Raw genomic sequence first — 72089 nt, forward strand, 5'->3', positions numbered from 1 at the left:
AGTGCAACCTAAACAGAATGTCAGTGTTAGCCAAAATGTTAAGAATGAAGGCTCAAACTGATTTACCAGAGCACAGTTTCCTTTCCATTTGACTTGTTTTATGCAATGCATTTCCACTGCAGAAAAAAAAACAACTGGGAAAATATTTTAAAAGAAGAAGTACATATTTCTAACTGATATTTTCTCATGTAAAATTCTCTGAAATGAGACGTACTAGAGGGCACCACGGTGGACATTTGTCCAGTCTTTTTTTTAGAATACTTTTATTTTTAATTAGGCAACTATTTTCAACTTTTAAAACAACCTGTGCCTTATTGTTTTATGTACTTTCTTGTCTGTCACCATGTAGGTCTAATTAAATAGTGCTATGTTGAACTTTTGTCATGTCTTGAGAAGTTTAAAAACAAAGTGGCTAGCCGCCATTTTTTAATTACTCTGGTGTTTTTTTAATACTGGCACTTACCTTTTGGCAAGGACTAAGTAGACATCCAAGTTTCCCTTCTAAACACCTACAGTGACAGTTTGCACTGAAGCAACTGTGAGAAAAGCCTTATTTCGCTTATTGTTAGATGAGGACAGAAAAGCATGATACATCCAAGATCCATGAAGCTTTTTGTCAGTTGGTCACAACAAATGAAAAAAATAATAGTTTGAAATAAACTAAAATGAAAATTAATGGTCGGCTTTAAGAAGACAGTCCTAATACAGGACAAGAATGCTCTTTTGAAATAGGACAGCACACAGTTATTGTTTGTATGTTTACTGCTAAGGAAGTCATGGATAAAAATATCACAGCACTAAAACTGTCCTGAATGACCACCAGGAAAAAAAACCCTCAAATAATCACAGAGGACGCCAACAGGAAATAGCATTAAATGTCAATAGGTCATTCTAAAATCACATTTAAAACAATGTAAATAACTTTGCAAAGGATCCCACCCTTGCTAATTACAACACCATTTGTACACATAAGTTTCTTATCAGACAAAATCTATGTAACAAAAGGTAGACTTTCAGTTTGGCTCACTGATAAATCCCTACACAGGCATTTGGCTATTGACATTTTGATAGGCATGACAGATAAAGAAACATACTCTAACAAACCTTGGCTTTAAAGTACCAGCAGTAACTATTTGAAATTCCATCCTCAGTGTCATACAAATATCATACTAAAACCAAGTGAAAGCTGCCATGCCGTAATTGCTCACTCTGTTGATTGCTTGAGAAAATACTTTTTGTTGGCACAGTCCAGTGACAATATTCCAGAGAACCCATGACAAACACTTTGACTCATTCTTGAACTGAGTCACTCCACTCATCACAGAAGGGAGAAGACTGAATTAATATGTCAAAGAGATTTTTTTCGTTACAACGCCCATGCTTTCACTTTACAGTCTAACAGTCTGATTGCTTAAACGTGTGTCTGCTATATATAACGATGCAACGTCTGCATAGCATATGACATAGCTGAAAGCTGGAGGTAGGTTTAAGTAATAAAACGGCAGGGAAAAAAACGTATTAAAGTAACTCGTTTGACGTTTTCCAATAATAATTACTATTGCCATTATATTATCAACACTGAACAGGCCAAGCACGGCTTCAAGCGTAAAAATAATCATTTAGCACTCATGAAACTCACTATTAGGAAAACACCTTACAGAAGGGCCGAGAATGTTTTCATAGCTGATATGTTTACAGTGGCGGTAGTGGTTTGGAGAGCACCTCTTCGCACTGTAACTCGTCAGAGGGCGGCTCTTGGACTGTTTTTTTACGTATCATTATAAAGGCTTAACTCCCTCCCTCTGCGCGTTGTCCCGCTCTTGTGCTGCAAGCGCTCAGTGTCTGGATCTATGTTGTAGATAGCTGGGCTATATGCCACACATTATTAGCCTAGAGGCTGCACATTTTAAAAGTTAAATATCACTTTTTTTGCCGATCTTCTCCTTTTCGGGCTTTTCCTTTTCTCCTCCACTTGGATACTGCTGACTTAGGCATTGGATATGTGCACACAGGATGATGACAACCCCTTTCCTCCCCGTAGAAGTAAAATAAAATAGGCTTTCGGACACACTGGATTTGCTCCTGTCATTCCATATGAAGAAGTCAAAAGTAAGTAGATGCTTTTTGTTTGTCTGTTCGTTGGTTTGCCGGAATAAATAGTTTAATCTGCGGCTTACCCGACGCAGCGGGACTTGTTTCTCCTGCTCTCGAGTAACCGGAAAACCATATAGATCGGGCACGATTTTTATTTGTGACGAGTTTGCGTTGTATTTGAATAAACCGAGGGGACGTGTTTCCGACTAATTACAGGATATAAGTGACAGCGGGATCAAGTCGTCTGGGTCGCGCGTCCTTCCTTCCACGTTGTGGCGTGGCTTGATTTGGTTGCAAAGTGGCAAATCTGATTTCCTCCTTAAAGTTATGTTTGCTAAAAATGTTCCACCTGTGCACACTTTATGATCACTGTGGCACATTTGCGTCTACCTTATTTCGCTGGAAGAGCAGCGTCCTCACTGCACCCCGATTAGTAAGTTTAACCACGCCGCCCTGTCACTTCAGCCCTCACTTCTGAGAACGGTTTGCGCTGTGCTTAACTATCCAGCACTAATTGTTAAAATGATTGCACTGATGTGTGAAGCGCAGGGTGGTTAAGTCATTTTTCAACTTGCAGGTTAGAGTTTATGATTGCTGCACGCACACCTTCGTAAATTGACGGTGTTTCCATTTGAGGTGTAGTTTATAGAGTAACACTAGTTTACTCTATGAGAATGGTGATGCTTGCAGAATAATTACACTGCTTGATGTCGAGGCCATATTTTATCCACCTCGCCAGGTTGACACAAATCACTAGCAGGTAAATTAAGCCGAGGTTAATCAGGTGCAGTGTAGGACAGCGTGTCACTGTATTTCTTTATGTGTGCATATGTCAGTGGCTCTTTGCTTGTTTTCTGGTAATTGGTAATCTTTTATACTACTAGTACTGCAGGTTATTCATCAGCCTGCTTTATGTGCGCTGCGGGGCTCTGTCTGCGAGCCTTGACACTGTAGTCTGTGACCTGTGACTTGACTGATTGAAAACTGTAGGCTACAAGGAGAAGACTAAATGCACAGTTTAACATCACCATTACTTTTGGCAAATCTGTAAATTTCAATTTAATTTCGGCGTTTTACCAATCTGTCATTTTTATTCCCACGATGAAAGATTTGAGCCTCCATATGTATACCGGCAGGTCCTCACCTGAGCACAAGCAACTGCTTTTGACAAAATTTTATCTAAATTGAAGCCCGTTTCCCTTGATTGAAACTATGCCTATATCTTGATGTTAGGAAGTCTGCTGCATGGAATGGAAAGCATTTAGTTCGCGTATCTGCGTGCTGCGCCTGTTGGCTAAACTAAACATAGGAAGGTTTAACCTAAATCTCATCTCCAGGCTGTGTAACTGAACCCTGTGCATTTCAGGTTTTTAACTAATCTTAGCCTCACTCTGCTTGGCAGCTTAAGCCCATATTAATGACTAAATCAGATTAAAAAATAAATAAATCAAAGGACATGAAACACGTCAATATGGATATACCAGGGTGTGTACGTGTATGTCCATGCATAAGGGAAGTCTTTGAAGTTTCGCAGACTAAGGCTGGGCATGTCTGCCACAGTTAATCTCATTCGGAGCAGTTTCCTTTATTCTTTTTTTTAATGAAGTTATACAGTAAGTTGTGCTGTGTGGTTGCCTGCAATAAAGGACACCTTCCATCTTTTCTTCATGTACTGATATTGCAGCACTTTGAGGTGTGCCCCTCTGTTATCAGGAGTAGAAAATAAAATAAACATTTCACTTATTTTATTTGTTTATATGTATCAAATCTGTTGTAAAAGCTGAAACATTTCTGGTATTTCTTGGCGATGGAGAGCTCCTTGTTTATTCCTCTCATAATTTTCATGAAGGTTAGGGCATGTAACAGTAGATTAGTATATATTATAAAAGTGTTTCAAATGCACTCTAATAAAGGTGTCATTTGTCAGAGTTTTTTTTTTTTTTAAACTCAAGTATTCATAAAAACCAGCTATGGCACACAAGATGTGGGGAAACAAGCATGAGTGCGTGCTTCTTGCATCACACCACAGAACATTTGGCACCAGTAGGGAGCGCTAGTTTTCTGATGCCAGCCACGCAGGGCTTTGAGCTGTGTGAGGTTTAGAGAGACATCGTGTATCTGGTCTCCTGTGCCCTTCCTGACACACGAAGGAATTTAGCTTTTTTTCTGTTAATTCAGCAGAAAGATTGAAAGATTCAAGCCAAACATTCAGACAGCTAACATTTCGACAAGTCATCTTGTCAGCTCCCTGCTCCTCCAAAGATCCCTGTGATGTTTTACAGTCTGCTCTCTGTATACTGACTGTGTTGCTTGCCCAGATTAAACATTTCAATCCAAATAAAATGACACAAGGCAGGTGAAGAGGCACTGGAGTATTTCAGCACCAGGATAATTTAGACGCACACATGGTTTGGCTTTTGGAGCCAAGTCCAGCACAGGCTGTAAATCCAAAGGCCCACAGCTCACATAATCCAGGCTCAGTTTCCTTCTACTTTATTGTTGTGGCCTCTGGCCTGCTGAGGACCAGCACGCAATCGAATCCCTCAAGTAAACTAAATTTTTCTCTTTTTTTTTGAAGTGCAGGAAGTATAAACTTGAAGGTTCTGACTTGAAGACAAATCATAAAATCGAATGACAGGCCACTCTGAATAATTAGATTTATTGTGTCATGTTCCAGAAGGCATGCTGCAGGTAGGCGTTGCAACAAAGTGGGTGTTAATGTGTCAGAATTACACTCTCCAGTAATCACAGCTGAATGAATTAGTTAACAATGAGATTATATTAACAGCAGGAAAGGAAACACAAAGCATTAAATTAGAGCCCGCATGCTGGGCTGTGTGAAATCCGTTCAATGCATAACGAGGTGTTGCTGCTGTTGCATGACATATTTAGTGCTTTGAGATGCTTATGGCTTTTTAGAAACCGCACTAGACTGTATTAAAGTCAACACTGGTTTCCACTGGCTAAGGGATTTCTTTCACATTCATTAACATCAGCACCCCGAGGGAATGTATGCCACCTATGAAGATAAAGCATTAAACCAAAGACATTCCCAGGTAGGCTGCCAGTTATGTTAGCTAATGTCTTGTTAAACACATGAGCAGCTCACGCTACTGATGAGTGTCTGTTTGTTAGTGCTGCATATCAAGTCAACCCTATGACTCACATTTTAATCACAGCCCATGCCTCACTGCATATCTATCCACACGTTATTTGCTTTGTTGTGAATGAGACTCATCATTGCTGAATTTTTGTTTGGCATTTTAACTGAACGCATCTAAATGCTTCAATAGTTTTTCAGATAGTCGTCCTGTCAGGTGTATTTTTTAGCTGTTGCACCATTACATTTATTAGATTTATTGGCGACCATTTCACACCTGCTCTTCTGTAACACAATCTGTGTTAACACAATCAATTTGACAGCAAGGATTAACCAGTTTATGAGCATGTTGGTCTCTACAGTAACTTGTGATGATTGAGCCACCTAACTCGAGGTTGCATGGGATTGGAGAGGTTTATTTATCTTAAGGATCACATGTTATTGGTGAAAATGAAAATGAATCCGCTTTGGTTGTTATTTTGTTTTTATGCCCTGTGGGAAAAGCTTGAATAATTGACTATGAGTATAACTTAAATTGCTTCATACCAGAGTATTAGTGGTTAAGGACTGATATTGCAAACATGTTTAATCTCATCAGAGCCCAATGAAATGAAACCTCAATCAGGGGACATTCATAGAATTGAAGGACCAATTTCAAGGTCTTTTGTAAAGAAGAGGAAATAGCCAAAAGCAATGTTTTAGCAGACAAAGCTTGCACAGTTCAGCAACTGTGAAAATTAAAGCAGACAGAGCTGATGTTCAGTTGCAAAACGCTCACCCCATATGCACCATTCAGGTCCAAACAGGAGGAATTCAGTACTTCCTAGAATTTAAGCCCTTTTTGAGGAACCAAAAACTGCTGGAGCCAAAAAAGAAATGCTTGTTCTTTCAAAATGATTTCTTCCACCTATAAAGACCATTCAGAACATCAGCGATATTAAAGGGAATGTACGGCATCTAAACATACAGCTATTAGATGACTACCAAACCCATGATGTATTAGCGTGTGCGTGTGTGTTTTTCTCTTTGCAAAGTGGTATATTTTGCTCTACAGCTCTGTTTAATTATGGTCTTCAATGGTGACTTTGCCCTTGTGGAAAAAGATTTGTAAAGCAACACCATAAAAGCAACACTGCAAACCTGGATTGAATTACAGGATTTTCTTCTGTCACAGAGCCCAGGCCTCGTGTCTGAGCGTTTGATGTCTTATTTCTGCAGGAACAAGACATTCAGTGTCCTGTCCCAGATGCATCAGAGGCCTTGTTTTTATCCCCTGTCTAACCTAACGCTCCCATGAAGGGCACATGTCTTTGAGTGCAATATTTTGCCAGAAAGGTGGCCGTGTCTATACCTGTTTGAAAATCATTCTTGACTTCAGTGAGGTTTGGGATGCAGAACCACAGAGCTCTTCTCTTCCAGTCATCTTTTATGTGTCAGATGACCTTAAGTATGTTTGTCTTTATGCAAGAGTGTAGAAGAGCTTTCACAAGGTGCTCATAAAGCCAGCAAGGAGAAAGAAAACACGATTGAAGCAATTCCTGAGAGTTTAAAATCAATGTTTATAGAACTCTGATCCATTAACCACTTCATGCTGAGGTCTGTCAGTTAGGAATTCCTGCAGGCTTTTTTCTAACTGATGTGCAAGCCTGAAACGACTGGTTGGATCAGTTCAACGATTTATCAAACCTGGGATTGGTCTCTATACAAAAGGCACTGTGACTTGATGTCATGTGAATGCAAACATTATTGGGGAAATTACTGTCACAAGGAAGAGGTACATGACGAGAGCCAAGCAGATGGATCTATTCTGTAGATTGGCAAAAGATTTTGAGCAGAAACCATAGGGATCTATTTGTCAGAAGCAGTTAACATGGCCCTTTTTTCGGTTTCCCTCTTTAAAAGTCCAACAATCTGTCCCAAATGATCCCTTATTTGCTGTTCAGTATAATCTGTTGGACTGGTAAGTGTAGACTTGATGCACTGTGTGTGGCCTTGCAGGATTTATTAGTCTCAGTTTATTTCTCAATGAGAAGTTGAGTTTAAACAACTGCTTCGAGAGACATTTCTGCATCTCATTTTCTTATTCTAATGACTGCATGACTGATTTATAAACACGACCAATAAAGAGTAAGACAAAAGGTAAACAGTTGCAGCTTCCCAAAGAGGATTTTATGGTTTTTGCTGTGCTTTATATTTTCACATATGTCAAAGATTTGGTTTTGGAGTGTTTGGAGCAGAGAAATTGCAACTGAAATTTGAAAGTATTCCACAAATTTTTTAAACGGCAATCGATTTCTTTTGAAATATTAATAAATGATGAATGCTTGTGATCTCACCACCACAGACTCTGTAATTCAGTTGAAATGTATCCCTGTTCCCACAGGGCAAAGTGTTTCAGAGTGGTTTCTGCTTTAGCCAAGAGACATAAGTGCATAGTGTGAATCAGCTATGGACCCGCAGAGCTTCTTAATAAAGGAACCTCTCCTTTCTTCACCTTCTTTAATCTGCTTGTTACAGTCTCCAGTCAGGCAAAGTCAAAATCTGGTTGAGCTGGTGCTTTAAAGGTTTACATTTAGGGGATTAAGGTTTCTCAAAGAGTATCTATAACATCATTTTAAGTACCTCCATGAGCTTTGGATTTAACTCCTGTGCAATTTCTTTTGAAAGTAGTGAACTTCTCCTGCTGTCAGGTGACACCTCACAATTGTGAAGCTTATAATCTGTTGCCTTTAAACTAGAGTTTGTCTGTGGATTTAGTTGTTGCTGCATCAAAGAAGGATTTTTAGTTAATATGGTTTCTGGGTGTTTTATTTTGTTTTTTTGTTTTTTGTTGTTGTTTTGTCGGAAAAAGCTTTCGCAGAATAAGTGAAAACATATCATCTGTTTTGTGGATTAGTTCATCTTTTCTCTGAAGAAATATCTAATATAATTAACACACTATTCATACTGTGGTTGCACATGTGTGTCCATTCTCTTTTAAGGACCTTCTTTCTTCATTTGAGAATGGCATCTTGCCTTAAACTCTTATAATTACAAGAAATTCAGTGTCCCTTATGAATACAGGCCCTTCAGATATTTTTACGAGCACAAATTATCCCATCACTGAGCATCTGTGGTATACATCTGATTCAGAACAATTGCTAGGGGGTATTAAGATGATGATGCTTTTTTTCCTCCCTCATGTTTCTAATCCATTAGCTTGCAAGTTGACGTTTCCACATGATCAGTTAGGACAACTGACACAGAATTTCAAGTCGGTGTTAGTCATCTGGGCTGTTTAAGAAACATGAATGAAATGTGTGTGGGTTTTGTCATATCCATTTTACTTTAAGGCTGACATGTTCTGTGGTGAACTTAAATTGTGGTTCAGGGAATGTCACTTTCAATTGCTGTCAGCTTTAATGTGACTCACATTACATCCAGGACCCTTTTAAACCGCAAATTATTTGTTAAATTCCCACTTAACAAAGCTCAGTTTCTGTACTGTGAGGACCAAAATTAACAACCTTGAAAATATACAGCGACACCTAACATTTATACTTCTCCCATAAAATACTGTAAGTTGGAGAATGAATAAATCTTTTGAAGTCAAAAACCGACTGTTACTGATCCTGCCCTAAAGATCTGCAACTTCAACTCTGTTGAATGTAATCTAACACAAATACAGTATAAAAATGGTGATATCCATTACGTCATAGCTTAAATCTTTAATGAATTAATTTGTCCCGTCCTTCTCCCCTCACCCCATGGGAGATGGATTCTCCTCCCTTAGCCTAATTCTCCCTGTTTTTCCTGTTAAAAGGGAGTTTTTCCTCCCTAATGTCACCAAGTGCTTGCTCATAGAGGGCAATCTGATCGTTCGTACTTTCTCTGTATTATTGTAGGGTCTTTTCCTTACAATACAAAGCGCCTTGAGGCAACTGTTATAGTGATTTTGGTTATATAAAATGAATTAAACCAAACTTAATATACCCTCAACAGGTTGCGATTTACCAGTAGATTCAGTCTTGACCAGGTTCAGCAGCCCCCAAGGATAACAGTAGCAACAAGATATCGATATGGCAAATATTCTGTTTTGAAGTTCAATTTTTAACTTTAATCTTAACTTTAAAGCTGAATTTCTGGTCATTAAGCATGTAAATAAAAATATCTGGATTCACTTCTTGATTAGCAAAAGAAGATACAGTTGTGCAATCTCCAAGAAAGTTTACAATTTTTCAAGTTGTTGCAGAAATTTATTTCTGCAAGTTCTCTACCATCGGGAAATTCTATGTTCCTACAACACAGACCCTTGCCTCCAGCTCATTTGCATTTGTGGTATTTGCCACGGGCTTGCCAGTGCATTAATACTGAAAGATGCATGAGCAGCCCAATGCAGACTAGGGCCCAGCCGCAAGGAGATCATTTTTTGGCACGCTGTGTTCAGTGGTTAGCAACAAAACCAAAAGCTAGACTACACTGGAATTTTTTTTTTAAACGGAAGGAGCCAACATACTTTCACACTAAATATAAAGTAAGAATAAACTAAAATTGAAAACCTAAATCTTTTGCTAAAAATCAATTTCTTTCAATCGAAGAATTGTAAACTGTCTGTAATTCATACTGTCAGCTGAACATTTCTGTCTGTGCAGTTCAGTATGCAACAGAAAATGATTTTTGCTTTTTGAGGAGAGAACATTTGTTATCTTTTAGTCTGTCTCTACCTCTATCTCAGTCATGGTTGAATTCTCTGCCTCACAGTGTAATCGAATTATACTTCCTTGTTCCTGTTAGACCGCTTTTTAACAGCATCAAGTACAGGGCGCCCTTCAACGAAGCCGTTGATCTACTTGCGTGAAAGTATCTGAAAGTATATGAATCTGATAAACTGATCTACCATAAACTGGTTACCATAAGACTGACAACTATGGACCACCAATTCACAGATTCAAGAATGAATCGCAAGTTCAAAATATTATGATTGTTTTTTTATGAGGAAAATGTTGTACAAATTTAGCAAAGCTGTTGGGGAGAAGGTGTGAAATATATCACCTACATCTGTAAGATGATCTGAAAAAATGCAGTTGCACAACTCAAGATTCTTCCCTGTTGGCCAGGAAAAAAATCCCCTTCTTCAGTAAGTGCATATTAACCAGATCTGTCTAACCCTTTCTTTGTTGATAAGCAGCTATATAAAGGGATTTTAAGAGTATCATAAAACACATTTTTTTTCACTCTTTTCCTTTCCAACAAAAACAATGTAGAGTACACAGGACCATTTTATCCTTTTCCTCCCTTTTTGAAATGTTTTTCACAGTAGCAACATGTGATTTCCTGCTGGACGCAAACAGTGCACTATAATTGCAATTAAAAGTATTCATTGTTTAGTTCAACATCTCCTCTATTAAGGATTTAGCATTCAAGGGATTTCCTATTTAGTCAATTAACTAGCCTGTTTTGACATTTAAAATGACAGCTTTGACTGTAAAATAAATAAATAATAAATAAATTGTGTGCTCAGTAAATTACGATAATGGGAGCCTTAATTCTTCATGCACATACTCGTATGTTTGGACAAGTCTTAGCGACAGTAGTGTGATTTGGCCACTGCTCTGTCGTGTCATACAACAATAAGTCTGGAAAGACTTTTTGCCCTAAAAATGACATTAACAGCAGACGCTTAACTGTCTCCAAAAGACACCTGCGGATTGGCTTTTCCTCTGTGTTACCTTTTAATTTCCTAGCTAGATCATTATTTGTGTTTTCATCATTAAAGCCTTTAATGTGCTCCAGATCAATCACACGTTGATGCTGTTTGGTTAAAAGGACTGAAACATTTGGTGCGCTCTCATCTCTGAAACCTATTGTTTAACGCAGCAGGGGTTGTCTAATTTCTACCTAAATGTTGGCAAGGTCTGATCTCATTAGACATTTGAATAGGTTTGTTTGTTTCCTGTTTTTCTCAACAACATATGCTTAATGGCACACACAACAAAACAAATTGTTTTCATGTTTTATTAAATGAGCCATTTCTCTGAAAATCTGTCATTAGCTATCGCTACTTGTTTGTTGTGGCCATAGTAGTTTAATTGATCTCAGCTGCTGGTAATAAATTGCCCACTGGAGACCACCTTTCTGTGTGAGGTTATTGTATGTTTTTAATTAAAAAGTAAGCCATCAGACATAGTTAACAGATCGAGTAATTTTTATCTTCAAAGCCATTCAAAGTATTTAGCTGTTAGCTGTTTATTTGTAGGGCTACACCAGTCGGTTCAAGCCAATTGGGTTAATAGCCCTATATAACAAATTAGGTATGTTATAGATCCACATTAAATCAGTGTCAATAAAATTCACTGTTTCCTCTACAAGTTATGTCTCTTCATGTATCGGATACAGTTTCATTTTGTGACAAAATAGCTATACTTTATTTTGCGGGTTGTGCACTAGCCATAATCTTTGATGTATTTTTTCTTTTTCTTTCTCTTTTTTCTTTTTAAATTTCATCTTTAAATCGTTCTGCTTCTCATTTCAACAGTGTAGCTGATATTTAATTATAAGAAAAGAGTTTATCTGAATGGGTACAGAGAGAGAGAGAAATGTAGAGTACATTGGGCTGTCAAGTTGAACAGGAAGGAAAATATTCCTCATAACCCAGATGTCTGACAGTTATCATCTCAAGACAAATGTCGCTTGTAAATGTGTCAAACTTAGTTGAGGAAACAGTTTTTACTGTTTATACCTTAAGGTAAATTTGCAATGCTGTTAGTTCAATTTGTACAGCAGTTACAATTTCTCAATCAATCTCTAAAGTCGTATCTGTTTTTTGAGGTCAAAAAAACCAGAGCTCCAGAATAATGAACTGTTTTGTGCGCTAAGATGTTAAATATTAACATGGAAATTTGACTACACTACTTCCTGATGAGTTGAATCAGGAGGAGAACAAGCTGGTAGTAATTAACATATTCTTTGACAAAAAAACAAGGAAAAAACCACAAAACACGTTTAAAGGTTTAAAAAATTCCAGGGTATTCATTGGAAATCCTCGGTTAACTTGAACCTGGATCAACTCGAGAACTTCTGGACAGAAACAGCAGCCTGGTGTTTTCCCTCCCCATCCTTCATCATCTGGTCTGTTTTAATCCTCATTACAAAACATGGGAACTAATGACTAATGGCAAAATTCAAAACAGTGATGTAGGCAAAAGATTATGAGAAATGTCCATCTATCTGACACAACAGGCTGCATGTTGCCATGGCAGACTAATGTCATGCAAGGTACTGTGCTCTGCTTTTATGAGATTACGTGGATAAGAGGGACACGAGCCCGGCAGTCTGGAGAGCCTGTTCAGCTAATTAGGCATCGGGTTCAAAGTGGTGATGGAAAATCAGACGGGATAATCATTATCTGCATCATTATAATGAAAGCAGAAAACAGGCTTTCAGCAGGCCTCAAGAACTGTAATGCACCTGATGATGGAGAACAGGGCTTTAGTTTGGAAGCTTGTGAATTAATATTCAATGATTTTGGTTCTGATACTAATACTATTACTACTACTGATTCTGATACTCTTAAAACAAAAGTGGTTGTAAAGTGTCCGACAGAAAAATGCAATTTTGAGCATGGGAGACACTTTCATCTCACAGTCACTCAGAAAGCGTCAGGGAAATGTTCAGATGACTGAGTTCAAGTAAGTCAAAGTGCTGTCGGTACTGAAGCCTTGTTGTTTATTGATATGTTTGGCCTGAGCTGTGTTGGGAATCCCAGAGCCTTTCTGGAACTTTTAGAAACAAGATCTGTTTGTTTTTTCGATGTGTATTATTTTAACAAGATAGTTCCCATATATTTTTATTGTTGAAATTAGACAGCTCACGATAAGATAAAGTTGTGTAAAAATATGGACTACGTGACAATATGATACTATTTACATTTACATTTTACATGGATGTCAAATTACACTGATAGTCTTAGGAATGTTTCCACTATCGTGCACTGTAGGAATAAATATATGTCAGAGTGCATGAATTACAGTCACTCTCTTTGCAAATTGTACATTTAGAGGACTTAGATTTCCATAACTGTACCATCTTCAACTAAAATAGAAGTTATTGCAGCAGTATTGTGCACCAACTGATTTCTACACACAGCTTTACAAATTCCCATTATCTTTATATTATTTTCTTCAAAGTACCCATATAGTATAGTTGTTGCAATGTTGTCCCGCACACTTCCTACCTGGTGAAATAAATGATTTATATGTTTTAGAAAACAAGGTTTTAACACTGAAACCTTTTGAAAATTGAAGCTAAAACTCTTCAGTGTCGTTCTTGTTACACAGCATTTCTTCAACAGTGTTGTTTTTTAACATTGTGTCCTTGCGTAAGTCTGTACCTCCTTCCTGTGTTGCCAACACGCAAAAGTAAATCGACAGCTGTTTTGATCCAACAGCAGAAATTTAAACAGGTTTGCGTCCGTTGTTATTTTTTTATTTGAAATGTTTAATGGTAGGTCTGCTCTTAAACCTCTGCTGAATAAAAATCAAAATGATAGACAGTAGTACAATAAGTATGAATGGGAATTCTAAACTACAGTTTGGGTTCTTTTTTCTTCTGTCAGCACAGAAGTAACATATGAATGGTTTTCCTAATCCAGGAAGACAGATCAGCCTTGGAGCAAAGAAACAATTAATTATACTTTGGTAGTAATCCAGATCTAGGAGTCCTGCCATTTGATTTTTTTTTCTTTCTTTTTTTCTTTTTTCCTTTTAACCAATTGCATAATCTGATTTTAGTGACTCAGTCAACAAAAGAAAATGTTAAATAATGTTTTGTTTTAATACTTAAATTCTGATTTTCTGGCCACTCTCAAAAGGCCATCATCATATTCAGTTTCATCTATTTTAAGTAAACCTTTTCATAGAATGATATGATATAAAACTAGAAACCTCTTGGATAGTGATAGGATCTGCACTAATTATACAGAAATGTCAGGTCACTACCACCACCGAAATTGAATCAGTTGCCCTATTCCCCTCATCAGCCCAATCTAACCATAAATCTTGTGAAGATTTGTTTCAGAAAGACACTTAAACTGTCAGCACCAAGATGTTAATTGAGTTCCTTAACATATTATACCCAGTCTAACGTTGGTTGATTGGTTGTGCTCAGCTAATTTATTTCATGGGTTATGAATCTGTCTCATAAAGATCCTGGAATGGTGGCTATTTGTTGGCTTTTCGTTTTATTTGTTAGTATATTTGCATTTGCAAACATTCAGAAGTTATAAAGTTGATCGCAGCAAACCAGTCACAGGAGGTCCACATGTGCACAACAGTTTAGCTGTTTACTAGCTTGATAGTAAAATAATAACATGTCTTCTGAATGTCCTTGATGACCAAACATAATTAGCACATTTTTTCTTTATAATTTTTTCACTGAGTTAAATTTGATGGGATGCTTTCTAGTCTGTGTGAAGTTTTAGGTTTTTTTTTTTTATTACAGCATGAGCAACTACTGCACACTTCACATATTGAATCATCTTTTTAAAAAAAGGTTTTTATATAGTGAGCATGTCCATTAAGCTATGTAAGCTTAAGCTATGTAAGTAATGTAAACAGATGGATATGGTGGCTTGAAGAGGAATTGTAAGGATTCTAGCCTGCTGAATTCATTGTAAGACTGTAACTACATACACTCAGGTACTGTAGCAAGTTTCTAATCCATACTAAAGAAATTAGGGGCAGCCTGGACACTGGACATTAACCTAAAGGAGACAACAGATACACTTGTTTCTCGTTCATGAACATCACTGTGCACACATTCTGTACAGACAGTATGTTAAAGAGAAAAAACAAGAGTTAAAAGTATTGGATTGGTTTGAGATGTTGTGTGATAAACATCAAGTTTTGCTTTGCTGAAAAATCCCAACATTGTACTTTAGTTGTAGATAGGGAACTCTGTTTTTATTATCCCTCATTTGCTATACAGATATGGTTAGAGGTTAAAGATTGAGGCGTAACTCATGAATTTAAGTGTCCAATAAATTTGTTTCTCATCCCCGACTTCCATTTAAAGACAATAGTTAGATGATACAAGCTACAAGGAATTGAATTACATTCCATCTGCCCTTTGCTTGGCTCTTTTCCTTTAGCATTTCCTGATGCTGATGGATCATTGTTCCACTGGCTTCCTGTTGTGGCTTATTGTGACTTACATATAGTAACAGGAGGAACACTGGTGGCTTTGAAGATTTGAAAATTACTGATCTCAACCCCAGGCTGGCAGGGAAATGTAGATGGTCCAGGTCTGTGCCACAATTAGTTGCTGCAAAATAGTATGATCATCATTAACAATAGAACAAAATCTTGTTATAAAGGTTGCCAGATTAGACATGGCACAGTTCACTTTGTGAAACACTTAAAATTTTATCCGCCAAACAGCAAGTTCACATTCAAGGTTACTAATGTGTTTTTGGGCTCTCCTCCTTTTGGCTCTCATCTTTACTGAGAGGAGAATTGGGGATCCATTGCATAAGAAGCAGGAGGTCAGCCAAAAGACTGCAAGCTGTCTCTTCACGAGCCTGAGAGTAACTTTGAGAAGCTATGTTTACATTATTGTCCTTACTGCAAGACATATGCTTTTAAGAACAAATATCTCATTTAAATGGCAGCACTCTGTTTCTAATCATTTTGACACTTGGCAAATAGCAATATGACAAAAAGGGATATCATCCAAAAGATGACCATTTTAAGAGGTTAACGATTGGCATCTGATATCTTCTATTTAAGTACACAAATTTAAAATAATTAATCACAGTCAGGCCTGATGTAAGTCTGCTGATGCTTGATGGGGTTTGGGTTTTTTTTTTAATAACACCAGATCAAATGTTACAACACAATACTGGGATATGATATTCAGGAAATGTAATACACTTACATTTGCTTGTTTCTTGCATGGAATCAGAAGTAATTCATTGTGTTATTTGTTATGGAGCTGTTATCTTTTACAACTTTGACTTAAACAGCCTCAAAATAATACTTCAAGACTTTTAAAGTAGCTCTTTCTCTCTTTTCTGGCTACCCATATGAGCTACCCCGACCTGAGAAAACCATAAAAACATTAAAACATGTACTAAGACAATGACAACAAAAACTCCTAGTTATAAAAAGATAAAAATAACATCTAGTATTGTGTCATTACCCAACTCTGTTCCAGCATGGCAGAAAATCTACTTCTTTTTTTCACTTCACTAGAAGTTAAAGAAGAGCCAGGAACTAAAATACTCTTACAACTAAAGCATCTGCCAGTTAAAACAGAAGGCAAGTGGAAATTGAAAGCAGCCCTCTGAGTAAGGATTCTGTTAGTCATCTTATCAGACTCTTTATTGCATTCTTTGAGACCTTGGTGTAGATTTAAGACATAACTTGAATTGGTTTTCCAGAACAAAGACGGTACTGATAATTTATCCAACATTGCAGGTGTGACATTACACGTCCTTGTAAAATGCTTTGATGTGTCTCCACCATAAAGACTAGCCAGTAAGAATAGTACTTAACACAGCATTGGCAATACACATTTATTATATGGCTGTAAAATTGTCATATTTCATTGCCAATTGTATTTCTTGCTGACTTCTAAAACAGAAAACGCATCTTTGTGCAAGTAATGGCCGAAGGCTTGGGAGGCCGAGTTGTTAAGCATGGAAACACCAACAACTCTAAATCTTGGAAAGTTGCAGGAACAGCTGCAAAATCCACTCGTTTTGTTCTTAATCTGATTTAGTGTTAATTTTTTTGGTTTGTTTTTTAGGTGCAGTGAAACTCTAATCTAATGTCTCCCATGGGATTCTGATCATAAATGGCTTTTTATGTTGAATATGTAACTAATTGCCAAAACATGTTTCTCCCTTTTGACCTGCAGAGTTGGATACACGTCTGTGTCCATTTCCTGCTGTTCATTACGCTTGGGGTGCATTCAGATAGACTTAACATCAACCCAGTGACCGATGACATCGCTAAACTCTCCACTTTGGTAAGAGAAACACTGTAATTAAATTGTATTTGAGAAATTCTAAACTAAATGTCTATTCTGGTATGTTATACATGGCAGGCTACCACTGAACAATCTACATCTATTATAGCTATTAAAATATAGTCAAATGAACACACAAAGCACAATGCACAAGCACTAGAACTGTATTCAAACCAGTGGCAGATCTTGAAAGTCTTATGTCAAACAGCTGCAAATACTTGACAACACTGTGTTTTTCCAGGGAGCCATATTTGATCACTGCCATAACTTAACCATGTAATGTAAAAACTACCTGTTTATCATTCTAGAATACATATTTTTAATAACTACTCATCAACAGAGGTGGAAAAAGAAAGTTAGCACCTGAACACAGGTCTAACAGGAACAAAAAAGAAAGCTGTGTAATTGTTTCACTAAGCCTTTGTGTTCATGGTTTTAATAATAACAAATTCACATATTTTCAAACTGAATGAAAATTCACATTTTTATGATTTTGCCTGCAGTTTAATGTTAATGTACTTTCTTTTTTACAGAGACAAAATATTCCTAAAGATTACCTAATTCCTCTAGAGTACATTCCTAAAGAAGAGGTAAGATATTGTGACATCTTTCAGTGCACAGGCAGAAACCGAATTAATGACAAATCTAGCACATTGATAACCACAAAAAAAAAGCTTTAACTGTCCTTGCATTTGACATGGTTACTTCAAAGAGGTGAACCAGATTTATGACCGCTCTGAGTCATTTGGCATATTTGGATTGATTTGGGGCGCCAGGACGGTGATAAAACAGCAATAAGATGGAACCAGTCTGCTATCAATTTGCAATTGGATTGGTTCAAATTGTTATTAACATAGAATCTGTTGTGATAATACAGCAATTAACTTTGATATGTGAACAGAAAGTGCAAAGTCAAGTCCCCTATCGCCACAGACTGCACTCAACGCCACACATTGACTCAGATTAATTGCAGTGCGTTAACAATCTGTGTTAATAAATTAGGCAGCAATTACTGGCACACCTTCACCAGTCTGTCTGAGAATGATCAGAGTCCTTTGGACCACAACTGTTTTGACACTGGTTGCTTCTTACCTGTGTAATTACCTTGCCTATAAAAGTGGTTACTCAGAGATTGAACGTGATGCACGCTCAACCTCTGGGTGACCAGCTGGTGACCACAACAACCACTTGTGGTTACCAGCAGGAACTCAGTGACAATGATTACCTTTTTTGAGCTACATCCCCATGTCAAACTATCAGTAAACACATCAGCTATGCTGCTATGTTATGCCATGTATGTATCACACAGTTCATGCATTTTATATTGCATATGTGTTCCTTTTTTTCCAGGCTGGGATGTGTTGGATGAAATTAAATATCTTCTACTTGGAGGAAAGCTTAGAACGGTTATCAGAAAAGTTTGGAAACGTTTCATCCAATAAAGAGAACATTAGCATATTCATCCAGATACTCCAAGAACAACGGGTCCATATGCAGGATCTGGTAAGTTCATTGTTTACTGGTTATCTTTTGCATCACAGATCTAGCATCCATGACAAACAGTGTTGAAATGTGCATTATATATATTTGGATAATGTTTATGAAAAACACATAATCAAAATATATAGAGGCCTAATTATTTAAATCTGAATGATTTTGAATGAAGTTATTTTTGGACTACAAAAAAAGAAAGAACGAAAGCATGCAAGCTTCAGGTACGCATTCAGTCACATGATTTTCATTTAATATGGGTAGAAATGGGTTTTCGACATTTTGAAAAAGTTACCCATTCTGACAGGTATTTCGCAGTCTGTTTCAAATACATGGTCACTACTGGTTTAGGTGCAGAAAGTAGGAGTCATGATGCTCACTCTGTTAATTCACAAGCTTTTCTCACACCAGCTTTGCAAGCAAGACATGACAGGCTGAAGAACACTGAATGTCTGAAATACATGAAGCATTTGCATAGTCATGCACTTTCATCTGATAATGTGTAGAAAAGCGCAAGATTGCACATGTGTAGCAAAATTAGAGATTTTTTTTGGAAAGAAGAAAGAAATTAAATAAATGTATTTAATGAAAATGGTGTCTCTGTATTTCCAGAATGACATCATGCTTGATTTTGAGTGCCACTATAGGGAAGAGAGGTTTGACACCAACCAATACTTTGACTTCATCGAAGATTTACTCAGAGCTGTAGAGAATAAAGAAGATGCACATGACTGTGATGTTCCTCCCTGTCCCACCTCACCATTAACAGAAAAGTATTCAGAAGGTGAGTACTCTATATAACATTTTTATGTTGTTAGACATGTTCGCATAACTTCATTAGTTTAAATGAAGAAAAACTAAATGGTTAATTGAGATGTGAGATGTGTGAGATTTGTAGTTTTATTGGTGGATTCTCATGCAAAGTTTGTATTGATTGCAGCATGTTTGTAGCTACTGTGCACTGGGCTTTGCAGAAAATTTACTATAAGGCCATTTGTGATATATAAATGTTTGGTCATTTGAGTTTGAAAAAGCACTGGGTCGAACTATTTGAACTAATATATCTCAGGTGTTTCTGCAAAAGTTCAGTTGTAACGCCCCCACAACAAGTTGCATGTTGCACACTCGTGTTCACTCCATCTGGAGTGTGATGCTTTAAGCCAAAGCACACTACAATAAATGACAAGACTGGCGAAATATCTATCAATCAGTCCAGCTTTTGTTGGACGAAGCTGATGTTTTTTAGACAGTCTGGATTTCACAATCTGAATTTGAATTCATCTTTTTTGCATTCTGCATGAAAAGAGTCAGCAAGGCAACAAAGACAAAAGAAACAAAAGAAAAAAATCTCAGGAGAGGATAATCATATTTTTCATATTTTAGTTTCACAGTTAAGATCACTTTGTAATGCACCAGATATTCTACATGTACTCTTAAAGATACGAATTTAAGATTTGCACAACATTTTTTATTTTATGAAGTTACCACTTTCTCTGTATCATCAAGATCATTTAGTCATATTTTCATGTATGATATATTGCATTATATCACGACATATTGTGAAGTCAGTGTATTATTTTAATGTACTTCATTTTGCCAATTCAAATATACAGAGCTACACACTGTGATGACTACGGGAGCAGCTGAAGGTCACATACAGTTTAAATACTTCTATGTTATTCTCCCTTCTTCCTATACTTCACTATATTTTTGGAAATACTTTTTGTACTTCATACAAATTATTCCAAAACTTTAGTTAATTATTCATTTTAAGTAATATATATTTATCTAGTAATATATAGCACTATGTTAATATAGAGTTATCCAGCAGTGTATAAGTAATGACAATTTGGAGATTTATTCCTTACAGATGTTTCCAAATATATGCACATTGATCAGTCAGAAGATGGCATCAGTTCCACTTTATAATTACTTATATTGTAAATCTGTTTCTTGGACATATAATCCTATAATGTGGATCCTCGCTCTTACTAGAAAGCTGTCAAAGTAAGAAGACAGATATGAGCACCAACGGAAGAAGCTGAGCGAAGTGGTTATGAAGTCATCTGCAGTCATTTGAAGTCTGCCGATTTTGACAGGAATGGAGTGACAACCTGTTTAAATTAATGAGTGAGCCCTTCAAGTTTCATAGTCTGGCTGTTATTGCAAAGTTATTTTCTTTGGACGTTGTTCAAAGAAGACAATTTAAAAGATCTACACAGACTTGTGTAACATCTATTTCTTATAATCAAAGTAAACTCTAAGAATTTTTTACCACAGAGAACTGTGAATTAAATAATTGGCAGCTGCAGAGTACTTTAAAAAATGTTTTTACACAGCCAGTTTAATGACTTAACCGATGTCGCAGTAAATGAATCCAGATAAGGGAAAGAGACCCTGGGTATGCCAAGGTTGCTTTGTAGTATAGGGCCCAGGAGAAAACAAGAAAGAATGACAGACGTCACAACAGAGAACAAGAGGAGACTGGGGCTATTTATACTGCATGGCACACTAGGGCTGATCGCGAGAATAGGGAACAGCTTGGTACACAGGTAAGTCTAGTCAAGGATAGGAAGGAAAACTAAATTGAAAACAAAAAAAACTGCCAAAATAAAATACAAAGTAACAAAACAAGGAAACGTCTAACACAGAGAAGGAGACTTAACAGCAGATATGAGGAGCACAGGGGAACTGGGATAAACCCAAACTCAAGCACTTAAATCTACACAGAAACTAGGAAACTATGAAGAACTAACACCAGATTACTCAGAGAAGTATGCACATAATTAAAACTCGACCTTGTCAAAATCACAGTTGGAAATGAAACTTTGAAACTCTGAGAAATGTATAATCCAAAGAAACATTAATGTTATAACTATACTAACAAGAATATAAATTCACAAAAGAATCTAAACTAAGGACTGAGGACAATAAAACACACAAACCCAAGGTATAAGTTAAAGGTGTGGGAAAGCAGGCAGCTTTCAGAACTCTTGAAAATGCCCTCCCAAAAAAATAAATTTAAACCCGGAACATTTCCATCACAAGTTCATTCCTGCTTGTAAAACTACAGCCACCCTCTTTGGAATATAGTGAAAAGGCTTTATTTAGGACAGACCTCTTGTGGCTGTTTGAAGAAGCTTTTAATCCAGGAACCATTATTTCTTCACAAGAACTTTGCAAGATAAGAGCTGAAAAATGTTCTCAGCGGTCAGATGGCCCATAGAGACACGGCTGAGTCACAGGACCGAGGGAAGATGTCCCAAGGTAGCGCATGTGAAAAGGAAGAAAAGAGCCGAAACCTGATTGTCTACACGTTGAATACAGAGCAATCTTCCCAAGCGCTTTGCTTTTCTTTTGCAGAGTGGTCGGATGAGCTCTATTGTGCGTGTTTGAGGGGAAAGTAGAAAAAGTGGTGTTGAGGTGCCTTTTTAACACCTGACAATAAAATGTTGACACTCCTCTCTTCCCTTAATTTTCATCCCTTTATGTCACTTTTTCATTTGTCATGTTGTGTTTTCTGGTAACTCTGAATCCATCTCTTTTGTGTTTTTCTGTTTATCCTTCAGAGTCCCCCACTCCCACCAGTAATGCCCCACTGTGTCCAAATGACTGCAAAACAAGTAAGTCTGTGGATATTTCAGGGAAAAAAATGGGCTGCAAAACCAGTCCAGCTGGTGTGCCAAATGGGCAACACTGTTTTTCCACATTTGATATCAAGTAAGCCAGTGTCCTCAGAATGCTGTCACTTGATGAGCAGTGCTCTCTGGGGCAAATTCCTCATCATGTGCCTCGTCTTGTCTTGTCCTTTTAAATGTTTACCTGCAGACAGATTGTACATTTCATTAAATACTGATTCATAAACATTCATTACAGTGTGAAGTGTAAGTGCATTGAGTGGTTGTAGTAACACAACAGAAACGCTGAAGTGAGGGGGGAGGGAATCAACAACATGGTGATATAATACAAGTTTCTGTTTGTTTATTGTTGCTTTCTTGATAACCAGATTAACCTCCAGAGAGATTAAATTTTAAAATTTTATTTGAATGGATGCTAAGAAAATCTTTGCACATTATCAGTAGCTTGTGCAGGAAAATGCTCTTTATGTTAAAGATATAAGAACTAAGAAATAAGGTACAGTATAATATTTATTTGGTGGCGATCTGTACTTTTCACAGTAAAAACAAAGAAAACTTAATTATAAAAAAAACAGAAATCACTGAAGAAAAAGTCATAGTTTATTTATTGATATTTAATCATAGTTTAAGTAATTTTAAAGAGAATTTGTCCTCTTAATCCTAGGTCAGCAACAAAGACTCCTGCCTGAGGTGGTGGAGAGAAGCCTTCTCTCCTTACTCTTCATTCCACTTTTAGCCATCGTGTTCTTGCTCGTATGGAAGGTGAGCCAACCTTTGACCTCAGACACTAAGCTTAAGTACCTAAGAGATATGAGCCCATGAAAATGTCGAGAGATACAGTAGTGCTTTGTTCTATTGAGTTTATGAGAGCTGGCGGCAGCCTTTCAACTTGGTGCCATTGTTCTACACACCTTGTTGATCCTTGTGGTGAACTTTGGAATTAAGAGTGATTTTCTAACCTGACACAGGTCAGATCACGGAGGAACCAGGACGGTGTTCAACAGAATCCTGCAGAAGAAGGACTCACAGGAACAGAAGGGACTGCACCTCCACTAGATACTGAAATATCAGAAAAGTGAGGTTTTTTGTTTGTTTGTCTGTTTTTAATTTACAGGCAATGCAAATTTGCAGCAGTAAAATAAGGCTCTGACTTCTTACTACAGCTGGATTAGTTGCTTAACACTAATTGAGCAAGCAGTGTGTTAATTATGTACCATTTCTTCACCTTTTTAATGGGAAAACAAAAGATCAACAGAGAAAAAAATATAAATAGAGATCAAAGGTATTATTCAGGCATGAAAACTCTAAAATAGCAAATTTACAGTGAAATATTGGAGGTGTGGGTTTTGTTAAAATTCTTTTTATTCTCTCTTTTGCAAGTCCCCTGATTTCATAGAAATACAATAGAATATCATCACTGTGCAATCAAGACTCTTTAAAGAAGGTTAATAGCCTAACATTTGCCCAATGGCAAGAAACAAAAAATAATAAGTCATTATTTTAAATTAAAAAATATATACACAAAATAAATGACAAGGTAATTTTTCAGCTAACTGTAGGGTGTCTTCTTCTCTTGTGCTCATATATATATAGCCCCCATATTGCTACCCCTATTAAAAAGTTTAGGAGACACCTCTGTGCTAGTCCTGAGTTGACATCACAACAATGTACTAAACATTCCACGGAGATTTTGGTTCATGACAGCGCTGACATGACGGACACAGCACTGTTACTGCAAATATGTTGATTGCATTCCCATGATGCAAATCTCCACATCTCAAAGGTGCTCTATTGGATTGAGATCTGGTGGATATGGAGGCCATTTGAGTACACTGAACTCAGTGTCATGTTCATGCAACCAGCTTGAGACAATCTGAGCTTTGTGACATGGCGCATTATCCTGTTGGAAGCAGGCATCACAAGATGGGCACACTGTGGTTATAAAGGGATGAACATGGTCGCCAACGACACTCATGTAGACTGTTGTGTTTAAACAATGCTTAGTTGATACTAAGGGGCACAAAGTGTGACAAGGAAATTTGCTCCACACCAGCAGTCCCCAACCTTTTTTGCACCACGGACCGGTTTAGCTCCGACAGTATTTTCATGGACCGGCCTTTAAGGTGTCACGGATAAATACAACAAAATAAAACCAGTACCGGTACCAAAATAAAGAAGATTTATTTGTAACACACAGGAAAAGACCCAGGGAAACCTAATTAATGATAAAAATGATTAAAAAAAACAATAAAAAATGATTTTAAAAAAACATGAAAACCATCAATTTTACTGTGTCTAAATGCTTAAATGCATTAATTTGCTTCCATGTGACTGATTAATTTCCATTAGTTAACTTTGCCTGATAAAGTAGCTAGGGAGTGTATATATTCATATCATAGAAAAAGGTTTTAAGATATATATTTACTGCCAGGACTATTAAAAAAATGACAAAAGTAGTTTTCCTACACTTTTCAACTCCAGTTGAACTCATAATTCACTCAGGCAGTACTTCACTTGAAGACGTACTCTCAGCTCTGTGGGGAGAGCGTCTTGATTGCATTGCTCACGTTGTCCTACTGTACCAACCTTGACTCCTGTCATGTGAAAGCCATCTCTGTTGTTCTTGAAGTCTTTTCTTGTTTGTTCTTCCGCTTCTTCTTTTTCTTTCACTGAAAGATAATGTCCGTCTGTTCAACCGCAGGAACATGCTGAACGTCATTGAAATAGTGTAACGCTTCTGCATTTGGTGTTCTTCGGTGTATTTGGTAAGATTTTTGACATTGCTGTAAATAAGAGCAACTAACATTGGAGCAAATACATTTTAAAAACCTCTAAAACCTCATCTCACTCTCCTTTCTCACAGGGCTCTACCCTTTTCTCCTGTTGGTGTCCAAGGGTGAAAAGAAAACATGAAGCTGAATTCCATAGTGAGACCGTAGAGGCGAAAGGCCTGTTCATGACTGCTCTCCAGATTCACGATGGCATATTACGTCACCAAGACTGTTCTGGTTTAATCACACACTTATATCATGTGGATAAGCTTGCCTTTCTTCTAAGACTGCATGCTTTTGAGAAAAAAAGTGAGATATTTGCTGTTAAAAACTCCTGTTCCACACTCATCCCTGGACTCTATGGCTCTGACTAATCGTTCATCAGAATCTGCTGCATCGACAGATCTTTGGGGGAAAGCTTTTTACCAGCGTGTCATTCAGTCTGGCTGTGTTTTTGGGCCTGCCGCTTCATTTTCAAGGAACATACCACAGGGTGACCAGTGTTATTGCTGGTTATGTCTTGTATGAACTTAAGCCTGAATTACTACCTCCGGTGACCCTCATGTTAACCACACCTTCAACATCTCCACAGTTTCCTCTTCCTCCAAGGTTTCCTTAAGATTAATAATGTTAATCTTTGTTGTTCCAAGATGTAGTCACATTATCTGCTTTAAGTACAGTATGTACCCATGGGGATATATGATGTATTTATTTATTGGTGGCAGCACTCAGTGGCTGCTGTTCATGCAACTATAATGTCTGAAGTTAAGTCATTTAAGAGCACCATTACTAAAGGGCCACGCATTTAAAAAAAAGATTTAAAAAAGTTCTGTATACTAACACATCACAAACTCCAAAACATATTCCTCCTAAACAAGTGTCATTTTCTTATTGGTGTTGTTGTTGTGCGTATATATAACTCGGGTGATTTAGAATGTGTGAGAACACATGTATACAGAATATGCTGCTTTGACTAACTTAGATCTAGACTGTTAAAATCTGCAATGACATTCTGCTAACAAGTATCAGGGATGACTTCTGTGGATTAATATTATTTGTTTTTTTTAATTTAAAGGTGAGTTTTTCAGAACATAGAAGACAGGCACATATAAGACAGCAATCGGCCTCCCTTAGCAAATGTTTTAGTGCGACAATGCCTTTATTTTTTACTTTACACACATCTATGTTTGCAAGGCAAAAACTGTTACATAAGAGATTTCTTGATGGCCATTCCTCAAAGGAAAAAACACTAAATTGTGGGAGACAGAAACAGAAATATTCAACAAAGACCTTAGCATTTAGATATTTATGATAAAATATCTTTCTTTTAAACTGTTCGTTCAAGGACCAAATGTAATCGTAAATCAGGCTCATCAAGTGAAGACTGTTCACTCATAAGGTTCATCTGTTCTTGCTTACTTTGCCTTTCAGTACTGCCAGAATTAGTGTTGCACAGAAAAAGCACTCGTAGACAATCTGATGAAATAGTAAGTGCATTTGTCAAAATCAAAATGCTAATAAAGGTCAACAGATGATATGAGTTTCTAAAAATTGACAAAAATGCATCTTACCTTTATAATCCACAAAGTTCTCCACATATTGAATTTTTTGCCTTAAAGTTGCGCCAACTTATCACAGTATTGAGGAAACGGGCAGAAGGGTTAAACTATTTAAAAAGGAAACTAATCTTCACAGCCTTGCCCAAAGACAAAGTAGGCAATCCAATAAATTATAATGGGTTGTAGTCAAGTAATTTTTAATGACAATCAATAAAGAGGTAGCAGTGTGATTAGGACACACTGACTGTGACCTTTCCCATCAGACACATACCTGACAATGACATAACTGGCAGGACACAAACATCTGTAATCTATATCTAGTTTGAGTGTTTCTCTTACATCTGTGGTCTTACATTGTACCATGTCCATTCTTGTTTTTGTGCCTTGTTTGGTTGGTGTGAGTGACTCGTGTGGAAATGTAAAGGCCTGTCCATGTTTCCATGTTTTAGCAGAGTGGCGAGATCATTACAGGGCAGAGAAAAATAACAGACAGGAGTTCCAGTCGCTCTTCTTCTTTTATTTTTAACTGAGAGTTAAGTTCGTTTGACTTGTGCCCAGTAAAGATTTGGATCTAGTAAAGCAGTGTTTCAGAATGTGAAAAGTAAAATGGCTGAACAAACTGCAGTGGTTTTAACTTTTCTGTCCACGTTACATTTTATCCTTTATATCCTATAGGAAACTTTTAATCTGGTAACTGCTTGTTTCCTGTGTATTTGGGACTATATGTTGGGAATTTTTTTCATATAGGAGTCAAGAGTATATTGTGCAAAATTAAATATATGTTTTGTTTTGCTTTTTTTGTTTGTTTTTTAATGTATACCACATTGGTGTTCATATAGTTCAGATCAACTTTACCTTTCAGCATCAATAGCTGGAATTTTTTCGTGTGGTATTGTTTTTAGTGTTAAACTGCAAGAAAATGTTCAAAAATGCATTTTTGAGGAACGCTTTCGATGATGACACAGTTCCTGTGACATGTTCTTTATGGCGAGCCCAGTCTGTGTTAGGAAAAAGTATAACACCTTGCTGTCCGTGTAGTCTACACAAACAGTACTTTGAGAGGCAATATCTAAACTTCTGGTATGACAAAGTATTGCAATTTCAAAGTTTTCAGTCAGTTGCTTCCTTTCAAGGATGCATTTTTGAACAGTATTGAAGTATAATATCTATGGCAGTTTAGACCTGAGACTTTCTCTTCAGTTACCTTTAGGTTGTGCTTCTCCACATGAAGACTATTACATGCAGTTTCCCATATTCTGACAGAGATACGGGCTTCTCTAGCCACAAATGAGCTAACAAACAAGGTATACTATGTCAAAAGTTGCTTTTATACATGTTCTTTGAATATAATGAGCTGCAACAGGTCTAAGCTGTGAACAAAAAAATAGAAAAAGAAACAAAAAAAACATGGTCTCCCATTTTCCTGTCTATGCAAGAGCCAGAAGCAGCAGTATGTCTAATGCAGGGAAGCCAGAAAGTAAGCAATTTCTTGCATTAGTCAAGAGAATGACTGCCCTTTAATACTGTTCCTATGTGAGTCGTAATGTGTTCTGATGCATCCTGAACAGTGCTTTTGAGTGTGCGAGTCATTCAATCCATCTATCTTCAGTGAGTGAGTCAAATGGCTCTAGGCAGGAAATAAGTCTGGGTGCCAAAAAGCAAATGTTATTATTGCCTGGTTGGTATTCTGGGTGAAAACTCTACTGTATTCTGTATTTTTGTATAATTGTAAACAAACATATATGAAATATGAATAAAGTACATGTATCCAGCTGTTATCTGTTTGTTTGTTCAAGAATTTTAATTTAGAATCTGCTTGATTAGGAATCCACATGTCATGTGAATCCACACATCACATTTTGAGTACTTGAGTGAAAGACCTTTAGGTACTTTGGAAGAAAGTCGATTTTTCTAAATTTTCTAAAATGTTCTTGAAGAAAAGCTTGGACAATTTGATTTTTATGACCATGTTCTATACTTCCATACTGGTTGCATTTGTGTTATTAGCCTGTAAAATGTTATTGTGTGAATTAAACTGAGTTCCAATGATAACTTGAGAAAACGCTGTCTACAATAATGTGTTATGGGTCCAGCTTATAAGATAAAGAAAACTATGTCCTTGCATAAAATCTAGTAAATCACCTCTCTTGGCTTCCAAGACATTTCTCCCAGAAGAGTACAAGCATAAAATAGTTAAACACATTTTTTTCCTGCTCCTTTTCACCATATTTTATTTCATTAACGCAATTACACCAGAGGGAGTACTTAGCCTTCAGCCTTCTGTCTATATATACGCTTCAGTGTGCCAATATCTCGTGGTTTAACATGGTCTTGAGAACATTTACTGTAGCACACTCCACAGAGACAAACATAACAGCTTTCCTTTGATAATCTGTTTTCGCTATTAAAGAAAGATTATTTGCCCATTCGTAAAAGTAAAAATTCCCCAATGCTTTGCTAAGTCTAATCTACTTAAACCATGTAATTTGCAAAATTACTTCTCAATTAATTAATTGTAAAACAATGAAAAGCAGTATTACAAGTCCAGAATTTTTAAGATATGTAGGACTTTGAGCAAATACTTCAAATGAATGTGGCCGACTGCTCTCAGAGGATGAGGAGTGATCTCTGTATCAGTTCTCAGCAGTTCACCATGAATGTCTTAAAATCTTTCTTACTGATAAAACTAAAAACGTTTGTGGCTGCAACAGAAGAGTGCATATGAGGAAAAGAACTTCAGAGAGAATGATGCCACTGTCTGATATAAAGTGGTATTATTCAGTGTATCACACCGTGTGATCATTATTTGTCACACAGCGAAACATGATGATGAAAATATTCAAGTCTTAGAATGTTTTACCGACTTCAGAGGTAAATGCCGTCATCAAATCAACATTTTCCGGTGTTATACAGGTTTTCTCCATCGTACCATGTCAGTTTAAGGACTATCACTATAGCGAATGGCTTCAAATAATACTTCGATTTCCATGAGTGCATTTTGTTTGCAAATGCATAACTTCGAGTTTTTCCCATGTCTGATTGCAGATTCTGATTGGGATTTGAACTACAGGGTGGGCCATTTATATGGATACACCGTAATAAAATGGGAATGGTTGGTGATATTAAAGTCCTGTTTGTGGCACATTAGTATATGTGAGGGGGCAAACTCTTCAAGATGGGTGGTGACCATGGTGGCCATTTAGAAGTCGGCCATCTTGGATACAACTTTTGTTTTTTCAATAGGAAGAGGGCCATGTGACACATCAAACGTATTGGTAATGTCACAAGAAAAACAATGGTGTGCTTGGTTTCAACGTAACTTTATTCTTTCATGAGTTATTTACAAGTTTCTGACCACTTATAAAATGTGTTCAATGTGCTGCCCATTGTGTTGGATTGTCAATGCAACCCTCTTCTCCCACTCTTCACACCCTGATAGCAACACCGCAGGAGAAATGCCAGCACGGGCATCCAGTATCCGTAGTTTCAGGTGCTGCAGTTTGCCTCATCACTGAACAAAATCTTCTGCGTGAACTGAGGGTCCTGTTCCAATTTTTGTTTTGCCCATTCTGCAAATTCTGTGCGCCGATCTGGGTCATCCTCGTTGAGATGCTGCAGTAGCTGGAGTTTGTAAGGGTGCCATTTGTGAGTAGCTAATATCCGCCGAAGGGATGTTCAACTAATGCCACTCTCCAGTGACATGCGGCGAGTGCTACGCTGTGGGTTCTTGCTGAATGAAGCTAGGACAGCCACTGATGTTTCTTCATTAGTGACAGTTTTCTTGCGTCCACATTTTGGCAAATCCAACACTGAACCAGTTTCACGAAACTTAGCAAGCAGTTTGCTAACTGTAGCATGGGAGATGGGTGGTCTCGTAGGGTGTCTTACATTGAAATCTGCTGCAATGACTCGGTTACTGCGTTCACCAGATATCAACACAATTTCGATCCGCTCCTCACGTGTTAACCTCTTCGACATGTCAATGGCTGTGGACAAAGAGAAACTTGTAAATAACTCAAGAAAGAATAAAGTTACGTTGAAACCAAGCACACCATTGATTTTCTTGTGACATTACCAATAAGTTTGATGTGTCACATGGCCCTCTTCCTATTGAAAAAACAAAAGTTGTAACCAAGATGGCCGACTTCTAAATGGCCACCATGGTCACCACCCATCTTGAGGAGTTTGCCCCCTCACATATACTAATGTGCCACAAACAGGACTTTAATATCACCAACCATTCCCATTTTATTACGGTGTATCCATATAAATGGCCCACCCTGTACTTTAAAGTACAGACTTAATAAACAGGAATATTTGATGACATTTGTGATTAAATGAATGTTGGCGTCCAGAATATGCATGTGCAATACGTCAAAGGTAAAAATGAGGTAAGTACCCTTGGTACTAGTGGGTTGACTTACCAGAATGTATGTTTCCTTCGTTCTTTCTTTCTTTTACTTTAAGGTGCTGTTTAGTCAACTTTTTGCATTTCTGACCAGACCTTATCTGACTATACACTTTGCTCCCTCTGTCCTCTTTCACATCGACAATAAACATCATGCCAGTGAATGCACTGATTCAAGATTCAAGAACTTTATTGTCAATATAACAGTATACACAGCATGCAGCGTACGAAAATGCTGTTTCACCCCCATGGTGTATTTATAAGAATATAGAAGATACATCTCAGAGAGACAGAAAACTAGGAATTACAAATAAATAACTTGCTAAATTTGGGTAAAATTAAGGGATAAAAGGGTACTAATTACCAACTATACAATACTATTATAATAACTATACACTACTAACTGTACAATTAACACAGACAGGACAGAGACAATACAAAGTGGATTGTGCAGTAGGTATCGAATACCAGGTTCAAGTTATGGTCAGGATATTGTAGACAAACAGGACAAAGCCATGTGCAAGATGCAAAATGTGCAAATATAGTACGTTGAGTGTGGTCACTAACTATGTGACTGAGTGTGCAAATAAGCATATTGTTCCCAGGTCCAGTTTGTAGTGGATTTGTGGAAGTTTTTGTTGTTTTTAAGTCTTTTGGTGAGTATTGTAAGGTGTTTGTAAAACTCTCTGTGTATATCAGTCCTTTATATGTTGCACCCCTAAAACATGTGTTTTAGAGGTGCCATATTTCTGAGCTGTATTACAAGTGATTTCAAGCCCATGTTACACATCTTTGTCATCATACCCCATTCTGGTGGCTCTTAGTTGAATCTGTCAAGCAGACATGTAAACATACTTTGTCTTATGAAGTTTTCACTTTATGGCGGATATAACAATGTCTACCAGCTAAATGTGTTGAAAAGATGTAAGGAGAGGAGCTCATGTATGAAGAAATTGAAAGCAAGACTTTCTACCTGATTTCTTGCTCAGTTTTGATAAAATAATGATGAAACATCCATGTAGATCTCAGAAGTCTTTGGGATCTTGATGGCCTCAAAAATTCATTTAATTTTTTATTAGACTAAGTTAGCTTCTCTAAAAACGTAACCACCGTTTTATACTCTGAGTCTTCTCCGAACATAGAGCATAGAAACTGAACATTTAACAGTATTTCCTCTTTTGTCAGACTTTTTTATTACATTTAAAATGTACAATAATTGATTACACATTACTGGTTACTGTAGGTCCTCTGAAACAGGAGGCAGCAAATTAGAGGCATAACTCTATAACATTTACTTCAAAGCAGATAGCATGTAATGGAAATGAAACGGGGGTGCAGCCATTAAGCAGATCTGCATTTGATCTGGAACAAGAGTTTTTTACTCTATACAAAAAGCCCTTTGGAAATCTATGGCATCTTTCTACTGCATTCAACACATACAGAGGAAAACAGGAACAACCCCAGATTTCTTTTCAGTACTGTACCCAGGCTTACAAAGAGTCAGAGCTCTGTTGAGACGTATTTCTTTAACCATAACTAATAATGACTTTGTGAATTTTTCACAAGTAAATTTTTAACTATTAGAGAAAAGAATAGCCATCCCAGTCAATCCAAAACATTGTCCAAGCTTTTCTTCTCAGCCATCCCACAGATGTGCTATCAAGCACTGCCGCATCTCTGATCAATCTTTTTATCTTCAGTATTTTCTTCCTCCAAACCATCAATGTGCCTGTTAAACCCCATTCTAAGAATGCTTCACTTTTAAATGAGATTAAGCAATCTTTGTTGGTGGGCTATGTGAATTTTAAAAGTGGCACCATGGGACCTTAGGCAATGCATACATTTTTATTACTCTGCAGATGATGCCCAGTTTTATTCATCCAATTGACAGAAATCTGCAGGCATTTTGAAAAGATGTAAATGCCTAAATGAACTCTAATTTCCTACTTCAAAATTTCAAAAAGAGGTTCCTAAAATTGTAGAAACGTGATGTCTAACCAGACGTTTACTCTGCATTGCTTTACTCTGGCCTCCAGTAACACTGTGAGGAATATTTAAGTCATTTTTGATCAGGGTATGACATTCAGTGAGCACATTAAACAAATATGTGGGACTGCCTTCAGTCATTTCCGTAGTATCACTAAAATGAGAAACATCCTGTCTCAGAGTGCTGCTGAGTTCATGCATTTATTATTTCTAGGAGTAATAAATGCATGCATCTAGAAGTCAGGTACTTTGAAAAGCCTTCATTTGAACCAGAATGCTGCAGCAAGAATACCAACTGAAACTAGAAAAAGGGACAATTTTTCTCCCATATTAGCTTCTCTTCATTGACTTAATTGACTCTTCTTTTTACTCTGTGTATTTATACACCAGTACTATGTGTAATCATTAAAAAATAGCTCTGGCTCTCTTCCAGATAGTTTGCCCTGTCTCTTCTGTCTGCAGTTCTATTTTCCTTCACCAACCAGTCGCAACAGATAGCCATCTGTTGCGACAGGCTGCCCCTGTCAGAGCCTGTTTCTTTTTTGAGGTTTTTTACTGTTAAAAGCAAATTTTTCCTTCCCAGGGTCATCAAATGCTAGCTCATAGGGGTCACGTTATTTGTTTCTTTCTAAAATGTAGTTTCTTTGCATTACAGTTGAAAGCATCTTGTGACAACTGTTGTTGTAAATCAGTGCTATGTAAATTGAATTGAACTGGACCACAGGCTTCTGTTACAGAATATACTTCCTCCTCACAATCATCCAATTTACTGGCTCCTCTGCAGCACTCACTAGCTAAGCTGCTTTGGCCTGCACAAGTCTGACTGGTTATAGGATGTTTGTTTTGAGAGTGTTGATAGAGAAATACAGAGAAGGACAGAAGGAGTTGCATTGTGTCTTTGTAGATTGAGAGAAAGCATACGATAGAGTGCCAAGAGAAGAACTGTGATGCTGCATGAGGAACCAAAGAGTGGCAGAGGAGTATGTGAGGCTCGTGCAGGACATGTACGAGAGCACCGAGACAGTGGTAGGTGTACAGTAGGAGTCACGGATGGATTTAAGGTGAGGGTGTGATTAAATAAGGGGTTGGTTCTGAGGTCCCTCTTGTTTAAAGAGGTGACAGAGAGGTGGACAGATGAAGTCAGACAGGAATCTCAATTTAATTCAATTTTATTTAATTGAATATTAAGTGGCCTTAAGCCGCTTAATATTGTAAGGTAAAGACCCTACAATAATACAACAGAGAAAACCCCAACAATCATATGACCCCCTATGAGCAAGCACTTTGGTGACAGTGGGAAAAAAACTCTCTTTTAACAGGAAGAAACCTCCAGCAGAACCCGGCTGAGGGAGGGGCGTCCATCTGCCAGGACTGGTTAGGGTTAGGGGAGGAAGACAGGAAAAAAGAAACACTGTGGAAGAGAGAGATAATGACTAATAATCAAGATGCAAGAGTAAAAGGGAAAGTTTGCAAGATGGTTATGAGACTTTCTATGATGTATGGTATGGAATGGTGAGTTTGACAAAAAGACAGGCTGAGCCGTACAGAGGGCATATTAGACAATGAATATTGAATACGGAGCTGCCAGGCAGGAGGAAAATAAGAAGACAGCAGAGAATATTCCTGGATGTAGTGACAGTGGACATGCAGAGGGTTGGTGTGAGATTCCTAGGAATAGACTGAGACCGGGCAGATGATCTGTGGCAGCCTCTTAAAGGGAGTAGCTGAAAGAAGAAGTGTCTACCTCCTGCAGAGTGTTCGGCACTTGGTTAGATATGAAAGGAGTGAAAGGATTTTCTCTAACATGGGAAGTGTTCTGTGAACATACACTATTTTGCCATCAATGGACTTGGCTGGGTGGCTGTAGCTCAGGTGGTAGAGCAGGTCACCTACTAATAGTCTTTCATTTTCACTTTTTCCTTTCCAAAGTCCATTGTGATGGCTCACAGAGCCCAGTATATGAAAATTGTGTCACTGTTGGAATTTCTGGGTCGACTTGTAAAGACCGAGTGCAATGCTTTCATGAAGAAAATAAACTAATTCCACAGACAACTCCTGTGAAAATAGCTTTCCCATTTCTCAACACTAGCTTTCATAACCTCGCTGATTTCTGCCTCACTGCCAGGAGCTTCCGCTTTCCCATCCTTCCCCTTAGATGACTCCCAGATGCACGAATGGAAGAAGGAAGTGCATTTAGCAACGAGACCTTTTCTCTTTTTTTTCTTTTGTGACTGTAAGCCAGCTGAACTTGGACCACAGTGTGCTGGCTCTTTGTGTGAGCACACTTGATGGATCAGTCCCTTATGCACCCTTCAATGGGACTTGGATACATGTTCTAATCTTTTTTTTTAATTTGTCTTCAGTTGTGTTTGGTCTCAGGAAAAGATAGATGTGAGTCAGTGTTTCTCCACAAGTTCTGGTTTAGATAACAGTTCTGAAAAACAACTGAGCACAAATAACTATGACAAACAGCGTTTAAGTGGATGCACTTTGGAGAGGGCTATAACTGTGGGACTTATCCAAAAATAACAATGCTTGCAACTGTACTGTGGTAGCAACAGCTTGAAACCCTTCACAGCCAACACTCTGAGCCAGTGCATAGTAAACACAATAAAACAAGATCATGCTGCTCAGCTTCGGCTCAAATACACAGTAGATGTGTTCCTGGAATACTCACATGATATCAAAGTCATTACTGAGTAAAAGGATTTGGGTCAACATTTATATGACAAAATGACTAAATCTGGGATAATATGTTACAGTCTGTCGGTATTTGTCTGTGTGATTTTTATATTGATTGGCTATGAAAGTCACATGGGTCTTTTTCAGACTTTAAACTTGTCACTTAATTCCAGAGTTTAGCACAATTGGATGGCTGTGTAAATATTCAAAACTGAACAAAACAAACCCACATTCCCATTTAGCCATGAAATAGCCATGATATGAGGACAAAGTTATATATTTCAAGTAATTTTTCCCAGGACTTTAAGATTCGATGTAGCATCGAGTCAATGACATGCGCCACAATGCAGTGACAATACAGTCCAACAAATTATTATGCTTCCTTTGAATAGTATAAAAGTTCATTAAATTCTACCAAAGAAAACAAATCTAACTTACTAAGTAACAGCACTAAATAGTTCTGGCTTGGTATAAATGTTTCTGGATATCTGCCACCTAAAGTAAATTCATTTGATAAGGTAAGGTTAAAAATATTTAAACAAGCTTGACAGGCTAAGACATGCCACTAAAAGGAACTTGTGATGCGGTTACAGGTTTAACATGTTCACTTTTGGGAACACAAAAGAACAGGACGAAAAAAATGGTACTGCCTATCTATCTAACAGAGATATAGTTTTCTTTTTGATTAGGAACAAACATTATGATTATCATCAATCTTTCTGTGTAAGGTCACCAAGCAGATGAATCTGATATGAGTAAATATCAGGCATACCAACCACCGACCCTCACCAAATTCTGCCTGACAGGGTTATTCAAGGTTAATTGATGTAAGACAGTGTGATTTGCCATATGTGTTCTTCAGTTGAGAAAAAATGGAAAGTAAATATGTGAAGAGCTAGGAAGGTTTTCTTTTATTCTGATGGCATGTAGGCTTCCTGGCATTTGCTTTCTTTTTTCCAACATGTACATTTTTGTCCCCATGAATCATTCTGGTGAGGGTGGTATGTGTGCATGAGATTTTTGTGTGTGAGTCCAGGTGTGTGGAGGCACAGGAAAGAGCATGTGTGGGAGGACACAACTGAATCCCTGTAGTCATTAAGGTAATTTTGTGAATGCTGTGCCCCTAGCTCTCCGTATATTTGTGTAAATAAAGCATATTTTTCAAAATAAAGCATGTTTTCTGTGCATGTCCTCTCCCTGTGAGTGTGTGTGTGGGAATCAGCACAGGCCTCTAGTCACAAGTCAGACGCTCTAATGTTACTAATAACCCACACCAATAGACTTGTGATTCACATCTTGCCCTTTATGGCGCTCTTCCCTGTGGCCAGAGCAGAATGCCTTCCCCCCAGGTGGGAAGCACAGGCCTGGCAAGCCCCGTCCCGAGAGGACGTAACACGAGGCTTATCAGAGTGCTGGGCTGTGCTGTAATACTCCTGTGAAAGGTCTTTCAGACCGCCTCCCAATATTGATTTTTTCTGGGCAGGAGGGAAACTGAGAAGGCCCCCCTCAGTAGTGCTGGACCTGGGGAGGAGGAAGAGGAGACAGGTAGAGATAGAAGGTTAGGAATGGCAGGGTCAGCACACCCATGCATCGCCTATGCTAATGTGTTATTCACATCTGTTTACATAAAGGAAGCACTTACATAACCTTTTCACCACAGACTGTGTTCTATAGTGGACTAGTTGCAGGTGGCAGACTAAAAAGCAGTCTCATTTGTTTCATGATTTATAAACACTGAGCAGTTACTGCTCGTGTGGTCTGATTTTTTTTATGTCTATTTTTCTGTCCAGGCAACACCCGCTGTGTTTTAAACTTCAGTGTCCTGAAACTGGATCTTATTGTTCGCATAAACGAACCAGACTGAAATACTTTCTCACTACCTCAGACGGAGTTCTTTATAGCTGGAATGTGATTTTGAAAAAACATATGAAAATAGAAAAATATATACATTGAATAGATAGAAAATATATAAATTGCATATGAATGAAAAAAAGGAAAACGTTATTTTTTCACTAAAGACTTTTGAAAAGGGCTGCAAACCTCTCTTTCAAAAAGTTTTGTGTGTTTTGCAACCAGTCATGAGAAAAGCATGTTTTTATGTAGCACTAACCCACCAAAATCAGTAATAAGGAACCTTCAAAGTGCAGTTTACACATAAAGTCATTCATGTAACCTTAGCTCAGCAGGCCACTGTAGCTGTGACACTGACGATTCAGGTTAACTGCCCTATGACCTATTCACACACCAACATTAGTGACTTGTTTCGACGAAGTGTAATAAATTCAAAAGCAGGAAACTACATATTTGCCAGTAGGTCAGGTCATGCGCACTTTGTCTTATTAATCTGTCATCTTCTTCTTTTTGGCTAGTTCCTTTAGGGCTAGACACAGCGGCCACACCAAGCCTCTGCATCTCCTCCTTCACTGCAACTGTGAATCTAATCCTAGTTTCTTCTAATCCCCCTTTTCTCCTGTCAGGCAGCTCCATATTCGGCATCTCTTGCTCAGTATATCCTCTTCGCATGTCCAAACCTTCTAAACTGTGCCTCTCTGACTTCTCCAAAAATGACTGTCCCTTTGATATATTCATTTTTATTCTTGTCCATCCAGGTCAATCACAATGAAAATCTTAACATCTTGACCTCTACCACCTCCAGCTCTGCCTCCTGTCTTTTTGTTAGCCACACCATCTTATGAACGTTCCCTTTCATTCCTGCTACATTCAAACTAACTTGTGATCTCCTTGTGTTAGATTTATCTGTGACAAGCTAAAATATAGTTTCGTCAAAACTGGTTATACCGGACCAAGTAAGCTTCTGTTGGAAAACCCCTTGAGTCAACCGAACTGGGGGAAGGTAATTTTAATTAAATGTGACTTTAATGTTTTTGTTGTAAGAGGCAGTCTGTGTTATTCATTAAGGTATAAAGGAAGTTATAAAGTTTCTTATATAAGTATTAAAGCAGCTCCTGTGTCCTGTTGAAGTATTAAAGCCATGCAAAAATGCCACTGCCAATGTGCTTTCAATTTGGCATCAGCCAACAGAATGTCTTTGTCTTAGCTTCTATTATACAGGGGGGTAACTGCCACTCAATCCTAAGATTTGATTCAGAAAGAGATTTTGAGGGACGCTGGTAAACAAAGTACGGGCCACAATTTCACATGGAAATTTTAAACTTTATTTTAGGAAAAAAAAACGGCTTAATGTTGAAATTTAATGGAATAAGCGTGCGGTTTTAGTCTTAAAGACGTAGGTAAGGGTACAAAAACGTTATGTTTTTAATACTGACCACATGATAACAAGGGATAAGAAGTAAAAAAAAATAGCCTGCAGTGCCTGATCATGATGTTCTTTCTTTCTGTGGCTGTCTATTGATTTGTGTCAGAAACATTTGACCCCATCTTCTTTGTGTTGTTCCAGTGTTCCCCAACAGTTGATGTTTTTGTGGTGTTATTGTTTATTCATAGTCTAGGTCTTCTGTAGTTTAGATTGTCCCAGCTTTTTATGACCTAAGGACTAGGCTTTCCAAAAGTGCATGGTGTATGATACGATTTATTTAAGCTGGATGTGTCTGAAAACTGACAGAATTATTTATTCAGTTATTTGTTATTGTTGTTTGAAGACTCCATGACAGTGGAGAGCGATTTGCAACACACTTCCGGCGCCCCCCGTGTGCGGCAGCCTGTTACAGCAGCTCTGCTCATTCTGAGTTTCTTTCCTTCTTATCTTTTTTCTTCTAGTAATTTTTATAACTAACGTATTAGTAATTAGACTCTGCAACCATGTTCTACCGTTTTGTGCTAGTTCTGGTTGTTTTTCTTAGTTTTTTTCTATTTTTTCACCCGTGTCTGGGGACCCAGAGCAGGGATCCTTTGTTTACAGTAGGGATCAGCTGTTAGCGCTGCGTCCCGCAGCGGTACTGCCGGCGGACAGACTCGACATTCCCAGTGAACTGAGGAAGAAAAGACGGGGGTGTCGTGCTGGGAAGGAGCGCCGTCGCCCGAGAAGGAGACGTTATCGACCATCTCTTCCTTCTGTAATTATTGGAAATGTACGATCTTTGCCCAATAAGATGGATGAGCTAACGTCGCTAACCTGGTCACAGAGGGAGTACCGGCAATGTAGCATCATGATGCTAACGGAGTCGTGGCTAACACCGCTAACTCCGGACACGAGCGTGACACTACCGGGATTCCAGATGCTGCGAGCGGACAGGACGAGAGAGAGCGGTAAGAGGAAAGGAGGGGGACTGGCAGTGTTCGTGAATGACAGATGGTGTAACCCTGGGCACATCACTGTAAAAGAACAACTCTGCAGCAGAGACATTGAGCTGTTAGCCGTTAGCATGCGTCCATACTACCTGCCCCGGGAATTCTCGCATGTTATCGCGATAACAGCGTATGTCCCCCCCTCGGCCAACGCGGATGCAGCCTGTGACTCTCTCCACTCTGTGGTCAGCAGACTGCAAACACAATCTCCGAGAGCCCTTCTCATAATATCAGGGGACTTCAATCATGCCTCACTGGACTCCACACTGCCCACCTTCACCCAGTATGTGACCTGCCCAACCAGAGACAATAAAACACTGGACTTACTGTATGCCAATGCTGAAGAGGCATACAGTTCATCACCTCTCCCTCCCCTAGGCAGATCTGATCACAACCTGGTGCACCTTGTCCCTGTGTATGAGCCCTTAGTGCGCAGGGAGCCACCAGCCACCCGCACAGTGCAGAGATGGTCGGAGGAGAGCGAGGAGGCTCTTAAGGATTGTTTTGAGTCGACTGTGTGGGAGGTGATCTGTGACGACCACGGTGAGGACATCGACAGCCTTACTACATGCATTACTGACTATATTAATTTCTGTGTGGATAACACCGTACCTACCAGGACTGTACGGTGTTTCTCCAACAACAAACCCTGGATTACTTCAGAAATTAAAGCTGTCCTCAAGCAGAAGAGGAGGGCCTTCAAATCCAGAGACAAAGAGGAGTTGAAAAGGGTGCAGAGAGAGCTTAGGGGACTGATAAGGAATGGGAAGGACAGCTACAGGCAGAAGATGGAGAACCAGCTTCAGCAAAACAATGTTGGTGAAGTCTGGAGAGGCCTCAGAACCATCTCAGGCCACAAACATCAGAACTCTCTGCCTGGGAGGGATGTGAGGTGGGCAAATGAACTGAATCATTTCTTCAACAGATTTGATTCAGCCATGAGGCAGTCTCCAACATCGGCTGCAGACTCACCCACCCCCACTGCTGCTGTTCCACCTCTGACACCTCAGACACTTCACACCTCCTCTATTCACCCTGCTCACTCCTCCCCACCCCCAACAACAGCATCCAATACACACTCAACACAAGGCTCCAGCCTGTCTCTCTCAACCACCCAGGTTCGGAGGGAACTGAGGAGGATTAAAGCCAAGAAGGCAGCGGGTCCAGATGGCATCAGCTCGAGGGTCGTCAGGTCCTGCGCGGACCAACTGTGTGGTGTGATGGAGCACCTCTTCAACCTGAGCCTGAGGCTGGGAAGAGTCCCACAGCTCTGGAAAACTTCCTGTGTTGTTCCAGTGCCAAAGACTTCACGCCCCAAGGACCTCAACAGCTACAGGCCGGTGGCTCTGACATCCCACCTGATGAAGACCCTGGAGCGGCTGGTCCTGGCTCAGCTTCGGCGCCTTGTGAGCTCATCACTGGACCCACTTCAGTTTGCCTACCAGCCTGGCATTGGAGCGGATGATGCCATCATTCACCTCCTACATCGTTCCCTCGCTCACCTGGAGACCGCTGGGAGCACTGTGAGAATCACGTTCTTTGATTTCTCCAGTGCCTTCAACACCATTCTTCCCTCGGTTCTGAAGGACAAGCTGGAGAACTCTGGAGTGGACCATCACCTCACTACCTGGATTTTGGACTACCTCACCGACCGACCACAGTATGTGAGGACTCAGGGCTGTGTGTCGGACAGGGTCGTCTGCAGTACGGGGGCCCCACAGGGAACGGTTCTGGCTCCGTTCCTCTTCACCATCTACACTGCAGACTTCTCCCACAACTCCACCCAGTGCTTCCTGCAGAAGTTCTCTGATGACTCTGCAATAGTCGGCCTCATCACTGATGGGGACGACAAGGAGTACAGAGGACTGACTCAAGACTTTGTGGACTGGTGCCAGCTGAACTACCTCCAGATCAACGCCAGTAAAACCAAGGAGCTGGTGGTAGACTTCCGCAGGCACAAACATCCTCCACTGCAACCACTGAACATCCAAGGTATGGACATTGAGGCTGTGGACAGCTACAGGTACCTTGGTGTTCATCTGAACAACAAACTGGACTGGACTCATAACTCAGACGCCCTCTACAGGAAAGGGCAGAGCAGGCTGTACCTGCTTCGGAGACTCAGGTCGTTTGGAGTGGAGGGCCCACTCCTGAAGACCTTCTATGACTCTGTGGTGGCCTCAGCCATCTTTTATGGTGTGGTCTGCTGGGGGGGCAGCATCTCTGCTGGGGACAGGAAGAGACTGAACAGGCTGATCCGAAGGGCCAGCTCTGTTCTAGGATGCCCTCTGGACCCAGTGGAGGTGGTGAGTGACAGGAGAATGGTGGCTAAGCTGTCATCCCTGTTGGACAACATCTCCCACCCCATGCATGAGACTGTGACAGCACTGAGCAGCTCCTTCAGTGGGAGACTGCGGCACCCACGGTGTGGGACGGAGAGATTTCGCAGGTCTTTCCTCCCCACTGCTGTCAGACTCTACAATAAAGACTTTTGCAGCTGATCAAACACACAAACCCACACATGTGCAATAAGACTGCTATATGTGCAATTCTTCTTCTGACGAAGTTGTGTTTGTATTTTCCTACTCAGTTGTATATAGTATTTGTAATTCTATTTTATTCTATTGTATATATTATTCTATTCTATTTTATTCTATTGTATATATTATTCTATTCTATTTTATTCTATTGTATATATTATTCTATTCTATTTTATTCTATTGTATATAGTATTTTATTTTATTTTATTGTATTTTATTGCATTCCAGTGTTTTCTAATTTCTGCTACATAACTTTGCACTTTTGCTGTAACAAAACAAATTTCCCACCTGTGGGACTAATAAAGGCCATCTTATCTTATGTCTAAGAGTACAGTGATAACAGAAAAATGTCAGTTAAATGTAAGCTGAATGAATCTAATGACAGGACAGAGAGAGCAAGACCAAAAGTTGAGACAGACAGTGATGAAGGGAGCTGGATCACCTCTGTGGGATGAAGCATCAGAGGAGAGACGGGGGCGTGCATGCAGATGAATCGGAGACCTTGAGAGCACTTGTTCGGTGTCACCTCAGTGCAGAGTGAGGGTGTGCAACAACTCAAACCCCTGTCATCTGATCTAAGATTACCTCTCCGCACACTGTGACTCAGTGGCTCCTGAATGCTTCTTTCAGGCCTGCTTTCAGCGCCAGCTCTCACTTGATGATGAATCACTTAACTTCAGCCTTTTATTTCTGGAGAGGATCCCGTTACTAGGCACCCATGTTTCCACTCCACAGAGAACATTGGTCAGCATCTCACCCCCACACGAGAGCTGCTGTAGGTTTCATCAGACCATCTGGAGAGCAGTTATTTTAATCAGAGTCAGATAAGTGAACCACGCTGTGCTACAATATGCTGTGAGCTGGCTTTTTCCTGTTTCCCCTTATAAAAGCATCTTTGGTATGTTATGTCAATCTATTAAAAAAAACACACACACACAACTCTATTTTCTAAGAGTAATTAATTAATACTGGCAAGTCTCCCTTGAGGCTGTTTATTTGCAAATGCATCGACAAAAGAAGTTGAATGGGTGTTGCCTTATTGTCTACATTTGAATAACGCACCGCTTCCCTATTGAGTCTTCCTTTTGACTGATTTCAAAGGGGAAACATGATAATTTTGAAAGCTAGCTGACATTAAATGCAAACAAAAGCCGTCTCCCACTTTTAGTATTATGACATGAAATACACCTGTTCTTTCTCTGATGTGGCACAGAAAATATGTAATGAATACTCCAGATAAGTACGTTTCCTGGCAGATGGACCTAGACATGTTAACATCTACAATACAGAACGTTCAGCCTCTATAGGATCCAAGGCGATACAACGTTTGATATCAACCAGTTCAACTTAACCATTTCTAACCCACGCAAAGAGTGGGTCCTCATCCATTTCTCATGTCCCAAGCTGCATACTTTTAATTCCATATTGGAGCATCATCTTAAAGCGATGTCAGTTAAATGACCTACAGCACACCTTAAATAAGTGAATCGACATTTGAATGCAAAGAATGTTATTTCAAGAGTTCTCCACTTGTCACGGTTCATATATTCCAGCTGTGTCACATTCTCTTTTATAAACTCAGGGTAAAAACACTTCTGCAAAGGAGCACTTGATTACAACTCCTTGAGGTCTCTTCTCATGTATGTCCTCCATGCATTTTAGGAACTGAGACATCCTTTCTGCATAGTATACTGAGCACATTTCTAGGTCACAGGCAGGAGTACATGGTCCTCACAGTCTGGGTTTGTTTTTCTTCCTCTCTCTTTTTTCTGTCTCTCGCTCTCTCCTCTGAGGTGGAGCAGTGAACTTGTTCTTCAGGCATGCTTGCCTGCAGATGGGCCCTCCAGTTTCCTGAACCCCATACTACAAAACAGGTTCAACATACCCAGGATATTTTTTCATTATATGTATTCACTTAGCCCAATACTGACAATCGGGATAAGCCACTACATGTGAAGCTGGTAACATCTGGGTGTACAAGCAGCTGAGCAACAAATTTTAGCAACATACTACAGAATGGAAGTAAATTAGTAATATAACATGAAACACTCTGTACAGTAGTTTAGTGTTAAAAAGTGCTGTATGAACATGTCTACGCTATAAATATTTTGGTCAATAAGACATGAAAAGAGCTAAATACATCAAGTGTAGCCTATTCAAGGGCAGGAAGAAAAGCTGGAAAAAAAATGCTGATTGTGTAAACATGACTTACCAATATCACAGCACTGTCATTAAGACACTGAAGAATATAATGGATCGAGCTACCATGGTGTTTAGTAGCCTGAGAGCAAAGGTAAATGCTATTTTCCAGAGAACTGATTGGTTAGTAAGTGGTGCTTTTACACTTGCAGATGTCTAATCTAATCTGCTCCGACGCAGGTTAGGTTACCAGTTACATTAACAATTTTACAAAGGTAAGAGGTCAACTGCCTTTTTAGTACAGGAAAACCCGGGTTAACCCTAAAGCTACCTAGAATGAAATCCTGCTTGACAGTACAAGTGTGTGGGCTCTAGTCATCATACCTGTTTTTTATCACCTCATCAAACCTCCATCCATTCATTTTCTTCCGCTTATCAGGGACTGGGTCGCGGGGCCAGCAGCCCAAGCAGAGAAGCCCAGCGTGTCCTGGGTCTGCCCCGGGGCCTCCTCCCGGTGGGACATGCCCGGAACACCTCACCCAGGATGCGCCCAGAAAGCATCCTTGTCAGATGCCCGAACCACCTCAACTGGCTCCTTTCAATGTGAAGGAGCAGCGGCTCTACTCTGAGCCCCTTCCGAATGGCCGAACTTCTCACCCTATCTCTAAGGGAGAGGCCAGCCACCTGCACTCTGAGGAGGGTGCATTTGTTAGCAGATGGAAGAGGGTGCAATTAAAATAGCTCTATTATTATTTTTTTGACTGCTTCTCTTAGCTTCAACCAACATTATTAGCAAACGTACTCATGGGCAAATAAATAAATAAATACATAAATAAATCACTCTTGTAAAAACGATCAGTGTAAGGCTCAGCCTACCATCGATAGTCGATATATTTACCAAATCGCCCAACCTTACTATTTCAGATCGTTTTGAGCTTTTGTTTGGTTCCTTACTTGTTTACTTTGTTTTATCAGGCTGTAGGGAGGAAGGCACACAGGCTGGAGAAATCCAGAGTGGAAATTCAAGTAAAGAGTGGGCGGGCAGGTGAGCATTGGTGTTTCTTTACTTAAGCAGAAGTAGACTGGTTCAAGGATGTAGATGAGTTGGACTTGAAGGAGTCAAACTGAGCCTTTTTCAAGAAAAGCATTTGCAGCGAGGGAACACCAAAGAAATCATCGTTAGAAGAGTTCAAAGATGAGTAGTAGCCTAATTACCACCACTGAGCAGGCCAAAATCTGGTGGAGTGAAAGCGAGACCTGGAGGGGCGTGATTGGCAGGAACAGCCTCCCAGATCTGAGCCCGAGCGGTGTTTTGTTATTGGTCTTCTGTACAATACCACAGTTTGGCCATAACGACCTTGTAGTAACATATCACCATATTAGAGCACTTCGCTCTCACACTGCAGGCCTACTTGTTGTTCCTAGAGTATTTAAAAGTAGAATGGGAGGCAGAGCCTTCAGTTTTCAGGCCCCTCTTCTGTGGAACCAGCTTCCAGTTTGGATTCGGGAGACAGACACTATCTCTACTTTTAAGATTAGACTTAAAACTTTCCTTTTTGCTAAAGCATATAGTTAGGGCTGGACCAGGTGACCCTGAATCCTCCCTTAGTTATGCTGCAATAGACGTAGGCTGCCGGGGATTCCCATGATGCATTGAGTTTTTCCTTTCCAGTCACCTTTCTCACTCACTATGTGTTAATAGACCTCTCTGCATCGAATCATACTTGTTATTAATCTCTGTCTCTCTTCCTTTTTTTTTTTTTTTTTTTTTTTTTTTTTAACCTGTCCCGTTTGGTTCTTTTGCCATCAGAATTATTGTCTAAAGGCGAAGAAAGATGCCCAACGGATTTACTTTACCAAATGGACCATCCCAGCCTTGCCGTAATGGTCCATTTGATTCACCTTTTATTGTTTATTTTATTTTCACTTGCTGAATACGGGACAGACTTGACTGGTGGAAAGAAAAGGGGAGAAAGAAAGAGGGAAAGAAAAACAGCTGAGAAGAGGGACGGGGGAGAAGGGCAAAAACCAAAAACCAACAGAATAAGCAGACAAAAAATACATATATCGATCACCTGGATCACCTGTTAAGAAAAAAAGAAAGCAAGCAGAAGAAAACGAGAGTAATAAACAACATCACAATGATCTATGGGAATATGACAGTAAATACTAAATATTAAACATTATTGTGCAGCACGTGAGATCGACAGCGCACAGTGTGCTTTGAGGTAGGAGCCATGAATTCTCTGTCTCTCTTCCACAGCATGTCTTTATCCTGTTTTCCTTCTCTCACCCCAACCGGTCGCAGCAGATGGCCGCCCCTCCCTGAGCCTGGTTCTGCCGGAGGTTTCTTCCTGTTAAAAGGGAGTTTTTCCTTCCCACTGTCACCAAAGTGCTTGCTCATAGGGGGTCATATGATTGTTGGATTTTTGTCTGTATCTATTATTGTACGTTCTACTGTACAATATAAAGCGCCTTGAGGCGACTGTTGTTGTGATTCGGCGCTATATAAATAAAATTGAATTGAATTGAATTGAATTGAATTGAATTGAATTGAATTGAATAACGAACACCATGTTCGAACATAAGAGTGTCCATAAGTGCACGTGGCACCAGGACACTCTAGGCCACAGGTTGATGATCGATTTTGCAATCATATCACCAGACCTAAGGCCATATGTTTTGGACACTCTGGTAAAGAAAGGGGCTGAGCTGTCAACTGTGGTGGGGGAGGACACTGGACAGACCTGGCACGCCTAAACGTACAGTGAGGGTGTGCTGGGAAAGTCTAGCAGCGCGAGATCCACCGACAGGCTAAGCAGAACACGGCGCGGGTAGTGGCTGAAGCAAAAACTCGGGTGTGGGAGGAGTTCGGAGAGGCCATGGAAAAAGACTTTTGGACTGCCTTGAAGAGATTCTGTCAAACCGTCAGGCGACTCAGGAGTAGAAAGTGGTGTTCTACCAGCACTGTGTATTGTGTGGGTGGAGTGCTGCTGACTTTGACTGAGAAAATTGTCAGGCGGAGGAAGGAATACTTCGAGGGCCTCCTTAATCCCACTGGCACTTCTTCCGTGGAGGAAGCAGAGTCTGGGGACTAAGTGGATTACCAGTCAATCTCTGGAGGCGAGGTCACCGAGGCAGTTAAAAAGCTGCTTGGTGGCAGAGCCCCTGCGGTGGATGAGGTGACAGGAGGGTGTGTTCCAACTACAGGGGAATCACACTACTCAGCCTCCCTGGGAAAGTCTATGCCAGAGTGATGGAGAAGAGAGTCCATCCGTTAGTCGAACCTCGGATAAGGAGGAACAATGTGGTTTCCGTCATGGTTGTGGAACACCGGATTAGCTCTTCATCCCTTTCAAGGATACTTGAGGGTGCATGGGAGTTTGCCCAAAGAGTCTCCATGTGTTTTGTGGACTTGGAGAAGGCATTCCACCGTGTCCCTCGGGGGGTGTGGGGTGTCTGGCCCATTGCTACGGGCCATTCAGTCCCTACACAACCATTGCAAGAGCTCGGTCCAGATAGCCGGCAATAAGTCAGACTCATTCCTGGTGGGTGATGATGGGCTCCACCAGGGCTGCCCTTTGTCACTGATTCTGTTCATAATTTTTATGGACAGGATATCTAGGCGTAGCCAAGTGGCGGAAGGCTTTCACTTGGGTGGTCTCAGGATCTCATCTATGCTTTTTGCAGATGATGTGGTTCTGTTGGCTTCATCAGGTGATGGCCTCCAGCTCGCCTTGGAACGGTTTGCAGCCGAGTGTGAAGCGGTGGGAATGAGAATCAGCACCTCTAAATCTGAGGCCATGGTCCTCAGCCAGAAAAGGGTGGCGTGCCCACTCCGGGACAGGGACGAGTTCCTGCCCCAAGTGGAGGAGTTTAAGGAGTTTAAATTTAGCGCTTGTGCGAAGGTCACCTATTGCTGACAATAGGTGATATATTCACGCAGGCGCAGAATTTTTCATGGGTGGAGCAGTGTAATCATCCTCGGGCTGATTTGCGCATTTAGAGTTTATATGTTTTGATTGACAATTGTCGGTTGGAAAATTTTTACATATTGCCCAACCTTATCAAATAGTCCCACTTATCCTGCCACCCTGCCTGTTTTAGTTTTCTTTTCAGTGTAGAAGATACGATAAGATAAGATAAGATAGATCTTTATTGTACATCTTTAATCAGGGTGGAGCCTGATTGAAGGTTAACTGTGCTGGGCATGTTTGATAGCCTGTGGGTAGAAGCTTCTACTGAGTCTGTTTGTCTTTGACCTGATGGACCTGTAGTGTTTACCAGAGAATCCGACTGTAAAAAAACTGTTAAACTGCTCCCTGAGTCCTACACTTATTCTCTAGCAATATAACAAGAACAGAGAAGAAAAGCAGAAAAACTTTAGAGAAATGAGAAAAAATTTCTATCTGCTTTTCTGTCCCAGCTATTTGATTTTTAGTGTTCTCACACTAATAAATTATTCTAAGGTCATATAAATATAAGCCCCTGTTCACAGACCTCATGTCTTGTTTGTTCCCTTTATCAGTTTAGCTCATGTCACAGCCTCTCGGTAAATATGCTGCGAATTATGCTGTAATTTGTTGTGAAGTTGTAAATTAGTAATAGATTTTTTTTCAGGAATTTCATGAACTAAAAGTTCATTTTCCCCCCACACAAAATGTGTTTTGTGGTACAGATGGAAATAAAACACCAACACCAATGGTACAAGTTTGTGTACAATAAGGCTATTGAAAGGCAACTGTTGAGCTATGACTAGAAAAGTTACACAAGTTATGTTAACACCAAAAATACACTTTTATTACATATGTTACCACAGACTTCACAAGATTGTCAATTAATAAGTCTGACAAAGCCTTCTTTCAGTTCTGTGACAACTATTTCTTGAGATCTTCAAAACTGAACTGTTTGCTGTGCACATGTAGAGATGTTTTCTAAAGTTGCATCATGGCTGCAGGATTTGTTAGTTAATCTTGTGTAAATGCAGGAAGCAATGAAAGTTCAAAGCTCTTATTCTTAATATAAGAGGACATAAAATGTTGCTTTTTGATGTCTTACCTAATCCATTATTTATTTTTTCCAATAGTTATTTTTTATTGAAGTGCTTGAAATCTTGTCCCAGAACACAGATGGCATTGGGAAAAAATCCCACTCAACAAGTTTCTCTCAGCACAGATTCATTTAATTTAATAGTATTTATGCTCACGTTTGTTTAAGAATGAATCTCCACTTGTTAAGTTCTTAAACCAAGGGCACACTAAACAATAAAATTCCTCTGGTGAAATGTTGGTGGAAAAACAGTCTATCATCCTATTAAAATACCCCAAAGTAATTTAAGTCTTTGCAGGATGCCACAGAAGCTCTTTTACTTCTCTTTGCTTGTACTGACTTATTGTTATTTTCAGAAGACCAGCCCAAATGTCAGCTATTATTGTAGCTACTAAATGTCTGAGCGAACCTTTACCTAAAAGGGCGGGGTATTTTGGCATTGTGAAACAGGCCAATTCACAGATACGGCATCATCAGCAAGGTAGGAAAATACGTTTTGTTTGGGTGGGTGGGTGAGTGGGGGGGGGGTTACAAGAAGAAATCTCTAGCAAACCCAGAAGCCGCAGGACTGTTAATCCTCTTGGTCTCTTGTTGTGGTTAACTCAGCACTAAAGGCAAACAAGAAAACCGGAACTGGGAAGAAGGGAGGGGGTTGTTTTCTTTTTTAATCCAATGGCAGTAATTCTAAAATAGGCAATTTTGGCAAGGTCATGGTAAGTGAAACCATGAAATTTTAAAGTATCATTAGGCAGCAATTGCATCAGGAAAAAGAAACACTGCAACCCTGTGATGGGAACCGAACTTACCACATAAAAGAAGGCATGGTACATGTCCAACACCAACACATGGTCTGCATTCTCATCTTCTGTTTATTGCATAAAGGGACCAAATTGTTTTATTCCCGAGGTGCAGAGTCATTCAGTATCAATAAATATGACATTTCAAAGTTGCTCCATCATTCTGTGGAAATATTTTTGCCCCTGTTTCTCTGGAATATTGTTTGCACATCTTTACCTTTAATCTCTCCCTTTAACAAATTAATAGAAATTAATTTATATGTGGGCATAATCCTCAGTCATAGTCTTCATTTATATATATATTTCTGTTATTTCTGGTACAAGGACTCCTGTGATCTCTCCCTGTGTGTAACACAGAAACAGAGAGAGTTAGAGACAGAGAAAGACATGCAGGCACAGAAATCTACATAAAGAATTATCCTGTGATTTGCAGGCTTTTAAGTGTTTAAGTGCTAATGATTTTCTACAATCAAAAAGGGACTTCTGGGAAAACTGGTATTCATGTCAGAGTATCAAGGCTGGAATTTCTGCTCCCAAATAAAAATATGTCAGTGCTTATCTAATGTTGGCCAAAAAGCACATGATGATTCTCTGGAGCTTTGGAACAATGCTCTATGGAAAGATTAATCAAAAACGGGAAACTGGAGCGAATCCATCACTGCATTCCGCATAAAAGAGTTCAAACAAGCTGGTGGGATCCTGGCAAAACATGAGTACCGGCTCTATATCAACAGGTCACTAATGAACTGATGCCAAAATGTATGTAAGTTATAGGGCATATTATAAGCATTTAATTGTGTTCCATCACTCTGATCGGGGCTCTTCTGTTTGTCCAGTATATGTTTTAGTATTTGCATCTGCAACTTTTACAAGTTTTTGCACAACCCTTTGCACAAGGTGTGGAGAATTTGTGAAGGGCAAGGTCTGGAATTCAAAAACAAACTGCAGTGTCTTTAAAGATCCATTGCTGATTGCACATGTGTTTCACACATCAGCGATCAGAGCGATTTCTGGAGCTTTCCGACATCGCTGCTTTTACATAATATCAAAGCTATGGATTTATTTTTACATATGCATTACAAGTAATGGTCAGCTTCTAGCACTGCCAGTCATCCATGTCCAGTCTTAAACCAATACCCTTAATACACTTTAGTTAATTGCAGAGAAAAACTGGATTCATGACAAAAAACAAATGCTGGGAAACTACCCTTTTAATACCAGCAATACTACTTGTGTTCTTACTGCTGTGAACATGAAAAATGAAAAAATGAAGTGAAAATAATAAAAAAAAATTCCACAGTGCAAAAGTGCAACATGTTGATACTGGAATGAGCACTGATTGAAATCAGTAATTGATTAAAAGCACTTTTTTAAAGGCTTGCCCTCTTGACATGTTTCCTCCTAACAAATTCTTCAGATTTTCTATGTTTACACAGTTTCATGCCTGACATATAAAGCACACAGACTGTGGCAAAGAAAGCTTTTTCACAAAATATGAAGTAGAAAACGCCCTAATCAGGGCAGATCCAGGGATGCAGGGATCCAAAATAATCAAGCATTCTGATGGGCCTGCTTATCTAAAGAAACACAGGACAAACTGCAGAATGAAAACTCCATTTATTAAAAAGCAAAGTGGACACTGAAAGACAAAGACTAGAAAGCATCTTTCATAAGAACAGATTTAGATTTTCATAAGGAAGAAGGTGACACGTCCGTCTACAGAGTTTTAAGAAATCTCAATCACATTGTATCCAGTCACTGCAAAGTCTGACTTTCTGTTTGCCTGCCATGTAGTTTCATATACTTTACTGCTAAACTATAGCATTTAATATTTGACTTTCAGTTTCTCTTCACCTTATTTCCAGGATTTAAAAAAAAATTAAACATCAACAGTGTAATTTACTTTCCTGTAAAAATGCCTGATGAACAGTAACCCATTTTCTGTGACACTGTTCAACCCCATCTGTTTCTGTATCCCATCTGTGTTGAGCTGAAAAATGTGACTGTTCAGAAAGCTCCATTAAAGCTTCAATTGTTCCATTAAAGCTTTGTCACTCAAGTGACTAAGAGCCTAATGGTGAGTAAAGCTAAAAAGTTCTAGTAGAGATGGGAGACCCTGCTAGAAAGACTGTCGTTTCAGCAGAGCAGAATAGAAACCACTCTGAGTAAAAGAAACATGGCAGCTCACTTGAACTTTGTCAAAAAACATTTAAAGGACTGCAATTTACTCTATAAAACAGCATGTAGGTGCACCACTAAAAATGTATATGCACACAAAAGCTGATTTGTACACATTTGCAGACAGTGTTCTCTTTGTAATTCAGAATCCATCAGATAATATGTGGGGGTGGACTGGCCTCAAATCACACTCTCCACGCACTCTTATTCAACTATTAATGTTCATTGCCAAGCACCTCAACTGATGCATAAAGATGTGCTGATGAGTAGGCTTTTATTGTAAATGATTGCATCAGCCTGGAGACACGCGCCATGCCTCAGCGCTTCCACTGGGGGACAAGGGTACACCTGCACTGTCATCACTGCTGAAAGCCAAATGAATGCACCAGTGTACTCCAACTGCTCAGGACTACACTGGGGTCTTTACAGGGCTTTAGCTTTGGGTCTTACACAAGCCAAGGACATCTATTAACCATGCACGAAACTTTGGTCATGGTGCAAAGCGTTTTATTTTTGATAACTCACCACCAGAGATGGGTAGTAAGTAGCATTTACTGTAATCCGATTACTTTTTTCATGTAACGAGTAAAGTAAGGGATTACTATTGCAAATAAGTCATTAGATTACTGTTACTTTCCTGTAAGCACGCTGCGTTACTGTGTTACTAAACCCTTATATTGTTTGTGAGAGTGTCTCATGACAATGATGTACCAGCGTGCGACGTCCATGGCAGCAACAAACCTGTGTAGATCACACAGATCACATTGTGTAGATCACAATGGATAATATGGTGCAGATGAGAGTACAACCATGCAGCGTTTAAAGCTTGGAAGTACTGACATTACTTTGAATTTGATTCCTTAAAAAGTGACAAAAACATTAGCATCCACTGTACACTCTGCGTGGGAAGAAAACGTCTTTCTACAGCAAAAAATTAAACTTAAAATCTGAGCAAGCACCCAGCACGCTGCCACGGGAATGTGAAATTCACAGAGAAACCCGCGGATCCCCCAACTGACATGACCGCCGCGGCACCGGACAAACCTCCACCCGCCCTACTAAACAGGTGACAATAGATTTAAGAGCGACAGGACTATCATTTTTTGCTGTGTTTTACTTGCATCTATTTGAAGGAGTGAGTGTAAACACACAAAAAAATAAATTTTATATGCTGGAATATGTAGAAAATAGGTTTAAATGCCAAACAAATTTCTTCAAGTGAAAGACTGCATATAATTAAATTTTTACTTGATGCAATGTGCATAAAGTTAAAAGAGTAAAACTAATAAAACAAGTTTTAAAAAGAGACCTTTTATTTGATTCAATTTTATATGAAGTATTATGCAGAATGAGTAGAATTGGGCTGAAAGGTCTATTGCTTTATAATGTATTCAGGCTGTGCATCATGTTTTTAAAAAGTAACTAAGTAATAAAGTGACTAATTACTTATCAAAATTAGTTATCAGTAAAGTAACAGGATTACTTTCTTGGAGAAGTATTTAGTAACTAATTACTGTTTTCAAGTAACTTGACCAACACTGCCCACCACAAGTGGATTTTCTGTTTTTACAGCCATACACGCCCTCTCTCAAAATGCTCTCTCTTCCTTTCTTCCCTTCTTTTGCTTTTCTTTTCACTACACCCATGTCACCCCATCAACAGACACCTGGTAATGCTCTCTCCATTTAAAAAAATAAACACTTAAAAATGTATTATTAAGTCCCGGTGCAAACTCTGCACCCACTCTTTCAGCATTCTCTCTAACTCTCCATTGTGCAGTGTAAAGTTCAGATTATACACAGCCAAAACAAGGAATTTCATGATGCATTCAGGCGTACCTTTTAAACGCAAGAGGTCTGTATTCCACAGTAAGGTTAAAGCCTAAAATCAAGCACTTAAAGGTTTGCACAGGAGACTAATAAGAACTTTATTTTTAGTATTTTATTTTGTCTTGGTATTTTAAACTCATACATGGAAACATAAGATCTAGCCTGTCTTTTCTGAACATTTAACACAGTAAAGCCAGGGACTGCTTTGTCTGTTTAAATTTCTTAAAAATACATTATAAATAGGCTTTAATGAACTTGATAGAAAAAAGTGTTAAAAATGGGAGCTGCAAGTCTTAAAAACTATTGAAATGTATAGCACCATGCACAGGTAAGAGAGATTTATGTAATGGGAAAGTTGTAAGGTTAAATAACATTAGATTTTCAATTCAACTCACTTTGAGATCTTTGGATTCTCTCTTTTTTTCTTTCTTTTTTTTTTACCGATGCATGTTCCAAATCAACACATCCATGCGATATCTGAAGCGTCCCAGAGTAATTTACATCATATGTAGGAGATTTTATTTGAATGCACTTTTTGCTCATCTCTCTTAGCCTTGCCTTTCATGCCGTTAGGGTTTAACACACTCATTTCCCTTTTGTTTGCTGTAGAGTTGTAGTGCGACAGAGCACATGTTGAACCAGGGAGTCTCCTTCACTTTCACTACTTGAGGCTAAAAACCATATTTTTAAAATCAGGTTTCTGTGTGAGTCAGTCAATGAGTCAGACTGAGTTGACTTTTACCAAGCTGATACACAAACACCCGGAAACCAGAAAGTCTTATCCTTTAAATCCATCATCAAGAGATCATATCTTTAATCTGCAGGGGATTATACAAGCAAGCCCTGGCAAGAACTCCTTGAAAAAACGTTTGGAAGCAGTGGATTATGATGGCAAAACCCCATTTCAGGCACATTACGTAGAAGTTCAGGTATTATTTTTCCAACACTTTATAATACCACCTGCCACTAAGGGCGTAATTCCCCTGTAATTAAATCAAATTTCAGTGCATTGTACTTGACATTATACAATGTAATTATATTTACCTACAAATACTTCAAAGTAGTTATACCAGATTAAGGGGATAACGAGTCAAGTTTTTACAGGAAACTGATAAATATACTGTACTGTGGAGGAATGTGTTAGTAATATCAAGCAGTGCATGAGTAATTTTAAGTATTGCATCACTTCAGGTATTTTTCTGTAAGTAATGGTAATTACTGTTTAAGTCATTCCAAGTGATGTCATGCATAATGTCATGTTTTTTAGAAGAAAGAAGACATAAAATATACTTTAATAATGACATTGTGTTAAGCATTAACAAGATATTAGTAAGTGTTTAATTTCTCATGTATAAAGCATTACTCGTCCTTAGTATGTAATTTATGAATACAGATATAAAAATTTATTATTGATTAATAAGCACACATATAACATGTTCATTTTATCATTTAGAAAGCCAAAGTAAGTAAACTATTTAGATGTACATTTACCTACTACAAGTAATAAACATATGAACTAGCTTTTTAGCATCACTCTGAGACAGAACTTTTAGCAATATTGCAGAAACAGACAGGGAGGCACAAAGGCAGTCCTACATATTTATTTAACATACACACTTGTAACAAGGCGGCCTTTTGGACTCGATTTACAGTGAGGAAGACCAAGACACAGTATGGAAGCAAGAGGCGTTTATTTGCCTATATAGGCCTTGACAATCACTCACATGTCAAGCCTTCCCACAGCACAAATGATCACTCTACTGTCTAATGACAACTGGCAGTCTTAAATACTCTCAGCTGTTAAGGACCAAACCCTTATTTTACTGTCAGATGAGTTTTCCAAATTCTAACCTTCCACCAACATTGTACAATACAGTATTTTAATAAGTCTAGACATACATTTTACCATTTTCATATGATTAAATATTCTACACTCCACCCTTAAACCTTAACAATTATTATAAAAACTCCAAAAAAACCCCATGCACAGAGATTCCCCACACTGCTTTAACCCATGGCCTCGCAGAACCTTTAAATGGTGTCTGGACCCCCCAGGGAAACATTTGCCCAAACACCATGGAGAGGACACAGAAAAGACAGGTGAGTAATCGCATCTCAACAGCAACGTCTTTGCACCAACATTTACCTCTAGACTTTGCACACACATTTGCCTAAGTTTTCATTAATAGTAGACCTTATTTGCTCCCATTACCAAATCTTTCCGCCTCACTGACAACCACCAAACTTCTTGATGAAGCTGTCCAGGACCTGGAACAAAAGGCTACCTGTTAATTATTAAAATACACAATAAATATTTAATAAATAAACCTATTGTGGGCAAATGTTATTGATGTACAAATCTATGCTTAAAGTGCAATGCTAAATAAAGTGCTAGTTAAAGTGCTTTTAATAAAGTGGAAAGGTGCTGTACAAGATCTAATACAAATAATACTAGTAAGAGAGTCCTCTTCCTTAAAATACTGAAGGAATAACCCTGATCAAAAGATTCAAGATTCTTTACAGTTACCGGAGGGTCAATACCTCTCTAAAGAAAATATCTGGTTAGATACCCGTTTCTAAGATTTTTGGGACCAAGCAAAATAACCTGCATTCTAAATGTAAAATTAGAGGTCATCCAGCGCTTTAGGTCTTAAAGACATGCCTGCACTTTAACTAGTTGATTTGTATTATTTGGCTTCATCGATAAATCAAACTGGGTATCATCTGCATGGCAATGATAACTTATGGCAGACAGATAATTGGTCTCAGCCTTTTGGCTGTGACCAGATTTTATGTATGAAGAAAACTCCCCATTTAGACACAAATTGGAAATTATCAGATAGATATCATTTAAACCACTGTAGAAAAATTAATTTAATACAAACATTTTGCTCTAATGTCTGTACTAAACTATTGTGGTCAGTGATGCTTAATGATATACGGAGGTCTAACAGGACACACACAGAGAGAAAAGTCCACTGTCAGAGGCCATAATTAAGGCATTTGTAACCTAGTGCTGTTTCTGTGCTCTGTTGCACTCTAAATTCTGACTGAAATTCTTCATTCAACCATTCCTTTGCAAATGAACTGTTACCTGAAAACTACTCTTTCAAAAAAAAATTGAAATAAAAGGAAGTTTAGAAATTGGCACATAATTATCTAAGACAGCTGGTTCAAGTAAGGGATTTTTAAGTAATGGTCTAATTGCTGCAGTCTTAAAGCAAGCTTGAATTTTAAGTAATTATGAAACTGAGTAGTCTTGTGGTAATGAGGTATAAAAGGTTTAGAGGAGGAAAATACTGAAGCTAGATCCAATGTTGAGAATGAGTCTAAGAAAATTTTGGAGGTGTTGGTTAATTTAAACTAAATGTGAGCTAATATCCCACATAGCAAAATTGCTATGGTCCGGATCTGGCCCACACAATGTGCTTACACATGGCCCACATACTGCAAAGAATGACGGCCCTTTGGTGGCCCAGATCTGGTTTGCCAAAGGTGCCCCACACATGGGCCAGCACAAGGCCAGTTGCAGACACACTGGTAGGCCTTTGCTGGCCCATGTGTGGATTACCTCTGGCAAACCTGGTCTGGGCCACCAAAGGGCCATCATTCTTTGCAGTATGTGGGCCATGTGTAAGTTGTGTGGAGCCAAGGGCCAGTTGCAGACACACTGCTGACCCTGTGCTGGCCCAGAACAGTTTCAGCTCTGGCCCCAGATGTCAGCCTAATGTGTACCTTATTTAAGCCATGTAATAACAACATGTGCATAATAGTGCAAAAGTAACACGATGAAACTCTGTTCAGACAGTGAATGGACTGATTCTTATATAGCATTTTTCAACTCTCCCAGATTACAACGTGCCACATTCACCCAACCACATACTTTCTCTTAACCGAGTGCTTCCTAACTACATTCATACACATTCACACTCACGACATGCGGACTGGAGAAGCCAGGAATCGAACCACTAACCTTCCAATCAATAGGAGCCCTGCTCTACTTCCTGAGCTACAGCCACCCGCTGGCAAAGATCAGTAAACCCTCACTAGGTTTTGGATAAAGTGTACACTCACAAACCTGTCAAACCTGCATTTGAAACGTTGGCTAACATAGTAGTATAATATTGCAACATGGCATTTGGGTCTTCTAACTAAAATAGGAAAATAGGAACATAAATAGTGCCTCATTGCCAGACCTGGCCCGCATCTGGTTGACATACACTCTGCCATGACACCAGTCAGTCAGAAGTGCCAGCTTGATGCCAGATCCCGGCCAGGCCTGTTTTCTATGGGCCTGGGCCACATAAACCAAACCACAATCGAGCCAGATGTGGCATGCCATCACATAGACAGTGCCATCTATGCCAGGCCTAGCTCATATCTGGATGATATACGTCTTATCATGCCAGAAGTCAGCCAGCAGTGCTGGCTTGATACCAGATCCGGGCCAGACCTGCTTGCTATGTGGGATGTTGGTGAATTATTACATCATTTACTAACAGGGACTAACAGGGGAGACCCAGTGTTTAACAGTCCACACATAATTGATTTACTAATCAGTGCAGTTGAGGATGTCATATTGTTCCTTCTTTGGGAATTTTTAGAGTTAAATTGTTTTGTTTTGTTTTGTTTTGTTTTGTTTTGTTTTGTTTCCTGGTTTTGAATTTGTTTTTGGTCGCCTGGGAGCAGCTACAGTCAGGGATGAGAGGAAGAGAGAAATTACAGAAGTGTGTAATACTGCACCTTTGTTGCTATTTTCAAATTTGGATTGTTGCGTTTTGGGGTGTTTTACATGAGAGCTGCTGAAGTGGGATGAACCCCAACTATCCTAAGAATGATTATCTCTGAAGCCCACATTGTTTTCTGGACAATATTCAGTCATCGTTTTAAGGAGAACGTCCAGTTAAACAGGTCAATACTGATCTTACTGGGGAGGGGAGCACAGGAAAATTATTTTCAGCAAAATTACACACTGTATCATTACAGTTGATATGAATTTTAATCGTACCCAATTTATGCTTACCCCTAGCCAGAGATTTTAAATTTGCTTCTGTTTCACCTGCTCTGGCCACAGGAATACAATCAACTATGGTCTCTAGCTTCATGTTTCTAAGAATAAAGCCACCAATAACCATTTTTTTCTTTAGCAGGTGTGCTGCCAAGTCAGGAACCAATTGGGTGCAACAAACCAGGGTGATACCTTGGCTCATACTACCAGGGTCTGACTAGTTGAAGGATTATTTTCAAAGATGTGGCTCTCCAGTTCACTAAGCCTGGCATTCAAAGTTATGAACAAGTTATATTTATTACAAGTACCATAAGTGCTGACAGACTCAGAGGAATGTCTAAACAATTGAAACAATACACAGGAGCAGTGCAGGTGAGACAGCTGGAGTCCTGCAGGCCATACCTACTGCTGATACAGTAAGTGAACACTTTGGAGCAGTGACTGGTGAACGGGCAGGGTTCCAGGTTGCCAAGTGGAGAATGGGCAGGTAGATGAGGTATTATGGTTCTCATTGCAGGTTTCAGAGGTGAGTGGCTGGCACTGGCACATGTTCAGGAAGGAACAGGTGTGCGAGAGCTCAAACATAACCAAGAAGCAGGCAGTGATTCAGTGCTATTCAGGCACAAAAAACACAAACACTAACAGATAGCCAAGAGGGCCTCAATACCACCATGGCAGAAATAAATCATCTGGCAAAGAACTGGTGTTAAACAGAAAAGCTATGAGAAAGACAACCCAAGCAGTAAAATTCTGCTCATCAGTGCATCTAGGGAGCACCTGCCCACTAATCCACCTGAGAACTAGATTCTTAAGAAGAGAGGAAATCAGCGATTAATCTAATTTATATATTGGGGTATATAACTTAGCACTTGCACAAATTCTAATCATTACCGTTATGTATTTCTGCTGTGCTATGGCTCACAATTTGATTAATATACTGTCCACACTGATGTGGCAGTAAGCACAACTTTTAAAAATAAATATTAACTGTATTCAAGTATTAACCTTTATTAGCATACAGCAATATTGTGATACATGCATTTAGTTTACAGAATTATGTTGGACCGAAGCTATGACTCCTGACATGCTGCAATGCAGTGAAGACACTGTATAAAAAATTTTCACATTACGCCAAAGGCCTGATGTTATGCGAACTGCTCCATTTTGGAGCAGTTAATCTTTAGATGAATGGAGGTACATGTTGAAACGCAATATCGAGTTCTTTTACTACATCCATGAAAATCTCAGCTGACTAGCTTCCTTGTTGCCAAATGGTCTAGGACAAACTCATTGAGCAATGGCGTCTTTCACTACAATGCCCACTTTCTTCGAAATAAATGCCCCTTTGCTCTATGTTGATTCGCTGCTGTCTGCAATGCGCCCTGCAGGCTTCGCCCCTTCTGGCCAGCTGTTCAGCTGGATGAGCTCAGGCTTTCAAATTATCCCACGCCTGTTCTACCAGCATTTGTCCAACATTCTCTAAACTGTGCAATCCACTTCCCCTGAATAAGTATATTGTGATTACGAGTCAGTCAATTGCCTGTTTGATTGTATGCAGATAGCGAACAAGAAGTGAGAGACCCACAAATGCAGACAAAGGCAGACTGAATTTCTTTAAAAGTAAGCCAATTTAATTTGCTATTGGAAATGACCAAAAGCCAAAATATAGTCCAAAGATAGATGCAAAGGAAAGGCACATAGAACTACAAAATCAGAAGGGACATGTAAACAGATGCTAGATGCCACTAAAAATACATACAAGTGTGTGTGTATATATATATATAGATATATAGATATGTAAATAAGCCTAGAAAACTGCTGCTCAAGAAGTGGTGCTTTAGGCAGCGGATACATTTTACTGTGTCTCTACTGTAGTGCACTAAACTTTCATTCGTTACATTTTGCATGCAATCAGAACACAAAGCCAGTCGCTGCAGCTTATCAGTCTTATCTGCTGTTGTTTTGGTTGTTTGATTTTTTGAAAGGTAGCATGTTGTTTTTCCAAAGGGGAATTTCCACTGTTCTAAGAAAAGACACAACAACATGAGGGTGAGAAATTCCAGAGAAAACAGCTGATAGAAAGAATTTAATTTATTGCTATTTGATCAAACAGCAGTAGATTAAATACTTTGAACCACCTCTCATTTCTTTATGAGTTGTGCTTTAGTACTTTTGCACAGTATGGTATAGGCAGTGGCTACATTTTACTGTGTTGAGTCGCTACTGTACAACAGTATATTTTCACTCTTTACATTTTGCATGCAATCTGAACATAAAGAACATTGTCTTTGACACTGAAGACCAATTACCTGAGGCATCAGGGGACTGAGGCAACAGCTGAGTGCCTCCCACAGTTCCTTTAGCTGTGTCTGCCATAGTATATCCCTTGAGTATGAATTAACTTCAGTTCAGAAGAGGCAAACAACTGAAAAAAAAAATCCTTTCACCTAAAGTATCTATATAAGTGTTATGTAAGTATCAGTCCATTTACCATTAAGAGAAAAAATGGCAGTCTCCCTTAAAAAGAGAAGCATGTAATTTAACTAAGTCGATAGAAATTATATAATAGTATGTTGCCACAAACGTGTGTTTCTGTGTGTATGCACATGTTTTGACATGTGCATGGTTGTGTCCATTGTTATAGTTGATCATATATTTCCTATGATATTTCATTATTACTTATAATATTTTTAGTATTCGGTTTCTAAAGCAAAAACTGCAACAACTTTTGTTTCAAACCTAACAATGTTAAAAATTATAATTACTACTGTTGTTATTATTATTGATATAAAATACTTAATCTTAGCATTAGCTCACATTAAAAACCTTCTAAACCCTGCATGTCCTCCCTCCTTTTCAGTATTTTGATTGTTTTTTCCGGATACATTTGAATATATTTGTGTTTCAGTCCCATGAAGGGCATTGGGATATTTTGGTGTAACCAAATAGGGTCATCCAGGTCAAAAGATTACTGACTTTCATAAAGCATATACAACACTAGTGTTAAACAACATTAGTTGACCACTTACTGCCATATAAATAGAGTCCTTCCTCTGGGTCTAGGGGCTGTTGTTGATGGCTGTCATGCTCTGAGTTTTCTCAAATTAAGTCTGGCAACAACTCAGAGTTGTCAGACCCCAGTCTAGGAAATATACTGATGCTATAAAAGTTGGGAAGTCTCTAACTTTTTTAAGTATTAGTGCCCCCATGGGGTCTTCTGGAGGCCGTTTCTCGTCTTTCTCTGTCTGTGTTTTGGGTTTTGTTGTGTCTTTATGAACTCCTTACTATGTAACTACTTTACGTATATATACTCTACCAGTGAAAAGTTTGGACACACCTTCTGGTGCCCAAGGGTTTGCAGTGCTGTCAACAAAGCAAAGGGTGGAATCTTTCTTTGCTACATAATTTTATATATATGTTACTTCATATATTTGACGTCTTCCATTTGTATCTACAATGTAAAAAATAATAAGAATAAAGAAAAACATTAAATGAGAAGGTCCAAACTTTTATTTTTATTCAATTTATTTCAGTCTCTTGTTTATGCATGTGTCAGGTCTCACACAGCTTTCAATACAATCATCAGGATCAGATACAGAATACTTTGTTAATCCCTAATGAAATTATGTGGTTACAGTTGCTCCAAGACAATAAGAATAGTAATAACAGACTGAACTAAGTTAAATAATACAATATATTACAAAGTTACAAAATATATAAGAAATAGCTCTAATTATAAATATCCAGAATATTACAGATATTAAATGTATATCACTGACATTTTACTCTAACCTGTAAAATTTTGTTATTTGTTATTTCCACTGTAGAGGATGAGCAAAAGGGTGTAACTATCCAGTCTTTAAGTCTGACATCATTAGCCATTTCCGAGTCCAAACTCTGCTTCTGGTCCCAAAGTCAGACGAACACTGCAGCATCGCTGTTGCTGCTTTACCAGGTGTAACAATTAGGTTTTACATCCAGGCATCCTTGAAAACAGGATTTATGAGGTTTAATGGAGTTTGAAGTTAGCAGTGAGCTAGCTCACGAGTTTCCATCTACAGATGATATGCTATGTAATGACTGAGGGATTTTTGAAAAATTAAAACGTACAGCTCTGCTATCACCTCTGACATAAATGAAGACAGAAAACTTAACAGCAATGGCGTTTGTAGGGTTACTGAAGTTGGGCTAGCTGGTATATAATGATGTGCTACGTGGTGGCTAGCTACACAGCTATGGTTAGCAATATATAAAGAGATTGAAGCTGGAGGATTAATGCTAACTATTTTCCACTCAATAAAAGTTAACGTGAGGGTTCCCAATAGTTAGGGACAAATGCAATCACATGGCAGGATGCTGTAAACGGACCAAACTTCAGTCAGGAGAACAACTGAGATAATCCATCCACAATACGAGGTTAGCCATTCATTTACTGCTGCATGGGCTGGGCTGTAGTTAGATCTTAAGGTTTTAAAACATGCTGCCAATAAAAAGTGGCAATAAAAACCGAGAAAGAGTGACAGTGATCACTGACCTGTTTTTTTAGGGGCTTGTTCATTTTAAATAGAACAAGATACAAAGCATTAAAACTTGTTAAAAACACAACAGCCATAATAAACACAGAGTAGTTTGGACCCAGAAGCAGGGTTCATGCATCATCACTTTACAACTGGATTGCAGTGTGTATTGTGCATCAGATAGAGGAGCTGTGCAGGGAGGAGCCATGGGGATCCTGTGTCTGATCCTGTGTGATTTCCTGTGTCGTTCAGTGGTGTATTTGGGTAATCTCAGTCTCTCACTGAATGTGCTCCTGTGACCGGCCATCACGTCATGTGGCGAGTATTGTCCAGCATTGTCCTTATCTTGGACAACATCTGCCTCTTAAGGGAGTTCATCTCCATCCCCAGAACATTATTGGCCTTGTGGATCAGTTTATTGAGTCTCTTGCCATCTGCGATCCTCAACCTGCTCCCCCAGCATGCAACAGCATAGAGGATGCGACTGGCTACAACAGACTGATAGAAAATCCTGAGCATTTTCCGACAGATGTTGAAGGACTTCAGCCACCTCAGAAAATAGAGACGACTCTGGCCCTTCCTGTAGAGTGCAGTGGTGTTTTTAACCCAGTCCATTTTATTTTCTATGTGTACTCCAAGGTATTTATAGTCCTCCACAATGTCCACATCAACATTTTGGAGGACTATAAACACCTTGGAGTACACATAGAGTATGCACCACAGTCATTCACATTCCAATACCCCCATATACCCCTGTTTTTTTTTTTAATTGTCTTGTTTTCCATGTTGTATGTCATGTTCTGTGTTATTTCTGTTCCACTGCTGCAAATAAACATGAAATACAACATGGAAAACAAGTTCTAAACAAGTTGTTTTTTACAAGTTGTAAAAAAAAGATTTTTTTTTTATTTGGTCAATCAACTGATTGAAGTCATTATTTCTTATTTGTTAGGCCTTAAGAGTTCCTTTCTAGATTTCCTTTCCCAGTTCACATTTGACCAAAAAATGAATTATTTTTGCCTCAAAGAGCAAATCTCCTGATTCCAATTCAGTTAATTAATTATGGACTTAACATGTGTTTTTCCAAATTTTTATATTTTCTTTCTTAGTTCAATGTGTGTGTGTGTGTGTGTGTGTGTGTGTGTAAGTATGTGCGTGTGTGTGTGTTCTTATCACTGGCTGTTTACACTGATGGGGTTTAAGCTTGTGCTGATACTCTGATGACTGATTGGAGAAAATTATTTAGTGCTAATGAAAGTATCGTGTTTGTTATTGGCAAAGGCAAGGCAGATTTTTTTTATAAGACTGATTTTAATGAGAAAGCCTGTGTGTCTGTGCATGAACCAAATTAATTACGTTTTAGATCCATTTTATTACTGAATTACTGTTGCCATGCAATAGCATTTAGGTGTTATAAACATTTTACTTTCTGCTATCTCATTTTTATAGCACACCTAGTAAACCCAGTGTGCTTTAGTTTAAATCCATGTGCATAACCCACTTATCGTAAGGGAGACACAAGCTTTCCAATCTGAACTAAACCACAAACACAATTGTGTGAACAAAGAGACACATACAGTCAGACACAGAACTTTTTGCCAGATCGAGACATATTAGATTGTTACATTACAAAGCCTTGGCTGACATTAGCCCTGTGCTGCCATAAGACAATACAACCTAAAGTTCACCTCCAGAGGGTGAATTTTTTGACCTGGGTCACAAATTTCTCCTGCAAGTGTGAGAAAACAGATTTTATAGGAGGGTAATGTTTCTGTAATTGCTTTCTATCAACTTTGATGTCCCGCTGTATGACTCACTGATCTTACTAGTACTTTGTTTCTGTAAAACTGTGTTACCTTGTTTTATTGTGTTTGGAGAGTCTTTTGAAACTCTCTGTTGTGGATAATAAAAATGTTAGCACTGCTTATTTTTTGTCTCATAAAGCAATGTAGTGTGGGTGGCACTTATTCTTTCAAATTGGAATTGGATGATCTGAGCTAAAATACTTCCAATACTTACTTAAAAAAACAATGTTATGTTGAAGCAATACAAAAACAAAAGCAGGTATGATTATGTCACTGAAGCTTAACTTTAACAACCATCACTTCATATAGTCTACCTCTGGTACTGTTTATAATAATGTTTATTCTATATTGTTTATAGTGATTATTGAACACTAACTTTCTCTTATCAGAAATGTAAACCATTGATTTAAAAGTTCTGGCAAATGTAGTCGTTTCCTTCCTCTTTGCATACAGTCTTCCATCTTAAAAAGCCAGCAATAAATTAGCTGCTGAAAAAATAGGAAAATGTCCAGGACGTCAAACCACTTTGTAGTTTGATTTTGCTTTTTCCATCTATTTTCCATTTTTTAATCATTTTTCTCCATATTTTCTTTGCACTGCCTGGCAGAGTGGAAGAAATAATAAACTGTTCAGACTGAGAAATGTTCTGAACCGTGTCTGGTCTCTCTAACTGTTGACTCCAGCTCTTTGCTGGGCTTCATTTTAGGCATCTTGGTTTGTCCAAATGTTCCCAATGTAATATTTAAGTAATGGTTTTCATATTGTTGTGGTTTGTTTTAGCACTAGTTGTTGTGATTGTAGCCAGTATAAAAGGTGGACGTGGCTTCTGTGAATGAAAACTGAAGCCACTGCAGAAGTAGTTTAAAGCAGGGGGACGACGAGATCCAAAATATATATGCAGAGAGGTCGCTTTGCAGGGGAGCAAAACCAAAACAAGCCTTTACTCCTCTGCTCCAGCTGTAATCCGCAAATCCACCCGTCTTTCATCATGTCCAGTTTCAAAACACCGAGATGGCGACAGGAACAATGCTCAGCTTGAGACTTCATAACTGAAGAGTCACGTTACTCTGTGGTAATAATGTAAACAGTGTTACGCTTGTTTTACGTTATTGTATTTTTGCACAACTCTGTTGCTTGTGAAGCTCGCACACAAGAATTTCACTCGCATGTACTGTACCAGTGTACCTGCACATGTGACGTGACAATAAAAGTGATTTGATTTGATTTGATTGCCGTGTTTAGCTGCAGGATGATGGGTTCAGCATTAGGGTGTGGGTGAGGTACAAACAAAAATCTATGACAATGACCACATGTTAAGTTTGGCTAAGTTCCTACACTGGAAATGTAGTTAGTGGTCAGCACTGGAGGCCTGAGAGGTGCAGATGACAAACAGGTGACTGGTCAAAATTAATACCGAGTCTCTGGTTAAAGAAAAAAAAAGAAAGGAAAATCTTCTGAGAAATTCGGCTCATTTTAACACAATTCAGATGTCTCATCCTCCCATTAGTCACTGGAAGATCAAACAAGAGTCACTCATAGCAGATTTTGGTTGTAATGAAAGTCAAGCATGTGCTCCAATTTTAAATAATGTTGCTTGTGTGGTGTGTTTTCAGCAAAACAGTGTGGGATTTAGAGTGATCTCTGTTGTGCATCTTCTAAGTCTTATCTGGGCTTAAGAATAAAAATCTTTCCATCAGATTACTTGCCACCTGGGCTCTCTTTTTTTTTTTTTTTTGCAGTCTCAAGATTGCATCTGCTTTTGCAGAGAACTGAATAGGAATTTCAGATATGCAAACCTACCATCCCAAGGGCTGAGGTTTCACAAAAGTCTAATATGTTGTTCCAAACAGGAAGCAAATTAAATCAAATTTTCTGATTTAAATAATGGGTTGATTCATAAAGCTGTCGTACTTGTGATCACAAAATCACAAGAATGCCATTTGAAAAGGTTTTTATTTGTTTGTTTTTTTAATTGTTTGTTTTTATTTACTCCTCGGGGCAGAGGGTTTTTTTCACCACAGCTCAAAAATAAGCAAAAGGCATTTACTTCAAAACATCATTGTGTATATATACAACAGGAATTGTATGTTCATTTTAGATGTATGGTTTCTTTGTCTTTCTCAGTTATCCATAATGAATTAAAGTCAAGGGAATTTAATGAAATTGGTGCTGCTTCCTTTTTCTATGTCTCAGCCTTCGCAAACTCAATGAAAAGTGGTTTGTGAATGGTATGTGACCACAACAGTAAACTGAATTCTATAATAACTTTTTACCCCTCAGCCGTAAAAGGCTGATGAGCTATTGTCATCACCCTGACAGATCATCAAAGATCAGCTTGGACATGACATGACTGACAAGGGCATTTTATAACAGCTGTCATAATTTAAAAAAACACTTGCAGAATGAAATTACCACATGTCAAATTCTGTGAGCCTAATGATTGCCATCCTGATCTTTGTACTCCTGACGAATATTTTTCTGAATTCGCATGAGCAAATTAAAGACCAGAATGGATTCCATTCTTGTAACTAGACAACTTATTATAGAACCTATTTTAATACAATAATAATTCACTTTAGTTTGAAAAGTTTGACTTTGTCTTTGTGTGACAGCTCCGGCCTTGTTATTGTTTGGCATCCTGCCTGTTTGTTGGGGGGTTTTCCATGCAAATTCAGTCATCACCAGCTGAATTATTTAGCGGTCCAAAAGAAAACACAGCTATTTGTGATTGAAGTTTTCTGAAGTGTATGTTGGATCATCACTGCCAGTAACTGTGTACATAGATCATAACCTGTTAACATTTTTATTTAGCATGCGCGACAGCAATCAGAGTCTCATGCATTGGTTGTTGTTCCTTCAGCCTCATACACTGGAAGTGCCTTGTTGGCACCAAACGCTTCTGTCTTTCTGCTTTGGTTTTTGGTTCTGTTTGAGTTCTTTCTAATTTCAGTCACATGTTGTTTATAGGATAGCACCTAGTTTTCCTTTGTTCTCTTTTTTCTCAGTTTACGCTCAATAAGTGGACCTAGTAAAACTGTTTCTGTATGACTCTCCCTTCTTTGTTATGCCCTGAATGAGCCAGGCATAACATTTCTGATGGTTGCTACTTGCCTAACAACACTGTAAAGTTGATTTACTCTTTTGCACACACTCCGTTAACCATTACTGTAGCTGTTTTTCAAAATAACGACCCAATTTTCAAAAAATATGAGGATACTGTAATAAATTATAACAGAAGGTAATGATTTTCAAATGACTGAAACCCATATAAAACCCAGCAGAACTTGTACTTTATTTGCCATCTGAGGAAATTTAAAAATACAACAGAAGCATCTTTTCTTTTTCTACTAAGCTGTTACTGATTATGTTGTGTACACCTCGATACCTCTGTGGTTGGATTCAGCTACCAAATTAGATATACGACTACAACCCAAATTCCAAACTACTGAGGGGATTCAGATGGTGCACTCTGCCCTTCCTCTAGGACTTGCAGTCTTCTGAGGAAAGTGGCAAGAACAATCATTTCAGACCCCACACGCTCAGACTGTAAACTCTGTCTGTTGGCCTCCAGTCGGTGCTTAAAAGCACTGAGCACAGAAACAATACTAGTGGGGGGTTTTCTTTGCATTTATGACTGCAGCAATAAGCAAAGTGCACTGACAATGGGCTTTGGAAATGTTCCTGAGCCTGAGTTGCCGTGTCTTTCATGCATTCCAGCCTGAGGACGCAAAGATCACAGCCAGATCCCACATTTGTGCAGTTTTACTAGAATTATTTCTCCATGCAACATGCAGCCTCTCACCAAATCATAACCTCCTGCATTAATACTGTATGTGTTATGGTCTCAGGATGTTGCGTCGTTGTGCTTTGAATCTCTGTTAAGTTTGTATGTTTATTTATGTTAAGTGCTCAAAGTGTTGGATGAGTTTTCAATTCCTAGCTTTTTTTGTCCCACTCCTCTTTACAGAAACATTCAAAGACTCACATTAAAGTCATCATATGACCTTAATCTACTTCTTCTTTAGCCACTTATTTGTTGCCTTGGCAGTATGTTTTGAGTCACTGTCATGCTGGAAGACCCATCCAAGACTGATCTTCACTGTAAGGAAAGGAGGTTGTCACCCAAGGTTTTACAGCACATGGCACCATTTGTTAGACTCTCAATTCACTGAAGTTGTCCTGTACTTAGAAAAATCCAAACCTCAAGCATAATGTTTCCACCTCTGTGCTTGACTGGGGTGGTGTTCTTAGGGTCATACTCAGTATTTCACTTCCTGCAAACACACTGGGTCAACTTGAAGCCAGTGAGCTCACTTTGTGTTTGGGGTTTTTTGGCCACAGCACTTTCTCCAATGCCTTCTCCAAATTATTTAAATGTTCACTGACAAACTTAAGATAGGGCTGTACATAGATGGGACTTTTTGAGCAGGAAGACCAAGTGGGCACTTTCAATCATTTACAACAGTCACTGTGGTCCCAGCTGCCTTCAGAACTTTAACAAATGTACATATGAGCTGGTCCACCACCTTTCTCATAATCATCCTCATCTCAAGGGGAAGACCAAAGAGGAGGGTGATTGATGGTCATTTTACATTTCTTCCATTTTTGAGTGACACCAATCATTATCACCTTGTGACTAAGTTTTTTGTTGATGGTCTTGTAGCCCATTTCAGCCTTGTGCAGGTATACACTCTTGTCCCGAATGTCCTTTGAGAACCTTTTGGTCTTGCCCATGCTGGTGGAGTGTTTGGCATTGACTGACTGATTCCATGGACAACTGTGTTTTATACACATAAAATGGTTGTCTGAAGGGGTGCGGGTTGGATTAGTTTCTCTCTTCTCCATGTTAATCATGGTGACAGGGGTGAGATCATGAGCAGCTGTAATTGACTGATTGTAATCTGTGTGCCACGTGGGCGCACAACCAATCTGTGGGAGGCAGAATTCTGGCTGGGTTGCAGAGGATCAAATACTTCTGTAATGTGTTTTATGTCACGTGTTTTTTTTTCTGGATTTTTGGTTGATATTCTGTCTCTCTCTGTTCATTTCAGTGAGCAAAGTGACAAATCAATCAATCAGTCAATCAATCAATCAATCATGTCCCCACTCTGAGTGTCTACTTTTGCCGTCACTGCTGTTTAGTGTCTGTGCAATCTTGGGTATCGGTTTGGATTGCCTTACTATTCTAGTGTTAACATAGAAAGTTTTCTATTAAAATTCCAATTTTCTCATGATTCCTGTTTTTTATCCGTATAGTTTTTTTGTTTTGTCTCATTATAGTTTTTAGTTTTTGTTTTGTTTTGTCTTTTTTCCTAACAGCATCAGGAAGAATTTGAATGCCAGCTGTGAGCCAGGCTTTTTCACACAACATTGTTGGTTGACCTCAGTGGTTAAATGGAAGCAAATGTCTGTAGTTGGATTCCAAACTCTTGTAGTCAGCCCTCATCTGAACAGCTCTAGCAGCAGTGTGGTGGCCATGGTTTTCAAATTACATATTACAATTTGTATATAGGTCGCTCATTTTATGTTTGTAATCAGTTCATCAAAGTAGCAGTTCTTTCATTGAATCCCCTCCCCCCCATTCCATTAGTAAGGTCTGCATTTTTTTGGTTTGGTGTAGTAAAGCTGACACATCCTTGCATATAAATCTTGCTCTGCTGGGTATCTTCACTCAAAGTTATAGTTTTTTATGAGTTTCTGGGTGAGGTGAAAAGTTGTCTGCAAGTAAAAACCCAGCAGATATTGTACAACTTCTTTCTGTCATTTCTGCAGTCACTTGACTGACAAGTTAACAGTTTAGTCATCAGAATGATTGTTTTATAATAATGCCAAGTCCTAACCTGCTATGTCTTCAGGGGCACTTTTTTAACACAAGGGACTATAAAACTTCCCAGCACACATGTTAAACAGGTGAACTAAGCAGAGTAACAACAGATGACTGATAGTCGCTCTCCCTCTTCTACAGCGTCTGGTCTGACAGTTCCCGGATTCATAGTGAAACAAACGTAGCAGCACATTACCAAACCCTTTTCCTATATTATCAACATAGGCAATAAAATATGTTTCTGAAATACATTTAAGGCAAATAACAAACTATCCAGTATCTGAATCTGTCTGAATATGTATCTATATATATCTGAATCATCATATCTTTAATCATCCATGCGTTCCATATCTTGATGTTGAATTTTATAAAATGAGTGAAAATGTCCTTTTGTCCTCAAAA

At 38.9% G+C, this 72089-nt stretch overlaps 1 protein-coding gene across 2 annotated transcripts; it reads left to right on the forward strand.

The window, feature by feature from the left end:
- Positions 1–1782: 1782 nt before the first annotated feature.
- kitlga (kit ligand a) lies at positions 1783–28437 on the forward strand. 2 transcript variants are annotated; one of them, XM_013273817.2, is made up of 10 exons: positions 1783–2109; positions 17090–17200; positions 17734–17790; positions 18551–18703; positions 19304–19461; positions 22259–22314; positions 22994–23091; positions 23298–23404; positions 25031–25094; positions 25193–28437. In XM_013273817.2, exons 1-9 carry the CDS (start codon positions 2095–2097, stop codon positions 25059–25061), a joined length of 786 nt encoding a protein of 261 aa, XP_013129271.1. In that variant the 5' UTR covers positions 1783–2094; the 3' UTR covers positions 25062–25094; positions 25193–28437. The 2 variants fall into 2 exon arrangements, with proteins under 2 accessions (XP_013129271.1, XP_005454236.1); XM_005454179.4 differs by having other exon boundaries at positions 1784–2109; positions 19304–19475; positions 22261–22314.
- Positions 28438–72089: the final 43652 nt, after the last annotated feature.

This window comes from Oreochromis niloticus, linkage group LG7 (assembly GCF_001858045.2).
Source record: "Oreochromis niloticus isolate F11D_XX linkage group LG7, O_niloticus_UMD_NMBU, whole genome shotgun sequence".
In the NCBI taxonomy this organism is placed as follows: Eukaryota; Metazoa; Chordata; class Actinopteri; order Cichliformes; family Cichlidae; genus Oreochromis; species Oreochromis niloticus.

Coding starts and splice junctions, on each gene's coding strand:
- kitlga (XM_005454179.4), top strand. Junction 18,704..19,303: donor GGGTCCATATGCAGGATCTG/GTAAGTTCATTG, acceptor CTGTATTTCCAG/AATGACATCATGCTTGATTT. Junction 23,405..25,030: donor GATACTGAAATATCAGAAAA/GTGAGGTTTTTT, acceptor GTTCAACCGCAG/GAACATGCTGAACGTCATTG.